We start from the raw sequence: 72,089 nt of genomic DNA on the forward strand, positions 1-72,089 counted from the left end.
GTTTTCCTCTACAAAGTAAACAAAAAGGGTGCAGAGTCCCCACGCTTATATCTAGCTTGCCCCATCTAGTTATAAGTAGTTGTAGTTGTAGTTTTAATTTATTTTGGTTCTCTGCTAGGAAGGAAATCTTTATCATGATTTTTGTCCTGAGGATGCCTAGCCAATACAGAGCTCTGACCTGTCAATCCCTGATGATAAGGATATTCACCTCCTAAGACAAATTCTTTTTCTGCTTATTACAATTCAGCCTAACCATCTGCATAATGCACACCTATTTTTTATGTTTCCCTGATGCTGTGCTCAGACAGGGTGATGGACTCTGTGCACAAATATGTCATTAAGTCCTTTCCAGATCTGCTTACATTTGTGATTGTCATTCTGGTCAGCATACTACCCTCACCCATACCAGATCAGTAGAGAGCTTTTCACTGGTCTCCAAAGAGCCTGAAATCATGTTATATTTGTCTCTTACCAGACATAGGATATTGTTCTGAAGCTTAAAAAGGAAAAGCATAAAAATGTCACAAGACCTTCATATGGCAAGTCAGTGTATGCAATTTGCATGTCATATTATTTTTTTAAGTTATGAGACAGTTTCCAAAATCTTGATGGAACCTACATGTCTACCCTGAAGCACGATCTCTGAAGTACTTCTTGTGCTTCTAGATCTGAGCTGGGTCTCCTTTGGAAATAAATAGGCAGAGTTCCAGTACAATTAGCAGGGATATGCTCATTTCTCACAGCTAAACATCTGCTCATTCTTTACATAAATACATACAAAAGACTGCATTTCCTGGCCTGGTCAGTCCATGTTACACCATAAAGTAAAGAACTAAAGGATGGATTAAAAGCATGTGGAAGTAGAGTTTTTTCTGTGTAGAGGAATCCTTTATCAGAAGAAAGTTGGCAGAAAGCCTTCAGCTTCTGCAATATTCACCCCAACTACTCTCTTGCCACACTAATTTATACCAGTAATGGATATCTCAGATAAAGGACTTCACCCTCTTCACCCGAATATAATGGATTTCCAGTAAGAAATCTGTATATGTGCACATGCGCATGTGAACAGAAAGAGAGGATGTGTGTTTATTCATGGGTGTGTCTGTTGTATGATGAGAGAGTCAGAAGAGATGATAATAGTTTGTTATAAATAATAATGTGTAACTACACTAGGGAAAAAAAGATCAGGTAATGCCTGGTTGATCAATTCATTCTTTGCATATTTATGTATTTTATTTCCAGTGTATTAAGAGACCTTAGTGAGTTTTATCTGATTGTTTTATCCTTGCTTATTCTAGTGTAACACCATCAGCTTCTCTCATCCTGGACCAATATACCTGAGCAAACCACTAAATGAATATTGGCTCTGGCTCTCGTGCTTTGTTATACAGATGTGATACAGAGCAGAAACAAACTGATACTGCAGCCAAACATGTGGTATGGCTTATGGTTACAAAGATCAGTGATGAGGACAGCACCCTGCAATTACTCCAGTGGTTTCTGCTAAATCTTTCTTTTCTTTTCTCTTCCCCATCTCCTTTTCGGTTATGTTAAAAGCAAATAACATGATTATGCAACACTCCACTCCTGTTCACATCCTGAGCACTGCACCAATAGCCAGAGACATTTCTTAATGTTGATGAAAATTTATACAGGCTATTGACTGCTTTTTTATGATACAAGTGTTTTGACTCTAGCCAGACAAAAAAGTGTCTAAGGCTCTGCTGGTGTCATGTGCTGCAAAGTCTGCCCCAATGAGTGTGCTGGCATATTTATCAGAGTTGCTGTCTGCAAAAATGAAGTTTTCATGCAGGTTATGAGATTTGGAATTTTTTTCTTTCACTATTTTTTAAAGATAACCACAAAGTTTCCTGTACAACTTGAACTCAGTATTTGAAGCATGCCCCCATGTCATTTCCGTGTTACTCAAAGTATGAAAAGCCAGTTTAGTATGTGCAGCCTTACTTTCCTCTAATGACTGGCTCACAGTGTCAGCAACCAACAGTGATAGGGGTTCTTGCTCCTGGTGTTCAAAGCTGCATGTGGTTTTCTGCTGGTACACAGCAAGATGTAGTTAGAAGTTTGACAAGCCCAGAAATGTGCTATTTAGGGTTTTGGAACTCATTGCTTCAAAATGTCATGGAGATAAAGAATTTAGCAAGATTCAAATTTGGGTTCAACATTACATGACAACAGGACTGTTCAGAAGTAATCAGAAAAATATTTGGAAAGGTTACAAAGTGCCAAGCTGTGAAGATTTAAACCAGTTTTTTTCTGAGCTGGCAGGACTTCTCCAAGGGGAACAGTTTATCCTGCCAGAAGTTTCTTGCAAATGCTCCTAAACCACTCACTGTCAGAGTCAGCCTATGGGGTCTATCTAAGCTAACCACTGGCCTGATTGATTTTTACCTATTGAACAGCAGAAAATAAAATTAGGTCAGAGATTAATCCATGATAGATAATTGTGAACATGGCTAATGTGAATTAAATGCCATGTACAATCTCATCACAGAAAACAAAACCATTGTCATGAAAAACAGAATGTGCCAAACAAGAAATGACTCATTCTTAGCAGCATTTTAATAACAATATCTGTGAAACGCTGCATGCACTTACCTACACTTGCATACAGTGTGAGTAGCTTTAGATGTCTAAACTTGTCTCACAATCTCAGGTCAAAAGCACCTCTCTCATTAAGGGAAAAAATGGTACTTTTAACATGATTTAAGCATTTGTGAAAGATGCTGTGCTGGCATGCCCTGGTAGCAAAGTGTTTTTGTATCTGGAGAACAAGCACAAAGTGGACGGACAGACTTCCCTAGACTGGCAGGATAATGTGCCTCACTCTGGTCCCAAAAGACTGTCCCCTTCTGATGGTGGGAGAAGCTTTTTCGGCTGAGGAGACAGTGCAGTGCCAGCTGCACTGTCCCTGATGTGATCATGCTGTCACCCAGACCCGGACCAAGACCACATGCTTTCTTATCAGCTATTGCACAACTGCCAGGCATCACCTCTTTCATTTGGGCTGGGCTGGTTTTGGCCTAGTGACCTAGGGAGCCATTTATATACAGTTTCTAATCCCTTGAAACAAAACCCTTTCCTTTCTCAGCTACTGCACCAAAGGAGCGCACCAAATTCCCCGCACTCCCACACTCCCTGCTCAGTAACACCTCATACTGCCTTATGCACTATTAGTATATTTAATAACAAGTAGATTTGAAAATTACTGTTGTTGGGCCCCCTCATGCAGAAGTGTGGAGGGATGCTTTATGTACAGCAGCATTCAGCATTTTCTGTCTTGTCCTGGAGATCCTCCCTCCACTGGTGGCCAGCAACAGTAGCTCTGGTGACATGCGTGGACATGGGCCACTTGCACCAGCTGAAGATCTGTCGTGATGTTTTCAGCATTGAGAAGTCACTGAGACTGCTGCTGGCCCCTCGGCGTGGTGTTGACTTGAAGGGCAGAAGGACGGAGGAGCTCAGAGCAGTGCTTGAGGAAGATCAGGGAAGAGAGCTCTGTGCTGATGGCTCTTGCCTACCTGCAGCCAGGCACATCCAGAACTGTTCTTCAAGGTCTGCTGAAAACACCCTGCACTTTTCTTATATGGAAGGTGGGACAAGATTAATGCCAAAGAACAAAAGCATGTCAGTAGCTCAAATGGAGAAAATATGTCATACTTATCATTACAGATCTGATTAACGTCAAGACAGTTTGGCTGAAATTCGGCTCCTTACTCCGGCCTTYATCTGTGCTGTTGTGCTTGTTCTCATCTGTAAAGGTGTTAAACAGATTTTCCTTTTAACTTTGTGGGTTTTGCCACTTGTATAACAGTTTTTTTTCTGCACTTAGGTTTTCCCTGGAGCTATGATCTCCAAACACAGATCAAGAAGTTAATCATGCTTAGTTTGGAGATCAATTTCTCCTTGCCTTAGCTATGCTCAATGGTGTGATTGTAGTAGCTCTATTGTAGTTAAGGAAACCACAAATGTAGCAAGCTGTTTCTTAACTGTGAAAGAACCTGTGTTTTTCTAGACTTAGAGTGGGAATTTTAATAGTCGTTGAATTCTACTCATGATGAAATCAGGGATCTTTCACTTCAATGGAAAAAAAATTCCACAAATCTTTTCACAGTTCCACTCTACCTACTCATGTCCTTATTTAGGATGATCTATATTGTCATACATAAATGGTAATGGGACAATAATTATTACTTAATACAACAAAAAGAGAACTAATTGGGATTTTTTCTGTCTTCTTGCTTTTAGTGATGTCTCTTCCTTCAGTATGCTTGTGACTTTTATTATTGCACTGTCTGCTTACCAGTTCAGTAGATAGAGTCCACAAATCTGCTGAATTAGGTAAGTGTACAGTTATTTTTAACTGAGTTAAACATTACATGTTCATATGGCATGTTGTGCAACAGACATATGCTAGTCTCATATGACATTCTGTCCAGACACTTGTCCTAAATTTAGCTCTAAAKTTATCCTGAGAGATGTAGGGCAAACAATCAAATGTCAGCCCTGCAAAACAAGCCTGTTGCATTATGGTTTGAATTTAAAGGAGGCATAAATATTCTGGTCCTCTCTCATGCATGCTCAAATCAGTTTGTGCAGGAAAACTAAGCCTTCTCGGTGGCTGTATGAAGGATAGTTAATTTGATCAGCGCTTCAAATATTGTATTTATCACATTTGAATTTGATCACACTGCCAAAGCAGCACTGGGTAAATAGAGATGATGGTGCAATATCCTTTAGTTCAATCTATTTTAGTTCTTTCGCTGGTCTCATTTGCACAGTAACTGATCACCTCCCAGGTCTGGCCATCTCATGGTAGGGGAAGCATAGCTGARACAGGCCAGTATCTCCAGCCCATAGCATAGTGGCATCAATGCGGATGACAGTATGTCCTCTTGCCTTAATTTCAGAGTCTGATGGCAGCAAACCCACTTCCAGTTGGGATAACTGGAAGCTGCTTCAGCCTTAGTCCCAAGCCAGGCTTGAACACATCTCTCTGGAATCAAAACCACCCTACTGACTTCTTCTCCCTGAAGCATGTACRCAGGAAGGTCCCGCTCTGCCTCTCACTTACAGGCCAGTCCAGTAAAGCCTGTTAGCATTAGTTTAACTCTCAGCTTGTAGAAAGTCATAACTGAATTCCTTGATAATCCTTGTACTTGAAGATATGTAAGTTTTTGCAAGGTGCTGAATTTAGGTACAGATATCACTTGTTTTCTGAGGGCTGTTTATCTGAGGGCATAGTAAAGCAAGGACAGATCTGTATTTAGAAGGCCTGTTGTCCTTTGTCATTGAGGGAACGGAAGGACAGCAATACAGCAGACCATATTGTATACAACAGACACAATGGTTGGAAACAAATGACGATCTTAAAGGAATTGCAGAGGGTACCAGAGGAGTGCATCAAAAATCATGAAGTAGAAGAAGGAGACTGTTCAGAATTTAAATCAGCCTATGGGACTGAATGGAGAGATATATTCCCATTGTAGTTTTTTACAGACTGCTTTAAAAAACTCTGTAGAAATGTTGTTTCCCATCAAAATCTATTTGACTTTTCCATCATTGCCATTTTGAAGTCACTATTTTTGCCAGTACCTTTGCTATTCACAGCAGACTGTGTCTCATGTTGGCATTCTTGTCCTCCTCCCCTGCAAGAGCCTCAGAGCAATGGGGCTGCAGCAGTATCTCTGAATTTTGTGTATTTTGTAAAGGTCAAAGAAAAGAACAAGCCTTTCATTAGAATTCTTACTAACACACATTATAACATAAAATAAATGATATTTGCACAGCAAAGTATAAATAAAAGATAATGTTTATGCTTTCCCACTTCCTCCAAGGGACACGTATTTGTTTATACAGTCTTTGGGTTATGTTCATTTTGTATTAGCATTTCATGTTCTCCTCTGACTGATTCCTCTTTCAGTTTGAGTCAGTGGATATGACCTTATGATGACATTTGCAGAGGGAAGCTATGACTACAATAACTGTAGGTTCTTCCAAAGCTCACTGGCAGGTCAGGTCTGGGCTGAGTCATCAGATATCTGAAATGGGGCTTAGGAACCTGACTGCTAGATGTTCCCATTTTTCCTCATGTCATGTCTCTAAAGGAGTGAGAACTCCATTTTGATTGTAACTAAGAGGTGAAAACTTTCTGTGAAGAGCCATCATGAAGACATGTATATTGAGCCAAAGTCCACCCTGACTTGTGGGAGTGAATCAGGAGCTATTAGAATGGGATAGATTCCTCCTGAAGGGGGAATTATGTTCTTAGTAGAGAGAACTCAAAACACCTACATCTTTGCAACACTGTAGCATTTAGACAGCAGAGTCATCAAGAAATAATGTATATTGTATTCCCTACCCCTGGGCATGTGTGACATTCTGCACCTTCTCCTGTAGAAGTGCCTCTGGCTCCTTGCCTCTCTCAGGGTACTATGGCCAAAGCAATCATTAGTTCTTTCAAAGGAAATTGAAACCATCTTCCCCTGTGGGAGTTTCCATCTTCTTGTTATTTGAACATGGGTTGTATAGCAGGAGATACAGGAGGGTTGCTTTTGGTTATGACATATGCATTTAGTCTTTGGGAGTGTCTGATGGTAGCACAGTATGGCCCACACTGAATGTAAGGCAGAGCTTGAGGCTCTGCTCATTGGAATATGATTGTAAAAGGTATAGAGACATGTGCCCTTGATCTATGTTCTCAGTGAAATATACCACCTAAAATATATTGCTGTCTTTCTATAGTGAAAAAGTTCAGACAAGGTATAAGTAGAAAGTGAACGGTTCCAAGTAACTGGTGCATAAAGTAGTATGTTGTTCTGTGGCAAAGGATTGTGATGAATTGTGATGTGTTCTGCTTTACACATGAGAAATTAATGTCAGCAGAAAACCTAATCTAACAGTGGTTGTGCAACTGCATAATGCATTAGGTCCTCTAGCTGCATCTTTTTGCATCTTGTATCTGGGTATATTCAGTAGTTGCTGTATTCACATGCTTAAAAACTATTATGTATGAATGGAACCACATTAAATGTCCTGGGACTGTTATTCTGTTGCAACTAATCAATATTTTCTTGCTTTCAGAACAGTACCCATGAGCCAAATGCTTGGGGGTGCAGTAGAGTTAGTCATTATCAGTAGTAATATGCTATCAGTGAGAATACAGTTTGTGGTAATGTCCATTCTCACGTGCATTTCATCATGAGATGGCAGAAATATTGCCACCTTTGCACAGAGAATGAGTCTGTAACAAGCTCATTGGTCTCCTGGTTGCACAWATCAACTTTGTTTTTTCACCAGCCTTAGTTGCCTGATACAGGTGCATTTTAAAACAAAACAGTGCTGAAGAACTGAAGAGCTACTTAATTCAAACTAATGGAAGTTAAGCTAGTGAACAAATCCAGAAATGGAGCAAATGCTAATTGTGCTTTCCTAAACTGACTTCTGATGGCTATTTTGAAGAAATATGAAGAATAAAGAGAATCATACTGTTTGTTTAGCCATGTCTTGTTTTCCTGTGGTAATCCTCCTTTGTCTTCTCTCAGATTCAACTCTCTTTTATTGTACCCTGTTTGTGAGACCTAACTCCCCCATCAGTATGAGTTGGCTATCTCCATCATTTTCCAATTCAAGAGAAAGAAAACAGTTACTAATATGCAGTGCCTGAGTTTGAAATTTGTCCCAGAAAATGGCATCAATTTATGTATTTATTTTTGCAGGTGACATTTTGTAATCTCTTGAAATGTCTTGGGGTTAAGCTGAAAATGCAAATCCATAACTGGCTGTGTCCCTTGGGAAATATTAACAAGTCCAATGCGATGCTAATAAATCATAATGATTATTATTATGCTTTGGATGTGTTGTAATAAAGCCACAACATTGTTTTACTGGAAAAAAAAATCAACCCCCAAATGTATGATTTCATTCCTATATAGTAATATTTCTGTACTTAATATTTTAAACTTCTATGAGGTCTCCTCTGAGGATACCAAAGTATTTCACAGATATTAATTAAATAAGATCTTATTCGTCAATCTCTATCCATATAAGTAGTCTCACTGGCTTCCCATCTGCAAGGAGTTTTGGACTCTTCTCTGAAGTTAATGCATTTGATTATTTCCACTTCACTAACGTAAAAAATGAGACACAGAGGAGTTAAATGATTTACTCAAGACAGAAGGGAGAGTTAGTGGTATTTGAAAATAGGTCTTCTGATGCAGAGTCCTGTGCTTTCATCAGAAAATGGTGCAGAAGTATTTGTAGGAGCTTGAAGCAGATTGGATCCCTGTTGCTCACAGTACTGCAGTCCTCCAGCAATGGGCACTTACGCTGCCAGGTGTGTCCAGTCTTGTGCACTGAGTGAGACACTCGTACAAAGAGCTCCTGCATGGTGATCCTCCCTGGCTAGACTTCTCTCCCCTGTGTCAGCTACAGCTGGCAGTGCTCATCCATGATCTGCCATCCCGTGGCATTTGGTTTGCTGACACATGGAGGGCGGAAGAGGCTACAGTACTGTGCCATGTTGGGCGTGTGCCAAAGAAGCCTCCACCCAAAGCAGACACCCAGCTGTGACACTTACCACTTGGTGTGATGCCGTATGTCCTGCATGTCTCTCTACACATGACCAAACATAGTGCTATCTCATGTGCTGGGCAACTTGAATGGTCTATTCTGGATAAAGCTGAAAAAAAGCAGGGCATGGCTCRCGCTTTACAATGACATGCTCCTTGCTTCTTGTGTGTCCCAGGACTGGAGTATCCTTCACAGTTTCTGTGTGGGAAGGGTGGACTGGGCACTGGAAGGAAATCCAGGAGTGTGGGAGGGAGGGAACTGCAGTGTGCATGGTGTGAATGACATGGGGAACCACCTCCAATGTTCATAACATCTGGAACCTTGAGCCCAGTATCTTCTTTCCAATCAAATAGTCCATCCTGGAAGACTTAGGCACCCTTGCCTTTGCAAGGTCTGAAGTATCACATTTTCCTTGATGTCAGTGGGACATCATACAGGTCATAAGAGTGCCAAGGGTGTGGATCCAATGAGCGACTGCCAAGGGGCAAACAGAAGGGTTAAATCAGGGAGATTTTCACTCTTGGTTTTACGCCAAGGCTGGTTATGATCTTAATGTAGTATCAGGAAAATTAGTGTTGGGTATTGTTTAAAAGTCTTCAAGAGCTAGCTGACATGTTGTCAGGGATGTAAGMATTTCACACCCTCCTGGCAGTGACAACCAGGGTTCCTTTGCCTGCCACAGTAACTGCTGAATATCCTTAACTATGGGCAAAACAATTGCTCTAACATGCAGTTATGAGGGGCAGATCATTTAGTGGGTAGCAGAGAAGGTGGATGTGTGATATAATGGCCTGAGCAAGTTGGAGCAAGGAACAGGTAAGGAGCAGTCACGGAGAGGGAATGAGGTTGATCCTGAAAGACTCTAAAAGCAAAGCAAGTGAGTTGGAAGAGATCATATATTGGTAGATGATGCGGTCCTGCTAAACGGGCTCCCTTCAAGATTGATCTTGCTAAGCCTTAGGTGAGGGGTGTTTATGCACTGACACTGCGAGTACAACTAGCCTGAGGCTCAACAAGGTATTCTGAAGTAAAAGGAGACCCATTACATTCTGCAGTGTATTCTCCTTATATGCATTGTTTTGCCACTGGAATCAGTGAAGTAAGAGCTGAAGGAAAAAGTGTAGGCATCATCTTGATTTCATATTATGCTCTTCCCCTGCATTCATTATATAAGCTGGACAATACATACTACCTTTCCAAATTGGGTATTATCCCCATGTTCCAGCTAACCCTATAGTGTCAGTTCTTCTATATGCGCCTGACTATTTTCTTCTAGCTCATCCTTGCATCAGAGCTCTCTCTTCCCTGGCCAACTTGCCCTGTACCAGATGTGGGGAAGATGGCTATCATTTCACATTTATGGCCTCAAGCAGTCTGACATAGGGTCTGTCTTTCATATTTACGTGTTATAAGAGCAGTTCTTTCCCAGTAGTAAGCTCTTATAAATACTACTTGGAACAGGTTCACAGCTGCTTTTGTCATCTTTTGGAATTCTGAAGTCCCACATTTGTAGCCTTAAAAATATACGAACCATTGTAAAGCATCRATAAATACCCATGGTCATATTTCCCCCCCCCCCTTTTTTTTTTTAACAAGCAGCAGCTACAGGAAAAGTAAATTGAGCTCCTTTCTCCCCAATAAATAAAACTCTCCAGGACAATATATTTTACTTCAAAATTATACGGTAATTTCTTTTTTTTCTTTAGGTTCCAGAAACATGTCCATATATGGTCTGCTTGTCAGGGACAATAAATAATGATGTAATAGAAAGGTCAACTTTGTGCCATTTAGCTACAGGATGCTTGATGAAGTGAAGTTCCACAGATTAATGCAACAAAAAAGAACTTTAGAATGGGTAAAAGTTTCTCCCGTGCATCTTCAAACAGGAAATCTGAGATTCAGAACAACTTATATTTTGGCTTGTATTCACTGATCATGGGGTGATCCAGAAATAAACTCCAGGCTTCAAAGTGAGACTGTTTCAAAGCTGTCCTGCAGTTGATCGAAGCATCCAGGCAAAGCAGGGAGATGAATACCAACGAGGATTTTCTGAATTAAGACTTAATCAAGGAGATAACTCATTTCAACAATATTATTAGCCTTTTATTTCAGAACAAAAAGGTAATGCAAATGTGCATGTTTTGAACTTGTTTTGCATTTTCAACCTGCCAGTTTGCTGTGGCTATGCAAATACTTATTCCTGTAGCAATTTGTAACCTAACACCCTAACACAGTATTTAGAGTTTTTGTGTTTTTGCTTTTGTTTTTTTAAAATAAGCCATAAAACACTTACTGTTTAAAGTTAATTCTGGAATAGTTAAGCAGAACTGTAGCTCCATCATTTCCTTATTTTTCTTTTACTTTCAGATGATGCTTATGTCTTTCTCCCTAGAATAGTTTGCTCAGAAATAATTGTTATCGTTGTTATGACATGCTAAGGTACAGTGAGTGTAGTGTGCAAGGTCCAGTGTGAAGAAAAAAAATGACAAAAGTGAATGATTTCCTTCATTTAAAGCTTTCCAGTTGGTACAACAGAAAGCTAATACTGCACTGAATGCCATATGAATTGATGCTTTCTGAGAAGAAATCAAAGTATGCAATATATACATTTGCAGTAAAGAATTTGTGCAGAATCATAATTTGATGGCATTATACAATATGCCAGATTGATAGGTGACCTGTTTTGACAGCTGGGGCTTGACAAGGGGATTTGTTTACTTGGAGAATTCCTTCGGGAAGACTATCTTTTGCTTCCTTCAGCACTGGGCTATAACTTGACCGGTTTGCCTAAGCTGTTAGTACAAAATATGTTTGCCTGTTGCTGCAGCTGGACAGCATAAGATGTTGTTCTTCTAATGCCCCACTTCTTATGGGCACTGAAAATCTTTCTGTTTTTAAAAGAATTATTTATTTCCAAGCATACCTGGAAAACTGAAGAGATTTATCTTGAAACTGACCTAAAATACAGCAAAAATGTCAGTATTTCAAGTGCTGTAAATTGGTCTAGTTTCCATTGCCATCAGAGGATCTGGCCTGAAAGGTGCAGCAGTAAGGACTAAAGTGGAAGCTTGGTTTACTCTAAAGAGTTTCAGTCGTGTCCTGCTGTGTTCAGAAGTAAAGGTTAACACATGGAGCAGTATCTGCAGAATCTGGGACTCAATCATTTCTTGGAAAAGAAAAGGCAAAACAAGCAAATCGCTCCTCTTCTCTTTCTTTTGCAGTCTCTTAGCTACTTGTTTTTGTTTTTAGAAATGTGGTTTATCGGACCCTGAGCCATAAATACTGAGGTTCTGTATTGAGTTACAAGCTGATCAGGGTAACTGAGTGCTAAGGCAGGCAAAGTCCCAGCTCTGCTCCTTTAATGACCTTGTCGCTCACCTGCCACCCTCCTCTGATGGGCAATAAGTAATTCTGCTAATTCTGCTGCCTGGGGTCTATTGAACAAGGACAGGCAGCCATGCTAAGCTTTTCTTTAAGGAAGTGCTATCAATGGGGACCAGTTGTTTCAGATGCTAATGGTATTGAATAGCGGTTCTGCATGTTCAAAGCCAGCTGTAATCCTTGTTGTTTATTTATGTTGCATCAGGGATCAGAGGCCCACTCTCCCAAACACTGTATGTTGACAGAGCTTGTAGTCCAAATATAATAACAACGTAATTGTGTTTGTCTATGGATTTTACCGTAGTGTGAATGGTTACTAATAGTCACCCTGGTGAGTAGTACCTTTGCTYTCGGTGAGCTGCCAGGTACAGCTGCTCATTAACGCAGGGAGGAGCACCACAGTTTGGCCCTGGCACAAGCATTTAATTTCTTCCCTTATGTTCTTGTCACTGAATGCAACTAAGCTATCTGTGCATGTCACAGGCCTGATTTCTATGTCTTAAATAAACAAACTCTCGCTGAAATCAGGATAGCAAAATTAAGAATCAAGTGGGGATATTGTTTATGTGGAGAGAGCAGGATCAGGCCCTGTGTGGAAATGGCGATAAATTTAGATTCAGGAGATCTTGTCAGACTGAGATATTAAATGGCAGCACAGACAGCAAAATGCTAAGATGTGTTTCTACCAAGAGAAATCAGTAATAAAGCAATTCAGACCTGAAGGCAAACAGTTCTGTAATGAATAATATTGACACTGTAATCAGAGCTTTTAAATTCAGGTTCTGTTCTTAAGGACAAGCAATGCTATTGTGTTATCTGTTTGCGAGAATGGGTTCTTGGACTGTCAGAGAAATGCAGGGGACAGCCAGACATTAAAACCTCCCACAAAAGCCTGAAGTTGGAGTGAACAGTTAACCCAGCATTTAATTTGTAAATCTGATTCCAATATTTTAAACCTACAATAAGCAGGCTTAAAGAAAGCAAACAAACAGATTCCTACTGAATTTAGAGAGACTGCTTTGGTTGGATCTTACTTACCTGAACTACTTCAACCATCTCTACAAACAAAGATTGATTTTTTTTCACACCTTTCTGACAGAAGGTGGAAAATATTTAGCTTATAGCACATCATTAGTCTAGTTAGCTTTTGTAAAGTCATAGTAGGTAGTTCACTACTAACCTGATGGCTCTGCCACCAGATCATATTATCTTAGCCCTACGGTGTCAGTTGAACCAGGGTCAGTCTGTGCGACTGCAGCAGTGCCATATAACGTGACTGAGCTTATCCCACAATGAAAGAAGGTTAAACTAAATCAGGTTACTCTGGATTAGCCTCAAGCTAAGGGCATGCACTTGGTCTGTTACCACTGCTCACCTGGCTTGCAGTAACTTGTTGCAGAAATAACTTGAATCTGTGCCTGAGCCCCATGGCTCTATAGCTACAAAGAAAACTATTTCCAGGTGGAACGGGACGGTGCCAGGTCTGCTCTGCGCATTGTCAGGGTGCTCTGGGCTGCAACACAGAGAGCTGGCATGCTTCTCACCCTCGTGGCCTGATTCAGACACACCATGCATCTATTATCCACATGATAGCACAGTCCACAAATGGAGCAGGTTTGAGCTTCTATTAGAGGAGTCTTGCTGATCCATCCCTCTACCTAAGAAAACCGAGTTTTCAGGAAGATGATGAATGAAGCAGAGGGGCTTGTTTTGGTGGATTAAAATATGCCAGCAAATGGAGTGGGTATGTCACTCTGAGCAAGAGGAAACAGTGGGAAACAGGAGAGAATGGATTCGTCTGAGAAATGAACTACTKAACCAGAGAATGGTTTCAAACCAAACTTGAACTGTCTCTGTTAGGGGGGTCAGGATAACCAAAGCTTTCAGCTGCTTAGGATGGGCCTGAAAGCTGCTAGAACCCCAAATATGACAGTCACACCCTCATCGGGGTTGTGACAGTTAGAGGAGGAGAACTTAAAGCTTTCTCTATTTTGGGCCCCACAACATTTCTTCCTGCAGGATGAGTCAGTGGCAGGAGCTGCTGSCAGCACTGTTGTTTCTGCACTCCATGGGACTCCTGTCAAAATATTTAGATTGGTGAGGATCACCATTGTGTAGGGAAGATTGTCCCATTCCTTTGTGAATGGAGGGGACCTAGTTAACCCGTACAAAGAAGTGGGAGGTGAAATAGAAATGATCCCCGATATCAAAATGTTCTTTTTCCCTCCTTATGCCTCAGTTAGGCATGAAACAAAAGGAGGAGGGAGAGGAAGATGTCAGAAAATGGCCTTTATGCCTAGATCCTTCAGGGAGATAGGAAGGCACCTAAATCCATTAGCCCCTCTGTTGGAGTGAGGAGCTGCATTGGTATTGATCTCCTGTGTGCTCCTCAAAGGAGAGGGAAGGGACTCCGACAGCCAGCTTAAAGACAAAGTGAGGCTGGACCCGCTGTCCACTCTGCCTCCTGCGTAGTCATGAGTTAAAGAAGAGGGGTCTGCACCTTACGCTCTACTGAGGCAGGTTCCTCTTGGAGAAGAGGTCCTTAGTCTCCACTCTCACCTCCTCCTCCAAGGATTCTTTCTGAGTTTGCGATTAAAGGCAAATGCAACAAACTCATCACCTCCTTTAGGAGCTCACAGATCCCTGCCTCTCCACTGATCACTTAGTTCAGGTCTCTGAGTCATCATCAGAGCTAGGTCTCTACATTTAGGCATTGCACTGTTGGGTGTTGAAGATAAGCCATCTGATTCCAGCCCATGGGCTCCACACATCCACAGCATGCCAGTTACTAAGTATGTAGGTTGACAGACTATAGAAGTGCTGTCTAGAGTGCCAGGAACTGAGCAGGCAAGCAGCAACAGAAGCTGTTGGGAAAAGAAAGCTGTGTCATGGTTCTTGGTTAGCCATAGGATGGAGTGCAACCAAGAAGAGGTACTGAAGGGGCTGGGGTGCAGGGAGGGGCCAGCAGCTCTGTTATCGGAGCTATCAGCTCTTTTAAATGCCTTGGCTTAGTTCCTTTGGATAGACAGGGATCATAGCATAGGCCTCAGATATGCCCACGCTCACTGAAAAATATAATCAAAAGCAGCCTTGAGAGATATGGCAAAAAACAAAAAAACAACAAAACTGGTTGTATTATTTACAGCAACAGAAGGTTTTATTTTGGCAGTTTTCAAGGCTGTAAAACACACAGTGTATTGTAAAGAGTAATAATGTTAATCTGAAATCTGCTGGGCTTCTCTTTACCCTGAACTCTTCCCACTTCCTCTGCAGTATGCTTGAAGTCTGAAGTAGATGCAAGCAGCGCTAGTAGATGTAGAAGACACCATTATTTATGAAGTGATATGTTTAAATCCAAGATTTTAAGCTTCTTGCAGCTTAATTCAAGCTCTTGCAATTTCTTTAAACTTTATATTAATTGATTTATTTTTAATTATGGTTAAACTGATGCACATAGATATGGCTCTGTTATCATTTGGGGGAGTCACAATTTCCTGCACTGTCAGATACCATTTCCTCCATGTCAGGACTGTCTCTTGGCCATATGCGCAGTAGCAATGATTATTAGGGCATGGTAGTCTACTGGAGTGAGGCTCACCGCTTGCTAGACTCCCACCCACAGGGATACGATGAGCCAACCTTGTCATGCCACTGCTGYTGATATGGGTGCGATTCCCTGTGAGAAGTCCGGCTCTCTGTGAGACACTGGGAGCTGGAGGAAAAGCCCCAGCCAGCGGGAGAGTGCAGTTAAATGGGGGAAGGAGAGCAGGGGTGTTAATTTTGTCAGCCGGCGCTCTGGTGTGGTGGGTGGCAGCTACCAGCCTTGTGCAGGAGGGGAGGTGGCTCCACAGTTCTTGCATGTAAGCTGGGGCAGGAAGGTGGGCGCTTTCCCAGGTACTTAGGGCAGGACAAATTCTGCAGGGCTCTTGGTGCCTGGGATCTCTTTGTAGACGTGCGTGTGCACAGCACTCCTYTGCAGAGCTGTTTGTATCCTTATGGTGTCACATAAAGTACCTGGCAAATGTCGTTTTCAACCAGATGCCAGGAAAAGCACGTGGAAATGATGCAACTGCTGGGACAGAAAGCTGAAGTTCGAGAACCTCGCTAGGGCACGTTGTGCTGATGGTGTGCTCTGTTCTGCCAAGCACTCAGCCCCTCACCTCCCAAGTGGCAGGCAGTGCCTTCACCCCGGTCCTGCAGGACACCCAGTAAACCAACCGCCAAGGCAGCGAGTGCTGCCGGAGGGCACAGTGGTCATGTTGGGGAGCAGCGCAGGCTGGTGGCTCCCCGGGGCCAGTGTCGGGGGGCTCCCCAGGGCAGCAGGGCCAGGCCTCACCACCAGGGCCCATTCCACAGCCCCAAGGGAGCAGGGCACCAGGGAAGCCGGGGCAGCCCCAGCCCTGGCATCAGGCACCACGGGGACGGGGACGGGGACGAGCGGAGGCCGGGCAGGGCAGGGCGGTGGCAGGGCTGGAGCCAGCACTGCTGCGGTGTCATGGGGCAGGGACTGATGGCCCCRGGCTGGGCTGAGGCGGGGGCCTGGGGCTGGGGCAGGGGTGGAGGAGGCCTGGGGTTGGCAGGGACAGGGAGGCGTCTTCCCATTTCCAGTCTAAACCCTTCCATGGGCAGTTTGGATCCATTTCTTCTCATGCCAGCCCTCTCCTTTACACAGCTTTTCTTGCTTGCTGATATGCTTTTAAAGAGAAAACCTGCTCCCTCTGGGCTACCATCTTCTTAACAAACCAAGTCTTTCCATCTCTTCTCATGAAATATGCCCTTGACTCTTGAACGCTGGAGGCCAGAATTGTCCCGGCATCCAGATGAGATCCTGCCAGAGCATTGTATGTTGCTGGTGCTAATACTTCCCTGTCATTGCTAGAATTACCACAGTATTTTGTATTGTCTTTGCCTTTTTTGAGTCCCTACTGCACTGATGATTCAGTCTGTGACTGCTGAATGTGCTCTGACGTTTCCCCTCCTCTCTCATTTCCATCTCTGAAACTCCAGTTTTCAGAAGATAGTCTTACTATGAGTCTTAAAACTGATGACCTTGAACTTTGTTCTGTGAAAATCAGAAAACCAGAAGTGAAACTGAGTAGTGTCATGTTGCTCTTCTAGATTAGTGAAACAAAGAAAGTCACTTCAAAGAGCAGCTTTGCATGTTGCTAGTGAAATCTTCAGATAGCATGAGAGAAACATCTCCACGAAGTTGCTTTACCCTGGCTAAGAACCTGCCCTTGCAGAAAACAGACAACCCTCTTCCCTTAATTTCCAACGATCAAGCAAGAGAAATAAAAAAATAAAAAAGAGATATACATTAGTGTTCTCCTAAAGAAATTAATTTCAAAGCTGTATCTCCTTAATCTGCTGGGGATTTCCTTTACCTATTTTTCTCCTGAACTGTGACAACCAGAATAAGTAGATAAAAACTTGTCTTACTTCCTTGCAGCAGCTCCCTTCCCTTTTTAACCAACAGATAAAGCAGTTACATCTATGTGACAGAAAGGAGTTAGTTCATTAAGTTTATATGCAGATTTAATGTTCTCTCCAYGGTTAAGGTTTTTCTAAGGAATTCTGGTCAGTCTAATCAAGAGATATAGCTGAACAAGATCACAAGACAGCTGAATTTCTTTCATTTTCCACATTTTGATTGTCACAATCTCCTTTTACAGGAAAGCAAAAAAAAAAAAATGGCTACAACAGCAGCAAATACTCAAAGAGAAACGATCGGCTGTGAGGAATACAGTCTGTACAGTAGCCTGAGTGAGGATGAGCTTATAAAAATGGCCATACAGCAGAGCCTAGAGGAGGATCCTGCGGGGCAGTCAGCTGCCCAGAGTCACCAGAAGTCGATCATGACGGGTCCCGGTGAGGCAGCCGCCCCCAGCCGCACCAGCAGCCACAACCCACCCTACCAGATTTACCCCTGGCAAAGGTGAGTGAGCCCGAGTTTAGCCTGTCTCGGCAAACAGGCTGCCCAGGAAGGGACGGCCAGCCTCTCCTGCCAAAACACACGCTGGCTAACTAATCGTACCAAGTGGCTTCAAATACTTCATCATTAGTTTGAAAGTCAGATTCTGGCATACATGCAATGAAGTCAGTGATTTGCACCTTCACAGTGAAATAAGAATCTGCTCAAAGTTGTCTCTGTTAAGCAACAAATAAAATAAGAAACTGGGCAGTTCTACAAGCTTTCTTGACCTAAAGAAGCCCTGTTGAAGTGAGCAGCTCCTTTCTCCTGTGGGGACACACTGCACTCCTGGCTTAGGCAGAGCCAGAGAGGGAGCACAGGATTTCTTATGGGAAAACATAGGAGAGAGGCCAAAAATGGCATATAAAACCATGTGAACTGAATACCTTCTAGATACTACAAACTCTAAAAGATGTAGTTATTTCAGATCAGAGTCCAATCTCAAGCGCGCTTGCTCTCAGCCAAGAGTAGCTCCAGATACCAAAGTGTGTAAGCATCCCCCCCTTGCCAGTGATGTTGTGCTCAGGCTGTGGGTTACAGAGACCTGCTGACAGTTTCAAAACCAAACTTTGTTCTCCTTTCATTTTTTAAAAAGCAGAATTCTCAAGGGGGAAGGGGAGTTAGAAAGTCAAAGAAGATAGAAAAGTATCCTTTCAACCTTTTTTTTTTTTTGTAATAATTGGAGAGTAACTGATGTTCTGTTCCTCCATCCTTCTCACAACTCCACTGTCCTCACTACCTCGCTACCAAAACCTCACTACCTGCAAATGTTTGATTTTCAAGGTCAGGAGACTTGGAACAATTTGATGAGCAGTAAGGATGCTTTATAGTTGCAAGATAAAAGATGCTTTGCAGAATGCAATCCTGCTCTAACTAAAGGCTTCTCGGTGTAATTACTGCACACTTGTATTGTCAGCTCTTCTGTGGGAATCTGACATGGGGGGAGAAAGGGCTACCCTGGCTGTTTGGTCTTGTCTTCCTTGGGGGTCCTTTGACACCTGCTACTTTAGCAAAAGACAGCATCTGCTCTTCTGTACATTAACCTGTCCTGCCTCTGCCTCGGCTCAGCAGCTTTTGACATCCCACTGGAAGAAAAGCCTTTGCAGAGTTTGTAGCTCCAGATATGTAGTGTTGCTGGACACTGCTGCTGCCTGTGAGAGCCGGGGCTCAAAATGGAGCTTGCACCTGGGGCCCTGGATCCTCCTCCACCCCCTCCTCTGACCTGCTTACATGACACTTCGGGAGGTGATGAATGTCACCTCGTCTCCTGCCTGCTTCCTGTGCAGTGGTGGCAGGGTTAACCTCACTGTTGTCTTATATGGTCATTTGAATCCCCTGACACTTCCTCAGAGGGCCAAAAATAATCTCCAGCCGAGAGAGCAGCTGAATCCAGTGCGGAGCAAGCCGTGGCCATCTGCTTTCATTCAAAGCCCTGACCGGCAGGCTTTCGCTCTCCCTCTCAGTGGGTGTGTGTGTCTCTGTTTCTGCCTCAACATGACCTGTTTCTCCTATTCGGAGTATTTCTCTTTATTTCATTCCTGTCATCGCCACTCCAGATTGGTGGCCCAGGCGAGAGGCCGTGCTCAGTCTTCCAGCTCGGGGGCAGCCTGGGGGGTCAGGCGAAGGTACGACGGCAGCCTGTTCAGCATGCCTCAGCCCGTGTAAGTGCCTTGTTTTCCCTCTCCCACTTTCCCCTGCGGTCAAAAGAAGCCTTGCTGCCCCCTGCCCTCCCAGTCAGCTCCTCTGGGCGGTGATGGTGTCTGGGGGGAAATGGTGGCATTTTGGGTGTCATCCAAGGGATTTCATGACCTGCTTAGAGGGGTCTTGCCGATATCTGCTCTGCATGYTCTTTGCCTTCCCTTTCTTTCCTCCAGCCTCCCACCTGCCCCGAACCATCACACTGTCTCTTGTGGGCAACCCCACCTCCAAACCTTCCTTGTCCTCTTCTCCCCTTTCATCCCTCTCCATCCCTCCAGTGCACATGTCTTGGGGACTCTGGGTCTCTTGGTAGCTCTGAGGTGACAGGGGACAGCAGGGAAGCGACGGCTGTGTTGTGGTTTATTTATATAGGCTGGCTCCCACATTGATACAGCAGATGAGGCAGATGGGTGCTGTTTGTACTGCGTTGGTATTAAGTTCATAGTTCAGTGGTGGGGGATGGTGGGGAAAACAAACATTTCATGGCAGTATATAAACAGGGTGAGAAAGTCCAGTCCTTCAAAGTAATGTTTTATAAATGCTTCCAAGATGCCGTGGCTGCTCCCTGGCACAGCAATACCTGCACTGTCCTGCCTCGTTGAAAAGGGCTGCTGGGAAGCCACACTGTATCTCACCCACCCAAGGAGAAACCACCAGGACAGAGTTTGACCCTCCTGGCTCTGTTTTGCCATTGGCAGAGACCRTAAATAAGCTTGGCTGAACACAGTCATGGTTGAGGAAAACAGATAGGAGAGGGTGTGGGCCGAGCTCTGCCCATGCATAGTGGAAGTGTCTGGACCATGATGGGTTTATTATAGCTCTCTGCCAGGCAGCGTAGATGTTGGCACCTGCCTTTAGGGATGAGAGGAAGGGTAAAAAGTGTCACAGGCAGAACTTCTCTGTACCTTGCAGAAAACTTTCCTCTGCCTTTTTTGTCTTCTGGTTCAAACACTCTTTGTTTTATCCATCTTACAAATCCCTCCCTGGATGCATTGTTATATTGACTACCACATCGTCACTCTTCTTCCTTTCATCTCTCTCGCCTGTCTCTATCTTCTCCCCCATCTCACCCTGTACCCTGCACCCTGTCTGATCTGGGCTCTGCCCACCATGATCTGCTGACATTGCCCTCACTGACATATGTGAAAACCTCTTTCTGCTGAAATGTGGGGACTCCCTCACCTCTATCACTTGTCAGCTCCCCTTGACCCCACTGAAATCACATGCTCTCATTATGTGATCTGCACTCCTTTCATATCTCTCTCCTGCYCTGATTGCAATGACTGAAAAGCAGGCTTTTTCTTCTGCGTCATATAGCTCAATAGAGTTCAGTCCACAACAAGGGCCACAATAATGCTGATAAACTACCCCTCCTCTGCTGTCAGGTGAGAGCAGAAAAGTGGCTGGGAAGTCACAGGGGAACATGATGGCACAACTGTTTTCTGGCCCTGCTCTCAGAGCAAGGCAGGAGGTGATAGCTGACTTCACTCAGGAAGATGTTACTTCATGCTGTCTGCATCCCACCAAGCTGCCAGGAAAAGAAGGTGCTTCCTGAACCCTTCTGTGCACTACTGAACCTCTTCTGCAGCACTTAAAATTGATCCCACCATGCACCTCTTTTGCAATGAGTATTTATGAGTCTGGCTACTGGCCTTTGAAATGCATAGCTTTTTTGATTAGCCTATAAAGTCAAGATTTCATCAGAGCTTCAGAATTCCTCCTTAGTCCTAATACTGAATTTTTCTATTTCTGTTAAAATCCAAACAGCAGAATGTGTTTTTATATACATATGTGTGTGTGTGTGTGTGTGTGTGTGTGTACATATAGACCAACTCTGAGACAGACAAAAAAGAAGGATTTCACATGGACACTCATTAAAACTTCTGTGCCAATCTGGAATTTGCTTGGATAAAGCATCTGCAGCCGGGTCCAGCAAACCCCTTGTATTCCTCAGGAATCATTTAAGGTCAAGGGGCCTAACGGAAGTTTACTTCATTCAACATCTGAAGGCTCAAGCAGACCACTAACTGATTCTGCACACATTTTTAACCCTRCCACAGAGATGCAGTATCCTCTGCTTTCACTGGGTTCTCAGTTAATGTGATTTACTTTGCATTTGCTGTGTGCCAACAAAATGCAAACAGACTCCTGTCGTATCCCACATGGCATGCAGTAACTCATTAAACTCCAGTAACTCTATCATGTGCCCAAGTCCAGGGTTGCGGTAAGCAGCCCTGTGTATATAACATGAAACTTTGCATAGCACAACAGATGGTTTTAGCAGGCTTGTGCCAGAGGCTTTTAAAGATAAAGATCCCCCACCTCCTTCTCCTCTCCCAGCCAAATATACCAATTGTTGCTATTAACTGACTTCAACAAAATGCTGAATTTTACGTGCCTATATAAAAATCTCTTATCTATAACTAACTACTAATGTTATAGTCCCTTAGGTACTCTAAGGAGTATGGGGATACAATGGGGTCCTTGGGACCTCAGTCCTGCAGTTATCAGGAGAAGGTCAGTTGATTCCTTCTGACTGGGTTGTGGCCAGGAAGGCAGCTGCCTGCTCTAGCTGTTATCTCCTCAGGCAAATTGCCTGACTTCATGTCCCATATCTCCCTCCATTCCAGTGTTGCTATTTTTGTGACTCTGCTGTCTTGAGATCACTGCTTCCAGCTATAGAGAAGAAAGAGCAAGTGGTACTAAGTACTTTTTCACCTGGAAAATGCTGTCTTTTCCCATTTATTGGCCTACCCATTGTATTCATGGGCTTCCACTGCAACCACTGAGTTTGTCCTTAGAGAAGCAGCGTGGTGACTTTTCTTTCAGTGCAATTATTAGTGTTGCACCAGACTGGCTTGAATACTTCTAGGCAAGCTGAAATTAATGACTACTGTGGCAGTTTCAGGCTGCTGGTCTGCTTAGCCTCCGCTGCAGGCCAGCAGTGCTCCGGGAAGCTCCCTCAGCATGAGTCATGCTACTCTCCCAGTCTCCATGCCCTTCTGCCACATGCAAGGTGTCACCATGCAAAGTGCCACCTGCAAGGTGGTGAAATTCAGTGCTGTTCCTGTAACCTGCACTAAATGCAGTGGTTGTACCAACAAGCTGCTTTTTGGGGATTCCACTGCTGAACTGCCCACGTTTTTGTGTCTCAGGTCTTGCTCTGTTGTAACATTTTAGACCTTTTGTTATAACCAGAGTTTCTAGCTGTTCTCATTCTCACTGCTGTGACTTTAGTCGTGTGTTGAATTCCTGCCCTGACAATGCAAGACGCTCACCTTTGAGACACTCACCTCCCTCCCCAATTTCTCTGCCTTCAAAACTGCAAGATTATCTCTTCAGAGTTAATTCAGCCACAAACTCTCCTATGTTTTCAACATCCTTGTGTCCTCTGTCTCTAAAAATATAGCCTATCTCCGGCAGAGGTTTCCTGGGTTCAAATGTACTATCACTGGGTAACATGAACCACTTCACTGCATGGCATCTGGTTCAGCTGTGGTTCCAGAGACCCCTCACTGATGTGGTCACTCAGGGCATTGCTAACTTGGCTAAGAGGTTTGCAGGAGTGGGCTTGTCAAAAAAAGCTAATGGGTCAGCTCCCAAGCAGGCATCTAGAAAAAGAACTGATTTTCAAGTGTCCAACACCTAGCAGGTCTTGTTGTGACACTGGACACCTTTTCAAAGGTCTATAATGTCCAAAGTGGTTATCATTTCTGAAAATTTGAGTGCTTGATACTGAAATAATAGCTGGGGATCTCTAGGGTATTGTCATTAAGGGCAGCTCAGAATTCATTTCAGTGGGTAGATTTTTCTTTTTATCTTCCCTGGCCAAAGGAAAGAGAGCCCAGACCAACACCATAAGGTTTACAAGGTCCAACTGGAGTTCTCCTTTCTTGGTAGCTGGTTCACCTARCTTCTCATAAGAGAAATAGAAAGTATCTCTAAAACATCAGAACAAGATTTATTCAGAATTTCTGCTTTAGAGCTCAGCCATCTGCAAATTAAAGCTAACATTTCTTCAGTGGTGAAAAGGGGCAATTCTTCTCTAAGTTGATCTTGTTTATGAGATCTCACATGGAACCACCTTACCACATTTGACAGCAAATGGCAAGGTGATGTGATTATCACAACTGTGGACACTTAATGGTAGTGTACAGAACAAGGCTAGCGCTAGTCTCACCCAACTCTAGATTTCTAAAATGTAAATGTTTATGTCAGTGATAGTCATGCCTACACTTTCTTTACACTTAGTGGAGAAAGATCCGCACCTCCAGAGAGTGCTGCTTCTGATCCGTCATGACTGGCTACATTAGGGCAGATAGATTTTACCTCTAGTGACGACTGCAGCTAGATGTCCTAGGGCTACAAAAAGCTGTCATGTAGGCTGTAGATGTTCATTGTTTTTTGTCTAATGATACCGTGCTGTTGCTGTAAAAAGCTCCTCAGTAATGAAGAAAGCAGTAATCAATTTTCAACCTTGTTTTAAAGAGAACTTGACCCAGTGGTGGCAGCAATCAAGGATGGAGATGAAAAAGCAGTATGTAACATGATGAAATCAGGAAAAGACCTTTCTGAACCTAATAAGGATGGCTGGATACCCCTCCATGAAGCTGCATACTATGGCCAAGTGGGTTGCCTGAGCCTGTTGCAAAAAGGTTAGTGAAATTAAAATTAATTGATTACAAAATGGTTAAGAAGAATATGAATAAACCAAAAAGCAGAATTAGCACCAGCCCAGCCTGAGTGGGTCCTCGTGTGAAGTTCTTTTTTCAGCCTCTGTGTGTACATTAATTTCACCCTCTCTCTGAAGACACATTTCCAGATTGCGTCCTCAGCTGTTGTAAACTGCTAGGCTGCCACAGCAGGCAGCAGAATTACCTCCGTTCCCACTAGCTGAAGATCCAGCCCAGCCCCTCTTTGCCAGTAACTGAAGGGGGTTAGCTATCATATTGTGCTTCAGATTGCTACTGAAGAGCATTTACTCAACAGCTTTCTGCATCACTAATGGCAATAGATGCACATTAAAATCTAAGCCCGTGACTAATCTGATTTAGAATAAGTTCACCATTTGTTCTTAACTTACTTTCCTTACTAAAAAGGAAAAGAAAAGAAGAAATAAACAACAAAGACTCACCCAGAACTCTAAGGATAGTGAAAGGTGATTGTGCTTCAAATACTTGYGTACTACACACCACAATGACTGTGGGCTAATGGTTTCTTGACAGCGTACCCCGGCACGATTGACCAGCGCACTCTCAATGAGGAGACAGCGCTGTACCTGGCCACAAGCCGGGGCAATCTGGACTGTCTCCTCACCCTGCTGCAGGCTGGAGCCGAGCCAGACATCTCCAACAAGGCCAGAGAAACACCTCTCTACAAAGGTGAGCAGCCAAGTTCCCGGAGACGCTGAGCTCTCCTGGTGCCATCAGAGGAGAGCTGCTGGTGCTCAGAGAATTAGCCCCACATAGCTCTCCTCAGATGTGGTAGGCACACTAGGTCTTGCATGCAAAGACTCAAATTCAGCAGTTAGTTAGCTCCCATTTGTACAGGTAGGCATGTATCTCCTGCGTCTGACTTGCTGTGGCACAGCCTCTCCTCTCATCTGCACCAGGGACAGGGGATTGGTGCCTGCCGCAGGGCTACAGGCTGTAATGTRGGGCTGAGGGAGGGGGTGGGATGCTCAGGGAGGTCCTCAGCACAGGTTGTCGTGTGGGTCTCTGCATAGTGTCTCAAACTTTGTGAAAGCAGAAAGCTGGGTACTAAAGAAAACTGTTACTAAGAATGTGCTAGTCTTGATACAAAATTTTCTGGTCCATCCTGTAATAAAGAAAGAGTGAAAAAGTTATAATGACAAATTAGTCATCCTTTGTTTGTAAGCAATTGAACTCTGTAGAGCTGTTGTGCATAGGTAATTACAGCAGTGTCTAATCAGATAGTTTGCTTTCAGAACATGTTAGTGACACTCGTGAATGGGAGAGGAAGCCATGAGGATGTCTCAAGGGAAGAACCAACACTGAAAGGCAGCACTTCTATGAGAAAAAGACAGTATTATTTAAAAATAATAATAATTACTATAGACTGTGCTGGCCTCTCTCACTGAGCATTGTACAGCATATGCTAATTGGGGGTYGTAAAAGTGGCTACTTATTCTAGAGGCTTTTGATTTGGGATGCCACAGTAAAAGTGTGTAGAGAGCCTCATGACTTTGGATGCAGAAAGCAATGGAACAAATTAATAGAATAAAAATTTAAAAAAACAATTACATATCAAGAAAATACCTTTAGCTTAGGGTGGTCCTGAGTTGTGAATTGTGGCAGGCTGGGAGAATGCTACAAGCTCACCCCATTCTTATATTATAAGGATCCTTTGCTGGCTACTGTTTGTTTGGTCTTTTTGTATTTTCTTGACTATAGAGCTTTATTCACAGTTCAAGGCAGTAAGATACAGGGTCAGTTTGCATAGAATTTGGACAGAGTCTTTAAGTCATGTGGTTTCTGTAACATATTCATTCTTCATGAATATCTCCTGCACTTCATCACCTCCCTGTGTCACAGTGATATCCAATTAGTACAAAGGTGCTGGGCTGCATCTCCCTCAGTATCAGGCTTGGTTCAAGTGCAGTACATGACAATTAGCCTCCTCCAGGTCTCAGCTGAAGACTGCTTTTTCTGCTACACCCTTTGCCTGCCCCGACACTGTCATTTGGCTGCAGCCTTGGCTCTCATATTGAACTAGATGGATCTTTGGTTTGACCCAGTATGGCCAAGTTGTGTTATATTGCTTTGTGCTACACGAGATGGATACTCAGAACACCTAGAGTCTTTTCAAAAGCTTGGCCGATATCTCTTTCCTTTTTCTCAAAACAGCCTGCGAACGCAAGAATGCAGAGGCTGCGAGACTCCTGGTGCAGTACAATGCTGATACCAACCATCGTTGCAATCGAGGATGGACTGCTCTCCATGAGGCTGTCTCCCGAAATGACCTGGAGATTATTGATATTCTTGTGAAAGGAGGTGCCAAGATTGAGTCCACAAATGCCTATGGAATCACTTCTTTATTTGTGGCAGCTGAGAGCGGGCAGTTGGATGCTTTGAGATACCTGGCAAAATGTGGTGAGTACAGTTGTGTGACTGACATGCCTTTACTCATTTTATCCTTAACATTTCAAAGTGCCTGTTAATTCTCCCTGCCTCATTTTTTCAATCTCTGGAGACAAGGCTTAGCCAGAAGAAGTGCTGAGCCCCTGTTGCCCCAGAAGGCCAGATTGCATAGGGTCTTTGAGAGTGCATGGACTAGACACAAAAGTTTCTTCAGCATCCATTTGTGGTCACTCACTTTGTGAAGTAGTTTGGTGCTCTTTAATTGTATTGACTGGCAGCTTTCAAAACCCATATGACTGCACACACGTAGCCTAAAATCCAGTCAGTTATAAAAGAAACTGTAGGTAGTAATAAATGGCAGAATTTGAACATTAGCCAACCCCATTTGCTCATGAACATGTGCAGTGATGGGCAAGGTTAGTTTTCCTCTGCTAATGTATCCTGATGAGAATGAAGTACTACTGTCRTTAACAGTTTTACACAAAGGAGAAGCAGACTCACTCTTTCTCGTGTGTATGTGTGTTCAAACATATAAGCAAAGTGAATTTGATTCTAGTTTATACTAAACTTACCTTATACTGCTCCAGTCATATAAAACAGCTTTAAAATAAGCACAATATACTTTACTCCCATTCTGAGGCATATTTTTGTTCTCAGTGTGGCATAATATCTTCAACATAGGTGAGAATCAGGCCCTACACATGTGAATATGCTTGTGAAATGAGACCAAAACAGCAATGAAGATAAAAACTTCTGAAGCAATTTGTATCGCCAAGAGACATATGACAATTGGGGAACAAAAAATGTTGTCTGTTGTCCAGCTAGCATTGTCAAGTCAGTTTTATATGACCAGTTAGTCCATCAAACTGCCTATGATTTTGAAAATGAAGCTGGAATGTGATTTGTGTTTCAACATAGATACATATTAGGATTTCCTTAAAGTTCAATTTTGAGAAAAATACACAAGAGAAAATCCAATAAAACTGTCCAAATATTTCAAGCCCTCAAAAGCTCCTCTGAGAATGCAGGGAATGATATCATTGCATTGTTTATGATGTGCAATGTTCATCATAAAAAAGGTTTCTTTTGTATTTCTTTTTCATTAAGAATGTAGTCCTGTGTTATGTTTTGTCACTGCAGTTCTCCTGATGTTTCTAACTACAATATCTTCAAGGGGCCAAACACAACACAGATGTTTCAGTCTGGGGTGAGAGCCCAGAGAAATGTTCTTCTTGGCAGGGAGTTTTCATGATCAAACAGGAGACTGACTGACTCTTTTATTGGAGTTAGAAGCAAAACTCCAGTGAACTGTCATTCCCATTTAGGATACACATAGAGCAGCCTTCCTGAAGACAGAATGGTATAGTACACTACAGTCAAAACCTAGGCTTTCAGGCCTTAAATTTCTAGCATAGAAAAAGCTAAAATTCAGATTCAAAAATGCTTGTGGACAAAAAATATTAGGGCTTGGTTAGCCATCACCCACTAGAGCTCAAGAAAAATTCCCCAAATAATCCAGTAGCTCATTAATTAATATTATTTGTCTTTTTTTTCAGTAAAATTTAATATTTGGAGCCTAATTTGAAGCCTGGAGAAATCAAGACATAGGGCCTCAAATGCTAAGTTCTGAAATGAAATATTCATTGACTAAGGCATGCCTGAATAAAAGCAGCTTTCAGAGCAACTTTTAGATACTGAATTCTTTGCTTTGTATTATGAGAATGTCTTGTTATAGAATTCTATTTTAGCCTCGATAGGTACTACAATTAAAATATAGTATAAATAGTATAAATATACTTATAGTATAAATATATATAGTATAAATAGCATACATAAACATACATTTTATATATACATATGTAAAATATTATTATAGAATAATTTCCTTTGGAGGGGTCCTATTGAAATCATCTAGTCCCACCTCCTGCTGAAGAATAGTGTACATACATAGGGTAAATATATAAATACTAATGAGATTATTGTGTCTAAAGAAAAGGCCGTGTTATATAAAGAACTACCCTCTAGCATATTTTAAAGTGTTTGCCTTTGAGATATAGTTGGATGGAGCCTGGATTCATAACTGTGAGCTAATGGTTGACACCCACTGTTTTTTTTATCCTGTGGGTACCTCCCCTTTCCAGGAGTGTATTGTCACTTTATCACATTGTTTTCCCCCAACAGACTGAGTAAAGAGAATAATTGCCCCAATAAACTTTCCCTCATAAAATTCACATCATAGTAAAAGTCAGTGGAGATCTAAAGTATAACTGTATCAATTTTTTATTTTGATATGATATGACCTCATTCACATCCCCTTCTGGCACATATTGTAGTTCCAGTGTCATGGCATGGAGACTTAACTGTTCATTCAAAATATGTTGCTTCTGTCTGATTTTAACCTTTTAGTGCTACAAAGATTTCATTTCTTCCTAGGTGCTGATATAAATACTCAAGCCAGTGATAAAGCCTCTGCTCTTTATGAAGCCTGTAAAAATGGACATGTACGTATTGTGGAGTTTCTCTTGTCCCAAGGAGCAGATGCTAACAAAGCCAATAAAGATGGCCTGCTACCTCTTCACATAGCAGCCAAAAAAGGCATTTGCGAGTAAGTTTGGGTTCATTTCATAGTTTCACCTTTTAGACAAGAATCCAGAGTCCTTATGAAAAAGAGTATAAGGTTCCATATCTAATACTGAGCATTGCGAGTGAGGGAGCTGCCAGCTGAGAACTCGCCTTTCCATTTTTAGAGCTTGGGTTTGAAATTCTAAACTGAGGCAGGGCAGAGCAGTAGTGTGAGGTGAAAGATCCTTTTAGCTTTGCCAAAATATCATTTATTAGGGCTAAATAACCCCATGCATCTTGGAAGTGTATTAAACTGAGCTCCACAAAATATGTTGGGATGGAATAAAAGCATCCATTTGGAGGGTTAGTGCTCAAAAGCTATCACAGCATAGCTTAGTTTGCAACCATTTTCCTACCTAAACAAGCCCATAGTGATTCTTACACATGAGCAGAACATGCTGCATTCATCTCTGGTGTGTTCAGGGTTTTTTTAGCAATAATTCAGATGTGACAGCAGGAAGCGTTTAAGTGAATCTCTAAGGCATTCGCGAGACCATTGCTAGAATATGGTGTCCAGTTCTGTATCCTTCCTTTCAGAAGGCTGTCAAGAAATTGGAAAGACTTCAGAAAAGGAATAGAAGAATAATTCAAGGTCTGGAAGATATACTTTATTAGTGAGTGATTAAATGACTCTTAAATGTAGCAGACAAATGCATAAAGAGATCCAGTGATTAGTTTCTGAAATTAGATGTGTTTGAGATAGAGTTGAGCACACACTTTAAACAGTGAGACAAGTAACTAATGAAAAAAATAACCAGGAAATGGGTAGATTTACCAGTCTTTTGAATTAGAGGTGTTTCTAGGAGGAGGAGAAACTCCACAGCCTATGAAGGTATTAGTTTAAAAGATGCCACCTAGAGATGTGATTATAGTTCTGTAATGTAAGTAGTTTTTGTCTAGCTCTTCCAAGAACTGATAGATACTGTCATTGCAGCATGCTTCTGATCCTGAACTCCWGAGTACATGCTTCTGATCCTAGGGCAAATTTTACATCCTGCCTTTAACTCCTTGCTGCTGAAAGGGCCAGTGGCTCATAGACATCTGTGCAAAACAGTCACATCTCTGATTGCAGCGAGAGACTCCTTTGATGATTGTAGTGGACTCTTCTGACTATTACATTTTCCATCAAAATCCTAACATCAATAGTAGAATGAGAGAGTACATCCAGCTGCAAAGRCTGTGTCTGGATATTAAAGCTGTCTTTGCAAAGAACTGCTGGAACAGATTCTTATGTATTTAACAATGTCTGAGGAATGAAAACTTTTGACAGCACTATACCTTCCCATAGTAACTTTTCTCCAAGTTTCAGTCTACTTGAGAATCCTAATTAAGTTTCTCAAATCACTTAGACCTGAGGATATTTATTTTCTGTAACTGGACTAGGCCTGCTTCTTTGTGGAAGCTGTATGTTCCAGAGGGCAGCCCAGTGTGAATTTATGTAATGGATTTATACACTTCTAGCATGTGTGTAAATGTCTTGCATAGGCTTATGCAAGGATGATTCAAAATTTTCTCTGGGGGTTGAATTACAAAGACATTTTCTTGAAAACAAGCACAGTTTCAATGAGAAATGGGCCAGAGACAGAACCCAGCTCCTGTCACTCACTTTCAAAGATGTTAATCCAAAAGTACAAAACATTGATCTGAATCCAATTTGTATATAAAGCCTAGACCAGCTCTCTGAATCTACTCCTCCCCTTTGCTCATTACCTCCACACCACAATATGAAATCAAATTTACATGGAAACTCTGCAGCCTGGGTCCATCCCTATGTTATGAAAGAAAGGGCTTGATTCAGATCTCACATCAATTACTGCCAATACTCAGCAGCATAGATGAGATCAGAATTAAGCCTGAAGTCTGAGTTCCTTCACATGTAAAAGACTGAGAACAATTTTTTGGTTTGTAACTGCTGAAAACTGAAGTGAAAAAAACAGGTCTTTCGTGCAGCCCCAACCAAATATTTATCTAAATGACAAACTTTTAACCCAATTGACTGATCATTCTTAATTCCTTTGGTAGTCAGTAAAATAACACCCTTCATGGTGACCTCTCTTTGTATTCCTGCAGATTTAATACGTAATTCAGCAGGAATTCCACGCTTCAACTTTTTGCCAGAGCATGAAGGCTCCCTACCATCAAAGAGCCAAGAATGTGGTCCCAAGGCTCAACTGTCAACTCTTGTTGCTTGGTGTTTGTTTATTTTAAATGACACCTTGTCAATACTGACATGAAATTCATAAGGTTCATCTCATCAACTGTAGGAAAGATAATAGTGAGCAGTCATTTAACCCGTTTCCTCTTGGAACTGATGAGCTGAGAAGGGAAGACATTATTTGTGAAGTGTGGGCAGATTTATTAAGTAAAAGCAAGTCAATAATCTCTTGACACACTCATGCTAAGGATACGCTGCCTCCTCCATGTAATTTCTAGCAAATAGAAGTCACAGAACTAAGTGTCAGGGATATGGGGAAATGTAGCAACATTTCAAATATGTATATGAGGCTCAGCCCTGTGACAGAAGTGGGTTGTGACCTGGCTTGTCCTGCCTTTGCTGCTTTCCCTTGAGCTGCCTTCCCCCTACAGACAGGTAATAGAGACTGCAGTTGTGGAGGCACCATATAACTGCATCAATCCTCTTTGGAGGATGAGGAAAAGAGGAACAAAAGGAACAAAATTTTGAGGAACAAAATCAGGTTCGTGATACAAATTTGATGCTTCCTGCTTGACCTGCCAAAACAAATCTGGGTTGCAGGTGTTGTACCAAGGTCTGGGACATTGCAGCATTTGGATGCAAAGCCTTGGTGCAACACCGCTGCAATAAGGTTCAGATCCTCCCCACAAACAGAAATGAGGCAGTGCCTCTTTAATTAGATGTGACGAGCTGGCTGGAGCATGTATGCTTCTGGAGGGAAATAAGAAAACAGATCCTTAAATCTTCAAAAACAGTAGACTGTGAGATGGCTGATCTTGGTGTGGTGTCCTCACAGTGCTCCGTGCCCTTTTTGTATTATGGGTCTTACAGAACATTTGCTAATGGTGGGAAGTAGCTAGCTCGCCAGCATCCAAGCCTCCTGCTCCCTGGTGAGTATCACGGCACTGGAAGATCAGTGAGGCTTCTTGGAGAAAAACCCCATGCTTCATTTCCCGAGATACTTACATAAGGACCAAGCCCCTTTTGTTTAAGAATGAGATGTAGAAGTAACTTGGAGACATCAACAGTCCATCATGTAAATGAGAACATAATTCTGTAATATGTTATGCATCTTCTACTCTTATTTCAGCTCCTGGGAGCTTTGGAGGCTCAGTCTTTTTCAGGACCATTCAGTGCATCACAGGCGAAGCTTACACTGACAGTAGTGCTTATATTTTGCTTAGTTCATTATGTAAATGTTTGAGGCCCCAGTGTTGGGACTGGCTGTTGCAGTCAAGCTCAAGATCTCTAGCACTATAAAAGAGACACAGTGCATGTTCAGGAAACTGAGCTCTGCACATTTGTGTATTTGAAGAGCTGTTGCCTGCTATACAGAGGAGTCTGTGTGGGAGGAGGAGGAGGTGTGCTCAGCTTGTTGGTTCCCACAAGTCCCTTTTTTAGGGGTCTCTCTCTCCACAGGCATCATATAGGTAGCATGGCAACATGCTGGGACAGTAGGAACACTCAATTTGAATGTTGCCTGATCTCTTTCTGGATCTGGCTTAAAGTGACTTGTCTGTTTTATAGAATCAACCTAGTCCCTTGACTAAAATACGCAACTTTATGAGCAGGAAATGAGGATTAAACCCATGGGTTTGGTCATCCAGCTCCAGTGACACCTATGGAGGCACCAAAATGATCATGGATTTTTGACTGCAGGGTCACTGTACTTCACATATTTGAAYGTCACTTTATACAACGAGAGCAGCTCAATTTACGTTACTGCATTTAAGGCCGTGTAACACTTTCCAATAGCATTCCCTGGTTACTGGGGTTTAGAACTTGGCTGAACATTTTTTCTCCCTGGGCTAAAGCATGGCAACTGKCCTGCAAAATATTTTTATTTCTTTTTCTCCCTTTTCTTAATTGTCTTTTTGGCTCCCCACAATCTGGAATGGACATTGATAGCCCTGTGGATTTGCCACAGCCAAAAGGCAGGCAGTGAAGGCCTCCAGGACAGGGCTCAATTCAGGGTAAAAACTGCATTGTAAAATCTGGCATGGAGGCTTGAAAACCAAATATATAGCTGATCCTAGCTAAGTCCCACAGAGGAAGGTTTGGTTTCATCCCTTTTATAGTCTCAGGCATCTTGCTAAAGTTGTGACATATGAGACCTACCGATGTCCTGACAGAGGTAGGGAGACACCTCTTTGCCAGCAGGTCCATATGCACGGGTCTGAAACAGTTTTTAACTGCCCATTTGGGTTTTGGCCTATAAGTGAGTTACCACAGGGTAGATGAGCTATCAGCATGTCACCTCTTCCATCGTAACTGCCTTGTCCCTGCCTTTACCTTACAGAAACTGGGAGATAATTTCAAACAACTTGTTCCTCCCTGCAGGAGAGGTCACATAACTAACATTTTCTGCAAGCCAAGAGCATACATAAAGCTGTTGACAGGTTCCAAGTTCATGCTCTGATTTACCTCAGAGCGAGTTGTTTCTGTACCTGAGTTGACAGGCTCTTTCTTATGATTACAACCGTACAGCTACAATTTGCAGTAGATTCCCTAAAGCTCACAGCTCCTCACTGACTCTCCACCTGGCAGGATTGTCTCCATGCTGATCCCTGTAACCAGCCGCACTCGTGTCAAGCGCAGTGGCATCAGTCCCCTGCATTTAGCAGCTGAACGCAACAACGATGACGTCTTGGAAGAGCTGATCGACGCTGGCTACGACGTGAACACTGCCCTCTCCCAGGAACGGTCCTGCCTTTATGAGGACAGACGCACCACCCCCCTTTATTTTGCTGTCTTTAACAACAACATCTATGCCACAGAGCTCTTGTTGCAGGCTGGAGCCAACCCCAACACTGACCTCATCAACCCATTACTTATCTCCATTCGCCACGGCTGCCTAAAGACCATGAAACTGCTTCTTGACCATGGAGCAAACATTGATGCCTATATTTCAAGCCATCCCACCACATTTCCAGCTACCATCATGTTTTCAATGAAGTACCTTTCTGTGCTGAAATATCTCCTGGATCTGGGCTGTGATGCAGTTTCCTGTTTTGAGTGTCAATATGGAAATGGTCCACATCCTGTGTTAAATTACAGAAGGGACAGACTTAATGATCCTCAGCAGTCCAAACAGCCAACCACAGTACAGGTAAGCACTGCCTAATTTATGTACAGTACTTCTGAGGACCTCTCTTACCAATGCATCTTGCTATCTTAATGTATTTCTTCTCCCAACTTTCCTGTGAGAAAAGATGTCCTTATTCCTACTTCAAATGCAGGAAAAAAAGGCTCAGTAAGAGTTTGTAAGTTGCCCAAGGCTATGTTCAAAAACAGTAGGAGGGTAGGCAACAGACCTTGCAGCCATAGGCTGAATTTTAGGTAAATTCTAGCCATCTCAACAGCCTTTGCTGGCAGATCTACAATACTGTTTTCCTCTGGATTTGAGCTGCTGGGAGTGAAGCATGCTTCCTTGACAGGCAGTATCATATGGGCAGTAGACTATGGGCAGTAGGAACCTGCTTGTGTTATTTGCCATGTAAGATTTGCGTTATCTTGTACAAAATTTAAACTCCTGGTTAAAGCAAAATTGTCTAGTCCTTCATGTAATGAGGGTAACCTAGTGAATGTAAATAGTTGCAGTTTCCAAGTTTACTGAATGAACAGCCCTGGAGAGAGTATAAATCATTACATTAGCTACATGACTTTCTGCATTGCATTCAAAGTTTTCAAAGGAAATTAGGAGATTTAGATCCATGAGTTCATATTTTCAAAGCCACTTATGAATTTTAGGTGTCCATGTCTTACATATGTATCTGTGCAGTCCTTTCCAAAGCTTAGCTGTGGCTTTCAATGAGATGAAATTGGAGTCTTAATCCTCTAAACTACTTTACAGAATCTCAGGTAACACATTTCKTTTGGTCTCTGTTGACTCTTTCCAAAATATCTCAAACAAAATCCAGCCCTTCCATCAAAATTTGCTATCCTGCAATATGCAGCAAAGCAAAGATAGCTCAGAATGGCAGTCCTCTTTCAGGAGGATATCAGGGAAGGACTAAATCAACTCCTATCTAGTTAAAGTGTAGCTTTGGGGGATTCAGAAGAAAGTGTCATTCAGCTGAAAGAGATGGTCACCAAAAAATACTCCTTGGTGATGAAAAGAATAAAGGAAAATATTAAAAGATCCTGGGAAATCCTGAGCTTTTTCATAATTCCTGTGTTCCAAAAGATTTTGCTCTCCAGTACCTACCTGGGAAACAAAAGGAAAAAAAACCTCTCATCCTGAACAGAGCTGCCGTCTCCTTGAGAGGATTTGTTGAAGCAAAATTTCTCACGGACACCACATTTTCATCAGAGAAAAGGCATAAAATACAATATCCCCAGTTCTTGAGCCATGATACGATACAACATAGAGTGAGMAGAGGGCTGGAATCCCAAGACAAAGAGAAAGAGTTTGTCTGTAGCCCTCTGTGATATCCCAGCCACACAAAACATTCTGTTTTTCACTTGTAGAAATACAGTATTTCCCTCTCGGTCTCAGCTAACACTATTTCTTAGTGCATATCAAAATGCGGAACCTCTTGCAGACCTCACCTCAAAGGTCAGACAACATGAGACAGAGATAGCAAAAGCTGTGTAAAATTATATCTGTGCCTACAGCAGAAGAGATATCAGTGAGGGACAAATACATACAGAATGGAAAAAGCAATTCCTTCCCTATAAGAAATGTTATTTTAAATTTACTTCCAACAACCAGGGTGGCTAATAAAAGTAAGGGATGTATGGTGTAGCTTCATGATATGGTTGTGAAGGTTTATATTCTGAAATATAGAGGATCATATGAAACYGTAACCTTCTCCTCACAAAAGATGTATATTTCTTATTTTCTCATACCAGTTTACATAGAGATAATAAGTCAGAATGATTACTCTTTATACAGTAAAGACTATGAGCTACTGGAAGTGAATTTGAAAACTGCATAACTATAAATCATTACTATTGCTACTAAACTAATGTTTCTTGGGGAAAGTGAACCCAGAGAAATGGTCACTGTCTCACTCTGTATTTCCCAAATTGCAGTTTTCAAACAATGAACATGGGGATGAAGTATCCTACTGCTGTGATAGGGCATTCAGGGGCCTACTGAGACTGCAGGCAAAATATGTCCTGGGACTAGRGTCACTTTGTCTCTGAAAATCCCTTTGCATGTAGTTGCAGGTTTGCATTGTTTTGTTTTGTTTTGCTTTGCTTCATTTTCTGCAACAAGATTTGGAACATTTTTATTCTGGAAAATGTTTTTGTAGACTGAGCTTGTGTGTAGGGAGGAGAGAAAAGGACAGGCAAGATCTCTGGCAGAGACAAGAACAGAAGAACATTAAGAYCAAGTGTTTTATTGACCTATACCTGTGTCCTCATTTAAATTCAGACAGAGTGGCTTTACTGCTTGGAGGTGGTAGTGCAGATCCCCTTCTTTGCACTTCCTGTGGTTAGCTGCATGGCAACAGCAGTGGCACTGGAGAATCAGGCCAAACTGAACTTTTGATAATCAGTCCAGGTAGGAAACTGGGTTGTCCACTGGGATCCTCCCAGTATTTAATTTTCCTAGGAAACACTACATAGGGATGCTTAGGGAAACAAAGTCAGAAGAGTAGTAAACACCTCTGTGGATGCTCTCACTTTAAATAAAATGGGCTTATAATATTCTGCAGCTTTATTCTTCCCTAGATGAGCTAATATCATTTTATTTCCGAATGAGAGTATCCACACAAGGGCTTAATGCATTTTGAGTTAGGGCTCATGCAAATACAATCAAATGTGATCTAGTTACAACAGTTTAAACTGAAGGAGGTTTAAGCTGCTGCCGTTTCTTTCACATTTGGGGTAGGCTCAGAGTGTGCCTGCTGACAGCGTCAGTGACTGAGCTGATGAATGGTACTTAAACCACCATAATTCAATTGGGTTCAGCCATGTGCCTGAATTCTTGTGCGCATAGTGTGATTTAATTCATCTTAACTTTCCTGACTGCTCCCATGCAGATAAGTCACAGATATCTTCATCATATGCAGCACCCTAATAGAGACAGATGAAGCTGTCTAGTATAATACACATATTTAGACTGAAGTGGAAAGACAAGCCACTACTTTTTTAAATGTGACAACATAAAGTCAGTTTCTTAAGTCTGTTTTTCATTATCGATATAAGCAGCCCTCCTTGCAAAGGCTCTGAGTACTCTGCAGCTCTCACTGGTGGCAACAGACGTTTTGCCTGATCCAGGACTGAGTAAGGGAGGTGTCTTTGCTCCATGTTAGGCCCAGGATAGTTCTCCTACATGTGAGTGAAACTGTCTGGGATTCATCTCCCAGACTCGTTTCTAGCAAGGTGTTTGATACCCAAAAACTGAAGATACCAGTGGGTTCACCAGAGCCAGGAGGTGCTGTGCTCTGCCAAATCTCTTGTTTCTCCAGAGCCTCCTTTGTGCACAGTTGCCCCACGGAGGCCCTCTGAAGAAGGAAAGGGACCCAGCACGCTTGGTTGCAGCACCCTGGGCTGTGTGGACCCTACAGCAGCTCCAGCACCAGCTCRGGGTGAAGCCAGTAGCGCTGCTCTGCCCTCCCATTCCCATGGGAGAAGGACTGTCAGACCCCTGTAAACAATTCAGGATCCTTTCTAAGCTCCAGAGCTAGTACTCCACCAGGGTTTCGTCTCCTCCTCCTGTGGTGGTAAAGGGGAATTCTGCCCTCAGTCTCAAAAAAGAGGCTTAAGTAGAAGTTTTCTGAGGAAAAACTTGGATTTGTCCTCATGGCTGGTAGAAAGGTGAGACAACCAAAGTAGCCAGGGCTGTTGCTGTTGTTGTAGTTTCTGCGGGGTGCATTCATCTCTCACTGACAGTGATGAATCTGTTTTTTGTTGAAGTTTTGTGACATGGTGTCTGCTCCAGAAATGAGTCGTTGGGCCGGGCCAATTATCGACGTTCTCCTGGATTATGTGGGTAACGTGCAGCTCTGTTCCCGTCTCAAGGAGCACATAGACAGCTATGAGGACTGGGCTGTCATTAAAGAAAAAGCAGGTATGGTCACCCAGGGAAGAATCCTGCACAGAGTCCCACTGTTGGATTCAAAACCTCAGTCACCATGTCCTCTTATAGTTTCYATTCTTTCTGTTGAAAAGTCCTATAGGTTTTTAACCTGATTTCTACAGAACCATACTGGATTCATCCCTGTTAAACTCTGTAGGATTTCCCCACTGAGACTGAATTACATTTGGGCCAGGTATGAGGTAGTAGAAATTGCTGGGTTGCCATTGACTCTGTGATATTAAATTTACACCAGCTGTGGATTTGACCCACTGGGAATGAGCCTTGCCAGTGTAGGAAGGCTCATTTGGGTGAACCAGGGGTGCAGCCAGAGTAGGGCAGGTGAGTAACCTGAACATCTCCACAGTGGCTCAGCAGGCACTAGTGGCCTTAAAACCACCACTAATACTCTGCATTTCTAAAACAGCATTTTCCATAGGCATCCAAAGTCTTTCATTGACATTGTCAGAGCCAGTTCCCCAGGACCCAGCTAAATTGCAAAAATATCAAACTTATTTTCAGTGGGGAGACTGAGTACAGCAAAGCAGATGCTTAAATCTTCACAGGAAAACCTGTTGCTGAGTCTGAGATGGGATGCAGCATCCCAGCCTCCAGCCCTGCTTCCTTCCTTAGGAAGGCTGCCATGGATGCCAGGGGCATCATCTATCTGTTCCAGAAAAGGAAAAGACTTGTTTTTCATTCCTCCTTCTCCTCCCATTTTCCTCTGCTTAATATTTTCCTCCCCATCTTCCTGCTTAGCTGTGTTTCCCATGGAGGCAACTCCCACGCTAGCCACACTGCCAGGCCATCGCTCCTGGCACTTTGCAAAGCAGGACTTTATGTGGCACTGGCTCTCTGTCACGAGGCTTCTGCCTCACCCCTTTACCCTCTGCCCACACAGTTACAAATCTCCCTCTTTCTTTTCTCCCGCGGCAATTCTCTCAGGCCCTCCCAGCACCGTGGGGCTGGCGTGGTGCGTGGCAGAGGGGAAGAGAAGGAGGTGGGAGGAAATCCTGACTGTGCAAAAAACAGCAGAACAATTCCGTATCTCCATTTGCTTCCCCCAAACCATCTGTAAAGGTCCTTGTACGTTCCCCTTCCTATCCTTTGTGGCCTGTATGGGTGTGCTGTGGCAGGACTCCTTTCAAATTGAGCTGCATCAGCATGCTGGCCACAGCCAGTGGTTTCAGCTGCCAATAACGTTCCCCCAGCCTTGGTGTGCTTGCCACTGACCAGGTCAAAGAGAGCTGTTGCTCTCAAGTTTAAGTTGTTCTGCTCATATCTCTGACCTGTCTCTCCTTCAGAGCCCCCAAGATCTCTTGTCCATCTTTGCCGCATCAAGGTTCGAAGCTTGGTTGGAAGAAATCGCATTAAACTTATTGACACCTTGCCTCTCCCGGACAGACTGATTCGATACTTACAGCATGMTTACACACAATGACCTTGGGCAAGCCAGACACACAGCAGCTTCCCGGCATGGCACCCAGTGTCATCACAGCAGACAACGGCATGGTGATGGCACATGCGCTGCATGGTGGGGAGGAACTGCTGCTGGCCTTGGTCAAGTGCTCTCCAATTACTCAACTAAAATAAATACACTTCTGGAGCAAGAATGAGAACAAACTGAAACAGTGTGCTAAACACAGGACTATCATTGTTTTTTCCAAGAGAAAACATGTACGATTCACCCCAGAGCTTGGTCTGCAAAGAAAGGGAAATGAAAACCAGCACTGAAAAATGAGTAGTGCTGAAGCAAGTATCAATGAGGAACCAGAAGGTATTCTGGGGTCTGGTGGAACTTTGAGTCCTTCCTGTGATGAGAATTCAGAAATCATCAAGAATCACTGTATCTGGAAAAACAATCACATTTTGTTCACTGACTGATTTTTTTTTTTAGTTTCTATTCTATTTTTTGAATTTCTGCTCAGTGTGCTGGTTACTAATTCTCTGATATTTTGACACCATCTTGCTAACACTTTTACTTTCTTTTTTCTTTTTGACCTTTCTTTTTGAAAAGAGAACTTGATTTCTGAACATTCAAAGCTCAGAACTTTTTAGTAGATTCTTTTTCCCTCAACATAGTACTGTGTAAATATTAGGGGAAATCCAAAAGTACTGATTCCTTTAAAAGTCAAGGGAAGGTTTATTTAAGAAGGATGTAAGAACTGTATTTATGCATAGAAAGTACAGCTCATATTGCAAGAAATAGGTGAAATTCTGTTTGAGAGAATTTTCTAGACTGGGGATTTGAAAGCAACTCTGAGCTCATTTTTTGGGTGTAAATTAGAAGTAGCTGCACTGAAAACAGTAGCTTTACTCTGTCTTGAAGCTGGTGTCAGAAAAGAACGAAGCCCTAGAGGAACATGAACTGACAATGACGCAGAGGAGAGAGGCAAGGTACACAGGGATATGCAACCTTGTTAAACCARCTTTAACTGTTGCTGTGCTGAATCTTACCATCCCCATGAAACCCAGCCTCTCTTACCTCCTTGGACCACTGTGGCTATGACAGTAATATTACTGGAAGAAGAGAGATTATTTCAAAATGATGAAACTCAAACTTTGAGATTTATAAAAATGAATACCCAGAATTAGACTTCCAAAGCCTTATTCAGGTGCCTGAACGATGTGAAGTTGCTTACACCAGGTGTAGTTCCACTGAAGCCCATGGGACCACATTTGGTGTCAGATATTACTGAGGTAGAATAAAAGCCTTAGTATTTAGCCCTGAGTTTCCTGTCTTTGGAAGTTTGGAGTATTTCTTAGCTCCCTTTGACACTGATGAAAGTTATTATCTCAGCTTCTTTGAAAATTAGGTCRCCTATTTACAGCTCAGATCCACAACTGATTTATGGCAGCTTAACAAGTTACCATCTATCAGCTGAACTGCTATAATTGTCCATGAAATTCTTTTATTGAGGTTTTCAACAAGTCACATTCCCTCACAGCTGGGGAGGCTGAGGAGCTCAGGAACAGTTATTGGCAGTGACTACAGCTCTGTTGACAGGTGTGACTTGCTGAACCATTGTGATCTRATGTGTGCCTCAGTCCCAATCAGACACCTAAGTAATGATGGAAGAACCAAAATTTGTCATCATATCTTTGCAGATCTCATGCTAGAAGCACACTGTTCCTTATCTTAGACAACAAAGGAGCTGTGCACTATGGTTTGGCTGGTTTCCCACCAGAGATTTGACAGATATGTTTTCCTTGTTGGGTGGCGTACCATCCATGGAATCAGGCAGAACTATAAGTAGGGAAAATGTGTTGCACTGAGTTTTCTTTGTGTGGAGTTTTACACCTTAACACAAGACTAAAACTGTGTTGTACACATGCAGACCTATTTGGGCACAGAAGTTTAGATTGCGAAATGGATTGGCATGAAATGTGTTTAGCACTTGTGGAATAGGATGTGAGCAGAAGCAGAAACAGTTACAACTRACTGTGCTCTATCCATAGCTGTCTCCTTCTCAAATACAAAAGCAATTGAAAAAACAACACAGTTTCAATTCAGGCTGAACTGTGATCTTCTGGCAAAGCTTTGGAAAGTCAACTGAGATTTCTCCACTGTTGAAATTTTGTCCAGCAACTTCCCTTATTACCAATTTGGGATCTGCCTCCTTGTCCCRAAGTGTGAACCCCAACACTCTTGCACAGTGGGGGGAAGTGCTCAGAGGGGAGCTGTGCTGTCTCTTCATCCAGACCCATGGTAGGCTCAGTCCTGTGGCACACGGGCACTAAGTCAGGCTCAGAAGATGGAGCCTCCCAGTCACACCAGTTAGGAGCTGGCTGCCAGTGTTCTCAATACTTAGAACAGCTGCCTGAATGGGCCACTAAAACTCTCTTCTGGGTTTTGGGAGTCTGTTCCTGCAGACCAACACTTTAGAAAATATATTCATACTTCAAGAAAAAAGAAAAAAGTAAAAAAAATGCACCTTTATTCCCTATGTGCTGTGCTGCCTAGAAAAGCCTGTCCCAGGCCACTGCAAGACACCTCACAGCACTGAGCAGTGCAGCTTTCCCGAGCTGTGATCATGGAGATGCCTTATAAACCACACCAGGGAACTGCTCCAGGCTAATCAAATACTGGGTGGAGGGAAAGGGAACAGGGATGGGAATTCTTTAGGCCAGTATTGCCTGGCAGAGACTATGTCCTCAAGAGTTTGTTTGGTGTGCAGTGACAGTCCTGGAGACTGCTGGCTGATAGAAGGTTTTGAAATCACCATCTGCATATATACACCACAAGGATGGGCTTCCATAAACAATCCCAAGCTGAGAATTTCCCCTGAACCAAAATCATTACATATATAAAAGTCTCACAAATTGCCTTTTTTTTTTAAATTTCCTTGGAAAGTTGAAATTGGGTTTGGGTGGAGCAAATATGCAAAGTCCATTTCTTCAGCCAAGGAATGTTCATGTCTATTGGGAAGGCCATGTTCTCRTACCTCTCAAACATTTGTCCTGACCAGGAGTATCACTGAGCTGGAGAGTGTTAATCTGATGTGGAAGTATCGCAACTGCGAGAAGAATAAGAGCACACTTTGCACAGAAACTATGGAGAAAAGAGTCTGTAAGAGGGTGAATCTAGTAATTATAATATTATTATATCCTTTCTGCTTGATCCTTGCTGAGAACCTTTACACAGTCAGTTTACATTTATTTGCACTGAAATAGAGCTGGCTACCTCTTACACACTGACCGCTGACACAAGTTATTTCATGTGTGATACTGAATCTGTACAAATTCGATGTGAAGTTAATACATCTGTCTAGAAGTTACTGTGAAATGGCAAATACCAAACAACCCAAACAAACAAGGCTCTGTAACCAGATCAGTACTTCCAGTGCAGGGTAAAGTGGTTCATTTTTACTGAGCATGATAGACTTCTTCAGAGATGATGACTTTTTCTGAAATGTCCTAGGAGTATTTCATGATCAGGTTACTGTACTTTTTTTTTTTTTTTTTTTTTACTGCAACATGTGCAATTCACTTTATGTTCCTGTGCACTTTTTTGATTTTTTATTTTATTTTGTATGAAAGCCTTTTCATTCACCTCTCCCTTCCCATTATTTATAAAAGCTATTGTGGTGTTAACAGTTTAAATTTGCACTGTTGTAGTAAATAGCAGCTCTCGAATGTTATATTTCCGTCTTTCAAAGTATGAATAAACAAGTAGATTCTGAAGGACTATCAGCTGTCCTGAATAGCCACACTGAATAACTTAGCACAAAAATAGCCAGGAAAAGTCTGAATAAGTCCAAGCCTGAACAATTAATAATTTTGAAGGTAAACTCAGGGGTGAGAGAACAGCAAGCATTGCAAGCAGGAGACAGAGTTGCAATTCTTTGCAAATCTTTTGGAAAGTCTCACACATTCAGTAATTTCAATTACCCTTAAAAACTGTCTTCTGTTCATTTGTATTTTACTTCACTGATGCTCTAGTTCTTAGCGTGCACCAGAACTCTACCAAAGGCCTAGCGTCTGCCCTGGGCTGGTGAGGGAAGTCCCATTTCCTGAAGATTTTAAGGATTTTAGAATGTAACATCTGTCTGAATCTGAGGGTAAGTATATAAATATCTGTGTGTTGGAGGTCATTTGGAGCAGTCTGATTTGACCCTCTGCCTCTTAACTTAAAAACATACTATTCTACTACATGTAAAGCATACAGCCACACACTTTCAAAATAAGGCAGAGTTTAAAAGAAGAAAAAGCAAAACAAAGCACTTAATTCCAAAAAGATTGAAGCTTGGTTTGAACTTTCTTCTTTTTCTGGATTCCTTCAGAAAAAAAATTTCTGCAGAAGCTATACACTTTTGCAACTATTTCAATTTTGATGGAAATCCATACTCTGGTGTAATATGCAGCACTTCCAAGTTTCTCTCTTGAACTCAACCAGGAACGCTTGCCCACAGCGATCACTGCAATACCTGTGGGTTGTTACATGACCTGCTCTGCTCACCCAGCTGGAAATTCGGAGATGCCAAGGATGCTACTGTGCAGTGACACCACTGAGACAGAGTTCAGCATCTGTATTACAACAGTGACACAAGGCTATGTACGTGAGAAAATGTTGCTATTTCCATATAAAGAAATCCCTTGCCTATAGCTCTGCAAAATCAGAGCCATAATTCTCCCACTGAATTAAAAGGGAGTGCTACCTTTGATTTCTGTTAGAGTAAGGGAGGGACAGAGTCTCCTCATTCTCCTCCCCCCACCCCAACATACAAAAATCATATCTGCACCTCTAGGTCAAGTGCTAACTGGGTGCCACTAACCCTTAGACCCGCTCTTCACCACCCTGCGTATTGCATGTAGTTGCAGGTAYGTGCTACCAAAGCCACTTCCTGCTATCTCTCTCCTATAAGAGTGGTCTGCACAGGCTTGATACACGCATTAAGTGCTGGTACCAGAGAGAAGGCAGTGAAAATGATTTCTGTTGTTACTTTTGGCCTGCTAGACTAGCGCATTACAGACCTTGCTTTCATATAGGTAAACACAGGTGTGATTCAGTGAGAGGTTTAGGAAAAGAATAAGCTACTTTTGGCCAGAGGGTAGTGCATATCCTAACTAAAGTTGCAACCTGGTTATCAGAAGATCTGAAGCTATACTTTAGAAGGCTTAAAATGTTAACTTTCTTATGATTGCATTGTCCTCAAAAGAAGCTGAGCCTGTTTTCCCCCTCAGTGAGATACTGATTAAGAGTCCTAGGGAGCTATGCTAGTGAGGCTGCCTTCTGCTGAATCCTGGGAGAAGTTCCCATTAACTCCAGTGGGAGCTGGTTCAGACCCTGGAAGATCAGAGTCCATTCTCTGGCCTTTTTTTCTCCCATAATATACTTCTCTTGACCTCAGCGATTTACAGCATTTACAATATAAATGAATGGATATGTAAGCCTGCAATATTAAAACTTTCAGATCTCGTGTTCTGTAACTTAGCACTACATTCTTCAGGGGCTTTRGAGATGTTTAACTTAGGAATATCCCCTATGAGCTTTTCTAAAGCAACTTCATTGAAGTAATTGAGAAAACACTTTTGTAGTCAGATCTTGTGGTTGCATCTTAAAATCAGGCAAAATAAAAGATCTCCTGTGCTAGTCAGAAGTCAAGGCAGGCTATGCTATACACTTTTCTATCATATTTTATATTTTTGTATTCAGCAAATTAYATGATTTGTCATTTGTGCCGTTGACACTCAAAAATTAATTCTGCTTTTCTTTGCAGCAGTCTAACACTAGCTAATTTCCCAGCCTCAGAAGAGTTGCTGTTGATCTATATCACTCTGAATGGGCAGAGATTTCAGCCCTCATGTTTAACCACCACTTACATATAAAATCTGCATCTACTCAGYGGGGCAAAAACAAACAGAATTCATTTGCAGAATGACCAAGATAAAATTACCTCCTTTCTTAATTTTTTTTTAATTCTCTTCATATTTACATATAAGAAGAGCTTAAATCAATTTACAAATGTGGTTTCTACATTAAATACTGTCCTTCCAGTCTCTTGCACGCTAAAGGAAGTGACCCAAGTATCTTGACTTCTCTGGAATTACTTTAAAGCACAAAAACTCTTTGAATGGGTTTAATTCATTTCATTTCACTGCTGTGGCTGCAGGGCAACCCCAGAAAGATGTTCCCACATGGTGGAGGTCTCCTAGGTGTTACAAGTGCAGATTATGAATGGCTCTTAGCCCAACTCGCCATGGCTCAAACAATGCACTTCAATAAAAGAGGCCTGATTTGCCTTGCACTTCATGCCACTGGCTTCATAAGGCTTATTCCTGATTTACACCTGCGTAGTGAGAGGAGAATCAAGCCCAGATAGATTCACAACCGTTGTTTAATTCACCCCAGCCTGTGCGAGAGGAACCCCGTGCAATCGCTGCCCGTCTCTAGACAGAAACCACCCTCCTTCCCCACGCACCGCTCCACACCGCGATTCGCTCATGACCAGCACCTGACATTACATTTCAATTCATTTTAAGGAGCTATTGTGTTCAAAGTCACACACCCCCAGCTCCTATCCCCGCAGCTAAATATAGCCAAAAACATTGAAAATAGGAGGGGGCACGGCCGGCTTGGTGGGGATGGGTTTCAAAACCATGGGCCTGTAGAGTTTCTGCCCCGTGCTGTCCGCCTCCTTGCTGAAGTGCTGGATCTCCCCCGGCAGTGCCGCACTTTTCCGCCACAGCCCCAGACCCGGGAAGGSCGACGGCGGCAGCGCCCCCGGGGTTTGGTACAGCGGCTGCCCGGGGCACTGGAAGGGGCAGCAGGTCCAGGCGGCCACCCGGCCAGACATGGGTGGCCCCGGAGCCTTGGCAGGGTCCTCGCTGCCATGCTGCACGGGCTCAGGGGGGCTCTCCGGGCCAGCAGCCTCCGGGCTCCTTCTGCTTTTCTTCCCCTCATAAGGAACAGGGTCTCTGGAGTTTGGGAGCCCATCCAGGCCTGCGGGAAAGCTCCTGGCCAGCAGACTCTGTGCCGGCCGGGGCTCTTCCCAGAAGGAGGCAGGCAGCTGTCTCTTCCTCATTGGCACCTGATCCGGCCTGGCAGGCTCGGGGTTTTGCTCCTGCAAAACCTGCTCCCCAGAGAAGTTCTCCTCCACCTCGGCTGTCCTCAGCACCTTCTCAGCAGCAGCTCTGCAGTGGTGGCTGGAGTCCACCACCTCGGACTGGGAGCCGCGACTCCTGTCCTCCGTGCCCCGCTTCACACTGCACTCTGCGGATTTGCTGGGGTGGCACCGCGGGATCCTGGAGTATTTCTGGGAAAACCTTTTGAGCTGCTTCTGCAAATATTTTCTGTGGTCAACTGACCGGCGGCAAGGAGCGGATTTATCCAGAGCCGCTTTGATGTCACTCGAGGCCAGATTGACGAAATTCAGGAGGGTTTTTACCTCGCTGTCTGATGCCATTTCACAGAATGCAGCTTGCGGAGATTTCCATTAAAAGTTTATAATCCTTCTCTTCAAACTTTGGTAAACCTGTGAAACATGATGGGCAGATTTAGAGCGCAAAGCATCAAAAAGCATCAAGCAAACTGGGGCAGGATGGGAGGAAGAAACATGTCAAACTTCTCAACTAAACAAACAAGTTGTCAGCTCGCTGCCGTGCGGGTAAACTTTGCAAGAGTTGCCCCACACTCGCAGCCCAGCGTCCTCGGCATCACTGCCCAGGCACACACAGACGCGGGGATTGGCTTGCTCGTGCTGGAGAGCCCAATGGTTAATCTTGTTAGATAACATTTAAATCGCACGCAGAAGCCTCGGAAGCAATTCCCATGTCCCCGTAGCTAAGCACACACACTCACCCGGGCGCGCAGGAGGTTGTCTCACCCGCGCCGGCTGCTACTGTAGCGCTGCTGAGACGAGCCCCCTTCCCCAGCTAATCTTGTTATGCAGGTTATACACTACCAACCTTTACAGAAGCAGCCGGAGCCCGCGAGTGTTTAGAAGCAGTTTAGCAAGCACTTGAGTAAGCTGAATGAATATCGACTCCGTCTAGTTCGGGGGCTTTCTCAGGCCAATCAGAAGCCACTTTGCCAAATACAAAGCATCCCAATCAGGCATTAGCCTCCCCGTTCTCACATTCTTTGCCATCACAAATTGTTGCCATGGGGACAGCCACAGAAAGACAGCTAATAAATACAATCATTTCCCTGAGATTTCTACCATTCTCGCCTATCCTCTTCACCCCTACTAAGGCCTTTTTTTTTTTTTTTAAAGACACAATCCAAAGAGAAAATGCTTATGATGAGCTAAGAAAGTTTAGACAACCTATTCTCTGTGCTCCCCAAAGCTGTCTGGGGGCTGATACTAACCATGCTTCATTGGCACAGGACAATGTAATACGGGGGACCAGGCTAGCCTACTTTTAACCGTTCCCCATCAGAGCTTTTTTTTTTTTTTTTTTTTTTAAGGGGAGGATGATGTCAGAAAAAGGTAGGAAAGGAACAAATCTCTAAAGAGATGTGCAGATATCCATGGAAAGGGAGCTTGAGCGCTCAAGAATCTTGTCTTTATGTTTGCCCCCTCAATTGAGTTACACAAAAGCTGAATTACCCATTCAAACTACCCGGACAAAAGGATGGAGTTGGATAGTACTCTTGCATCTGTAGTCAAACAGTTAGAGACTTAAATCGAGTCGTCATGATGGAGAAAGAGTTAGACAAAGCCCATAGAATTGCCATCAGCAAACATTTTCCTGTGTCATATTAGTGGGTCTCCATGACTCCCCCTGGCCTGGGGACAATAGCACAAGTTTGCACACTCGACTACTGTCACCCTGCCAACGCTGGCAAGGAGCAGAAACAGGACAATCCTTTAAGGGGAAAGCATGCCCGCTGCAGGGAAGGTAAGAAGAGAGGGAAGAAAAGGCATGTGAAATGCTAATTGAGCTGCTTCCTTTACTGATCCAGAGTTATGCGAGTCCTCCGCCTTCTTGCAGGGTTGTCCTAAGGGGTGGCAATAACTTAATAGCACAGTAAAACCGGGAGTCCCACGATACATACCCTCTCATCCAGGAGAAGAGGAGAGCAAGGAGGCCTGTCCTTGGTGCACACAGGGCATGCCAGCGATGCAGAGCTCGTGCCGGCCTGCATGTCAGCCCCGAGACCCACTACCTCACCACGGGCCAGAGCATGCGGGGGCTCCATCGTCGGTCTTGCTTTCCAGCCTCCAAACTTTTCAGCCTGCAATGCCTCAGAGATGCAAAGAGCTGTAAGGGTCCCAAGTCTTGCGCATCTTCAGAAAGACACGTGCGGACTCTGGGGCCAAACACACACATATATCACTGTGGGGAAAGCAGTGTCAGAAATCCAGTCCACTTCCACTCTGCAAGTAAAAGCTACATTGCTGATGTGTGGCCTCAAAAGCCTGAGCACAAAAGCCTGACAACAACCACATTTTATGCCTGTTTTACTGTATTTCTCTTACTTTGGCTTTCCTCAGAGCAGGACAATGATCCAGACTGGCCATTACATGACACTGCGGCTCAGCAGAGCTCAGCAGGTTGTGCAAGACCTTAGAGACAACTCATCAGTGGTCCGTACTGGTGGGCCCAGTGCTACTGTCCTTATTCACGTTGTTTTTCCCAGTCTGGTCTGAGCCACATGTGATGACTCCAGTGCTCAGGGTGTTTCCAGTCTAGGTGGACTCTCTGGGGCCAGGACATCATGTGACAGGAGGTGTTGCAAAGCCTTTAACATTGCTGCTCATGTAACATTGCTGCTGATTAGCCACACCAGGTCTGTCTCTCTCATAGTTTGGATGTGCAAGCACTGAGAATAGTTTTGCAGCCTTCTGGTGGCGATGCGCTCCACAGGGAGGGTAGAAAATCCTGAGATCACCTTGCTCCTGGCTGAAGCAGCAGGTGAACCTGACAGAGCAAGAAGGCCAGCCAGAAAGCTTTCCCCAGCTGATGARGACACTAGGGCTTCTTTTCTCATAATTTCTGTTCCACAAGCAATTCCTTCTCTGGGAGACCTAGTGTAGCTAACCCTGTGCCTGCTGCACACTCCATCAAGTGCGTTACACCATCATGCAAATCTCTTTGTAATCTTCTCCCTTCAGTTCATTTTTCCCGGGCAGTTTCCAGTCAATTGCTTGAGCAGTTTCCTGATACACTAAGCAGAGCCTGGCCTGTCCATACCCCCCCAATGCCTGATGCAGATTATTCTTCTGCACCTGAAGCTACAATGAGAAGTTTTTGTCTAGCTAATTTAAAGAAATGCACATGAAGGGATCACATCACTGTTTGAAGAAACAAACTGCCTCCTGTGCTTGAAGAGCACTTGAACCCAGTCTGGACACCACGTTGCACAATGCAGTCTCCTGATAGACAAGCTTGTTGGTTACTCAAGGGTGCAGAAGGGAGGCAGAGATGTGAGATGGTTGTCTAGGAGGAAAGGAGTGTCTCAGGATGTCAATGAACTGTGTCTTCAGAGGGCTGGGAAACTCATGTCACATCCTATGAGATATTATATCTGTCTCTGGCCCCTGGGCTGGGCTCTGAGCCTGAGGGCTGGGAGCTCAGTAAGACTGAAGAGGGTGGATATGGCTCACCTGTCCACGAGAGGTGGTGCAAGCTCAAGAGAAGGGAAACCCTGGCTCCCCTCTCCAACACCCTCTGCTACAAGCCCTTTCCCACCCCCAGGCCTGGCCATGCCCATCCCCTCTGGGGGCCGCTTCCCTGGGTCATTGCTCCATGGGCATAACGCTCCTGCAGGCCTGCCATTTGCCCTGGCTGCAATTCCTCCCTCTTTGTTTCAGGGGTGGCTACAGAGGCTGAATCCCAGCTCAGCCCTCTATTTCCTGGACGGACGGACGGTGCTTAGTCCCTCACCAAATGTCCGGCGTTATGGCTCCAGGGCTTTGGCCATTCCTGTTTCTTCCCCTGCCCTGACGCTGCTGCAGAGGAGAGCCCTTGATGGGAAGGCTACGCTCACTGCTCTGGTGTCCTGTTCCCCTGCAGCTGGATAACAACGGGGAGCCAAGGAGGAATGAACCAGCGAGCAGGATTTAAAAAACAGAGCAACCCACCCTTTCAAGGTCAGACTCAGGTTGAGCTGCACAGGGTTTTCTCTAAGAGGCCACCGGAGCCCTTTTGTTCCTCTCTGCTCTCACCATGTTCATCCCAATGTACATGTGAAAGGAACAATTAACAATAGGGCACTCCTCTCCGAGGATCCAATGCACTTTGAAGTGTCCACCAACCAAAGGCTCAAGAATGATACATCATTTTCCACTGTGAACATGTCAAACGAGTACAGCAATTGAAAAAATGTCTCCACATGCCTTCCCAGCATGCAGACAGGGACCAGCTGGAGAGCCACTTCATATCTGACATGTCACCCCCTGACAGCTGTCTTCTTGGGAATTTTTGGTATGTGAAGTTTTGTATTTTCCTTTTTTTGTTAAGTAGTGCTAAACATTAAATTCGTTTGCTTTAAGGCTGCGGCCAGGCCTCTCCTGAACATGCAGCATTTCCTTAAAGACTGAATAAAGGAGAGAGAAAAGAAGATTTTCTTACACAAAAATACCTGGGAAGTTTTTTTTAAGTGTCACTCATTGTAAATGATGTCAACCTTTAGCCATTTCTATACTAAAACCTCCCACTGCTTATTTTCACACTGAGGGCCCCTTTCAGCAAAGTTATTCCAGCATCAGTCTGACTTGAAGTGCATGAACAGACCCAGTAAAYTCAAGGCATGCCATTAAATTGGGTAGTGATCGCTAAGCAGTGAGTGTACTGAGCATGTACTGAATATGCAAATCACTGGTGTAATTTTTAATGGCCTGTAAAGCAAAGAGCAGCTTAGTGAACAGCTAGGCGGTATAGACACTGTACAGAAGTCACTGTTTTGACATTAGTTTAACCAAGATTTCTCTTCCTCCTGTAAAAGAGCACTTATTTTCAACCCTGGCCTCAGCAATAGGTGGTGTCATTTGGCTTACCCCACTGATAAAAAAACAGACTAGTGTGCATCACAGCATTGTTAAACTCTGCAGGCAGAGCTGGGTGGGGGTCCAGGCTGCTGGTGGGGGTCTGGYTGGTACCAGTGCGGTGCTGCCCTGGTATCAATATATTGCACATCATTACCTGCCCCTGCCTGTTCCACATGCCAGGGGATAAGACCTCCATGGGACACGCAGGGAAGGGCATCAGGCAGGGAGGCAAAAACTGGGCTCTCTTCTGGCAAGCGGCTGGAACATGAGCACTGAAATCAGCTCTCTGCGGCTTCTCACCACTCCCTGATGTGGCGTGAGTAAGTATCTACATGTCTAAGGTACATGTCTGTTTGGTAAGTACTGTGATCCTCATCTCTTTTTCAGGAGTGTTAACTAGGGAATCTCTGTCAATAAAAAAAAAGGGGGGCTTTCACATTTTTACCTAAAAAGTAAGATTTCTTAACAATGGACAAAATATTTTCTTTAGAAATTCCCCTGAGGTTTCACTTRTTTTGGTTTTCAAGGAGAGGGAAGGTGAGTCAAAGTGAAGCAAAGATAAGAGAGAAAACCCACACTTTTGGGTTACGTACACCAGCAATGACTAATAGTATTTTCTGTTACTTTCATAAATATTTCTGAGGGTGAAATTCATTTGTCAAAATGTTGACATGGGCAAAACTAGCAGCCTGGCTCCCAGTCTGAGGACCTGAAGGACCTCTGGGACAGGTGACAGTGACTGCAGGTCCGCAGTCCCTGCCACCAGACCCTGAGAGATGGCTGAAGATGTGCATATGGTGGTTGCTGACAGACCCCTGCGTGCCTCCCTGCCATGTGCCAATATGCAGACTCTCGATGAGAGAGCAGCAGGTTTCTCTCCCTGGCACTAAGGGCTGGATCCTGCACATCCTGTTCCTGCTCTGAACCTGTGCTCAAGGGTGGAAAAGGAGGGACAATATGGGATTTCTCCCCAGACCTGCACTGCCTGGCAGTCCCCTTTGCTCTCACTCCGTGTCTCCTTGCTGGAGTCAATACCTCTCCTCCCAGGAGAAGAACAACCTGGTATTCCCATAAGATGAAGCTTTGACTCTTCTCCTCTTTTTATTTTTTTTTCTCTTGACAATCTGCTTTGACCTGGGTGACATCCCCTCTTTTCTTTCAATCCCCAATTTTCTGCACTTGGGGACAGACTGAGCAGGCACTAAGTGAGGAGGCCGTGCAGAGGGAGGGGGAAGAGGGAGCGACAGTGAGGAGGGGGGCCGTTGCTACCCAGCAGCCTGCCATTCAGGCAGATGGTGGAAGGGTTTGATATGAATAGGTCCTGTCAGTCTCATAGAGCGAACTTTACAATTGTGCTACGTGTTGGACTGCACGTGACTAATGCCATTCTTCTGCAGGCTGCAGGCAGGGCACAGCTGGTTCTTTAAGGGAAATTTTGTTTTTCTGGGCAGAAAAAAAAAAAAACTATTACAAGGTCATGGCAGGAAAAGAGTCTGTATCCAATATTACACTCTGTAATTAGACGTGATCAAAGCCAATACTGCCTTTCACTGTCTCTCTTCCTGGTAAATCAGATAATGTTTAAAAATGAGCCTGGAGCTGGTTTGGTCCTTCTGGAGGTTTAAATCCTCTGTTTCTCCACATAGCAGGTATGCACTGAGCAGAAGCAGCAGGGCCAAATATAGATTTCTTTACATAATTCTGGAGTAATTAAGTATTTCAAGATCAGTGATGAGCTGAACACCAAATACTACAGGTAGCTTCTGTTAAAGAGAAATAATGCTGCACAAAGGATTTAAAAACAGTACAGACATGAATATGCGCATTTGAATAGCTGAAGACCCTCTTTTAAAAGCTGCAAAAAAGGAAATGCACAGAGAGCTCTGGATGGGAAATGAACCTTGGTCTCAAGTCTACAGTGTGGAGAAGCTGTGCCAGAGCAAAAATGCAGTGCCCATCCTGGACATCCTTCAGCTGTTCTGTTTGTTCAGCCAGGGCTTCTCCCAGCATCACTCCACCTGGACACTTCTGCAATAAAATCACTGCCAGGCACTTAAGGTTGGGATCCCAGCCAGAAATACATGCAGTATGACTGCTGCACCTGCCTTTCCGTGGTGGGGGTGAGCATGCCCCTACCCTGCAGTCTGGCTGGGGCTGAGCCGCAGCACAGGGGCAACAGCTAAGGCCACACGAGGTGGTGGGACGAGGCGTGGGCAGCCTGGGTGGATGTTGACCTGCTCTGCCTTGAGCCAGCTCTGTGCAGAGGTACGGGCTTATGCCTGGAAATGGGGAGGCTTTCCTTGGGAGGCTCTGGTGCAGTTAAATCACCTCCACTTCTCTGTGCCTGTTCCATCTTTGCACAATGCAGACACATCTTCTCAATGCCTCAACTGCGGTTTTGTTCCCCAGGGCTGATTTGTCACTTGATCTGAGCAGAACCTTGCTGATTTACACCAGTAGAAAACACAGTGTTTTGGGATGCGTGGGGCTTTAGTAGCATAGGCACAGATGCATTTTTAATAGCTTTCTGATGTGGTTTCTTTTAAGCGACAATTAAAAAAAACCCTGCAAAAGAGTAATGCCAAACTCAGCAAACGCTTCAGCTAAGGTGATGCCTGAGAGTCCGTGCGTCCTCCCAGGTGGCAAGCTCCCGGCAGTGGCAGGCTGGGCAGGCTGGCCATAGAGTCGCTGGAGCATCTGTAGGCGCCTCCAGCCCCACAAGCGTCATGTGAGGAGCTGGAGAGCTGCCAGCTGGGGAGCAACCCTCCCCAACACTGACACAGTTGTGCAGCGCTGTGACTGCCAAGGGCTGGTGGGAAGGGAGGTGCAAGACACAGACACGGGCACTACCACAAGCACCAGCTGGGAACAAGGGCACAGTGATTTGCAATCCCACAGCTACCAGGGAGCTCTTTTAGCCACGGTCACCTCTTTCTGAGGAATTCTAGGGAGAAAGCTTGGTCTCCAACCTTAGAGTCTCTAGTGAGACCTCTAGCAAGAAATCTTCTCCATAGTGTCTGCTGTGTTGACTCATAATTTTAATGCTATATATAGCTTGGGGAATTCAGTGTCCTTCACTTTAGGCAGTGGTTGCTTGAGGAAGGACAACTAACCCATATCAAGCACTCTGTTTCAGTGTCATCTCTCCATGCTGGTTTTGAAGATCTTCTTTTCAGTACTTGTCCTTTGCTTCAGAAGAGTGTGGAAAGGTGATGGCAGTTAGAGCTACTGGCCACCCCATCCCTGTCAGTGCATCTTGGGATGTGAGTGCATGGAAATGTGAACAGCACCCTGAGCCCACTGAGCAAAGGGGAGACAGGGGGTCCTTGTGGGGCTGCTTCGTGGTAGGATGCATAGAGAAGCTCTCCAGGAGAGGGAACAATTACCATGCTAACCAGCAAAATGTGTGATTCTTCTCAATGCTTGCTGCTGCTATCTGCACAGCATTGAAGGTGCCCTCCTTGGCCCAGGCTGCACTGGACACCTTGATCTGAGCCCTGCTGATGCCTGGGTCAGTCTCTTACTGCAATATGCTTGATTCACAGGTTGATTCTTATTTGTGCCTGCAGCTCTGACTGTATTGCACAGCGCATATGTGCTTTGACTCTTGCAGTCTCACATTTTTATCTATGATCCAATGCAGCATTGCTCCCAACTGGCTGCCCTTTGGCCATTGATGCTGCTGGGGTAGATGTGGCCGAAGGGCAGCATGTTCCCACTTTGCAGCTGCCTTAATTCCCAGGCTGCAACACTAGCTCCAAGTTTCCACGCTCTAGAAGATGAGCTCCTCCTCTGCAGACAGGCTGAACGAGACTTTAAGAGAAGGAGACACGTGCTTTTGACGTGGAAGGAAAATCTGCCATCCCTTCACAGGCCAGCTGAGGGCAGGCCACGGGGGACTGTGCTGCTGACTCCTCACCCCGGGGGGACCTGGTGCTGGGGAAAGAGCAGGGAGAGCCAAAAGCCGGGCAGCTGCTGCAGCTATCCCTGCTAGGCCCCAAGAGTTCCCCTCCTGCACCCGGCACTGCAGGAAAAGTAAACCACCGGCAAGGTTTGATGTTGTTGCTGCTTCATAAATGGCTAAAAGTATAGTTTTGTGAGAGAAAAAAGAGTGCCGTGACTGTAAAAGCGCCTGTCCCTCCAACAGCTTGAATGTCCATGCTGTTGTGCCCGGTGGCATGAGTGGCCGCTGCCACCCAGAGACTGGCACGCAGTCAGCGCCCCTGGCTCTGCCTGTTTATATAAACTGCAGTTATTCCCTCGTGGCGTCAGGGGATGACAGTCCTGGGCACTTAGTATGTCAGCTCTTCAGGGCCTGGCACTGTTTGAAGGGGCAGGGAAGCCTCCTCTGTCAGGGTTATTTGTCTCCGCAATTTTTTAAGACACCTGCTAACTGCTGGATGGGAAGGACCGCATTCATGCAAGGCAAGCCACCACACTGGCAGGGCCAGGAGTCACACTGGAGAGCATAATACCCAGAAAGCAACGCTCCATCTCTCCTGGACCAATCAGTTTTCCAAGTTAGGAACTTTTTTTTTCTTCTTCTCTATCAACTGTTAGGAAGCATCAAGCATTTTTTTATCACCTAGCTACAAAGTTTATTCAGGTTTGATTCAATCCCTGGCAAGGTGGACAAACTTAATCAAGAAATGTTCTACTCCTGTTGCATCCACCAGCTCATTAAAGGTTTGTTATTTGAGAAAATACTCCCCTTCCACGTAAAATACAGCATTATGGATGCTCCCGCATGAGAACGATAAATGATGCTCTGCCTTTCCTTCACTCTAGGAAAGGTCAGTGTAGCATTTAAAACTGTTCTTACCCTTATCACAGTTTTAAGAACTGTTTGAATTATACTCATATCAATGTGAAAACAACCATCTTACAGTCTCAGGGCCTTTTTGGCACATCCTCAGACTTAGCAAACTGAATATTGCAATAGGGAGCATTCATTATTCTAGAATAATTTCAGGGTGATGCTGTCACTCATAAAAGAAACTCAGGCAGAAATGTAACCCCTTTTTTAGCAGCGAAATGCCCAATAATTTATTCTTTTGTRGGCTGTATCAGAAGCAGTGTCCAACACCAACCATCAGGCTACAGGAAAAGAAATAACACTATGTCACAAACTCTAGACAGAAATCCTACTATAGAAATCATATTCCAGTGTGTTTTTCAGGGCAGAGAGAAGGGCATGACTTTTATAAGGTAATCCTGGCTATCATTTGCTCTTGGAAGTTGCCCAATTACCCATTGTCCTTTGGAAAAACCTGATTTCACAGCAACTGTCATTCCAGTGACATCAGTGTGTGTATCTCTGCTATGTTAACTGCCCTGTTCTTGCAAAAAAAACAGGTACTTGGGTCCTGATTTCTCCGTTATGCAGAAAGTCTGCAGTTCCCCTGGACCCCCCCCCCCCCCGGGAGCTGAGGGCCACCAGGGAGGCCGGCAGGGTTTGGATCACACCCGAGCCACCATCGGCCTGCGACTAGCTGTTGAGCTTGACATTAAGGCACCACTAGAGCGCACTGTGGGAACCAAGTTGAGACTATTTATGCTACAGACTTGCTAAAGTTTGTGCTGTTTGTTTTCATCTTTGCTATAATCCCCCAGCACTGCTCGCTGTCTGGGCAGAAGCAGTCAAAGAAACAGTATTACTCTGCCCAGAAAAGCCAACATCAATATTTTAATCATTATATATATATAACAAATCCAGTGGGATTTGGGGGAAAAAGATCCTTTACCGTCTCCGCACCCCTTCAGTGTAATGTCAGAGTGCATGCAGGAGGTATTCCCCGATGCAGTACTACTTTTAAAAGGATATATGATATGAGAAGCCATAGCAGGCAAACAAATCTCTATTATTTGAGAATCTCTCATGGATGCAGAAGGTTCCAATGTGAGCGAGCAAAACTCTAAGCACCCTCAAAGGTCCTGAATTCAATGGGGCCTGCGTGTGCTCAACCCCTTCCAGGAGATGCTTAAGTCCAGTTCTTTGGACCCAAACCTGCATTTCTAAAGCATCAGGAAGAGTTTCAAATGAAAATGGGATTTTCTGTACATATTGCCCTGCAGAAATTGAATAAATCATAAAGCCAACATTAAGCAAGGCATTGGTTATTAGTACCTGTTTCTCTGCTGAAGTTCAGGTGTGTGCTATTGCAATTCTGAGCTCCCTACTCCCACTGAAGCCAAACTTTAGTTGGGCATTGATTTCTACAGGTGCTAAATTAGGTCCTCCATTAATTTTCTGTTAAAAACACAAGAACCGAGTACATGGAGGGGATTAGCACTGTGCTTATTTGGGATACCATAGTGCACTCAACACAGTGTTGATGTCCTCTGGGAGTCTCTACGTGGGTGTTGATGGGAGGCAGCAGAGTCTGGTATGTGCTTCTGCAGAGTGTAAAGGTCTTAGAACAGGAGAGCAATATGTTGAAATAAACAATATATTCATGAATGTTTATTGGTCCTAACAGTGTCTGTTCAACCATCCTTTGCAGAGTGAATGCTAACAACAAAACGAGTATTTTATTTGTCTATCACAAATAGCAATATGAATAGCTTGTCCAAGTTGGGTGATCAAGCCAATTTTTGCAAGTCTGATGCTAAGTGTATCATTTTTCTTCCTTTCTTTCTGCCTCCAGTGAATCTCATACACAGGAGAGGCTGTCACTTTTGCACAAGTAAGATCCTTGCATCATGCTACTGGACATCTGCAGAGCTCCACGATACACTGTGCGGGAATCGGTGGGTGCTGGGGAACCTGGTCAGATCCATCACAGAGACTATAGAAATCTGTCCAGATTTATAATGTGTCAGCAATCTGTAGAGTGCGAGTTCACTCACAAAATCCTGTAATCAGCGGCTAATACTCAATAAGAAGTGTTTGTAGCTGTTTCTGACAGTAGCTTGAATGTCCATTATTTGCAGTGTGATTTTCACCTCAGCAAGGAAATATGATAAAATGTGAGGCTTTTATACCTAAAATAGGTAGTCAGAATTTGTATTCTTTTTTTCATAAAGTATACTGCAGAGGTGGGCTGTAAGGGCAGGCAGTGAGTACACTGTAGTGAGGATCTCTCCTCTAAGACAATGACACAAGCAATGCTTTGGCTCAACTTTGGTGTTCCTCAGCTTGGCAGTAGGCTAACAACTATTCATAAAGGCTACTTCTATTTTAGATGCCTGAGCCTGGCACTATTAAATGAACTGGTCTGTTGGGTAAAAACTCAGACACATAAGTACTTTCCTGAACTGAAGGAGTAGGTATAACCTGACATCTCTTTAGCTCATGTGTGCCATGTAGAGAAGCAAGTTACCAAGCTCAGCTGGCAAACAGGAACATCTCAGACTACAGAATTCATTCTTGTGTCTGAGCTGCCCACACAAAGTTAAGGGTTGACAAGTCTGAAGATTAGAGCCTGACTTTGCCACAGAATTTGTGTATGGCCTAATTGCCTTATGCCTCATTTTCTCCTTTGTGAAGATTTTAATAAATCTTCTGTCTTTTTCTCCTATTTACATTACACTATCTTTGGTGTAGGGGTTTTCTCTTACCATTCTATGTTTGCACAGTGACTAATACAGTAAAGTCTTTGAAGRTTGTTGCAATAGTGGCCTTTGGACTGAACATGTGTTACCTTGTTCTTGGGATGGGGTCAGCACGGCAAGACTCATAAACTAACCTTGATGTTCTACCAGACACTTCATCCCAGTAATCACAGACATATAAAATATTTCCATCCACAAGCATTGCTGTGAAATGCACTTACATATGGGGCTTATAACTATTTTTCCACGTCTATTTATCAACCCAATTTAACAGACAAAGGCTATGAAATGAAATGGGCTTCCATTAGCTTCCAAATTACATCACCTGGCAGGGGGACAAACAAAAATCCATTGTGCCAGTCAGGTCCCCCTTCTGTCCCTGCTTTTTTTTGGACAATTGCTCCATAGTGTCACGTGCTAAACACAATGCTAAATCCAACGCTCCAGGTTTGCAATGCTATATATTTAAAACAGTCTTCCAGTTATAACTGATAGAACTTAAATCTGGGATACTGAAAGAGACCCCAAACACGAGCTGATGGTCAAATTACCCTAGGTCAAACAGCTTAACGCAGATGCATAGGGCCTTTCCTTTGGGAGTTAGTTTTGCTAGAGGATGCAAAAGGTCGAAATTTTCTGACAAGRGAGTCCTTACACCTGCATTATTCACAGAGTTGGAATCTTGATCACTGGATGGCTAATGCCTCCAAAACAGGCAAGGCCTCACATCACTCTCTAGAAACTTCTTTGGTCTATCAAAGAGAAGCACTGACAACCTCTGAAAGGCAGGCAGGCCCTTCTGGGTACATGGGCCAGTATCAAACCACGAGGACCAAGTGGCATCCATCCATATGTGCTGAAAGAACTCAAACATGAAATCTCTGAGCTACCAGCAGTCTGTTGTAACCTAGAGCTGATGCCAGTCTCCATCCCAAGGAACAGAAGCTGATTAATGTACTCAGGAATAGCTACTTGCATGAATAGCAGGAAGTGGAGTTCCCCAAGGACTTATGCTGAGGCTGGGGCTGTTCGCCATCTTTATATGTGATACATAAAAGAGGGTGAATAGTGGCAAAGTTTGCAGATGATACAAAGTTATTCGTAATAATCAAAGCTAAAGCTGACTGTTGCAGAAGGAGCTTATAATACCAACTGACAGTGAAGTGCCAGATGAAATTCAGTATTGACAAGTGCAAAGTAAGGCACTTAGGGAAAAAATAACTCTACTTATACATCTGAAGGGATGGGCTCTAGATAGCAACACTCAAGAAGGAGATCTTGGGTAACTGAAACTGAGGTATRATGCTTCTGAAAACATCACTCTTTGCCTTGCAACAGTCAAAAGACAAACTGGGTGGTAGGAATTACTGGGAGAGGAGTAGAAAGCAGAACAGAAAACAGTATTACAACACTGTATATAATATTTGCACACCTTTGAATGTTAGTTATAGTTTTGTTCTCCTTATCTCCAAAATAAGCTAGGTAGCAAGGATGATCAGAGGGTTGGAACAGTTGCTGTATGAGGAAAGACTAAATTAGATCTCTTCAGCATGGAGAAAAAACAGCCTGAGGGGATATGRTATAAGTGTGTAAAATCACCAGTGACATGGGGAAGGTAAAAAGGGCAAGGTTATTTTCTGTTTCTCCAAGAGTCAGGGATAACCAATCAAATTATCATGTAGTAGACTTAAACCATAAAGATGTATTACATTATTTCTTTCTTGCTGGTTTTTGGACCCCATCAAGGATTCAGGTGCTCCAGGACAGTATTGCAGTGCCTGCATTCAGGGCCAACTATGGGGTCTGAGGCATGAACAAAGCAGGCCGCTGTCGAGGGCAGCACGCGGCTGGGGGCAGTGCAGTGACTGTGGTCATGGAGGCAGGAGCAGCCTAGCTCTGTGTTCATGAGGCAGCASAAATTCAATTTTGCTCAGCTTGGTGCAGAGTCTTGAGCTGCACTGCCTGGTTTGCAAACATGGGGACGCATGTTCCCATGGGAGCCGAAAAACAATGAGATAGGGCTGTTTCTGCTGTCCCATTTTATTCACACAGATTTCACAACCACATTCGAGGTCACATAGACAAAAGCCAAAGAAGATTTTTGAGATTTCCCAAGAGCCATACTAAATTCTTGGTCCTGTTTCCTTTCCTCTTCCCCAGCCCCACGAGCCTTCACATACTGCAGTGAAGTGTTTGATAGGAAAACTTTGGTTGCTCTCTGCTCCAAACGGCTCTGCTTTGATAAACGCAGCAGGATTGATCTGTGCTGTGCGTCCCTTAACTGAGTTATGATGTATAATCCTCCCTGGAACAGAACATTTACATTCCACTGACCTAGTTGAAAAAATGCATTAATTTTAATTTATGTAAAATTCTCCCAATAAAAGAGTGAAAGGAGAGAGGCAATGTCTTCTTTGCAGTCCCTGCCTGCTTGGAGCTAGAAGTGAAGTCCAACTTTTTAATCAGGATTTTTGAAAATAGTGAAGCATTTCTATGGGTAGGTTCTTCATATAAATTCAGATACAGCTTTATTACCTCCCTTTTTAGCTCACTGGAGTCATGAATAAAAAACATGGCATCAAGCTGTCTGCTCCCTAGGTCCGGTGCCCACCACACCCCTTCCCCTCTCAGGGTGCTGGGGCAGTGGCACCTGGGCAGTCAGGTACATGCAGGAAAGCAACGGCTCCACTCAGCCTCCTCACTTCAACTCCCCTTTCCACACCTCTGTGCGGACTGATCCCGTAAGTCAGGGAGGGGCAATTTTGTTGCTGAAGGAAGTAGGCTAATGGGGCATCTTCCTAAAACTGCTGCCCTGCAGACCCCAGAGAGCACAGCTAGCTCGCGGCCCTGCTCTGGACTTAGCTGGGCACCAACGCTGCAGGGCAGTCCCTACACTAGACTACGGCTGCTCAGAGCATTACAGTATCGTAAAATGCAGACAGCAATTTGTGACAAAAGAAAAAGCTTTTTTCCACCCAAAAAGCAGTCATTTTGTACTCCTTCTAATAAATAAATTAATGGCTCCTTCACAACATAAAAAAGCTGCTACAGAAAGAAACTTTTCCCTGTTTTCTGATAAATGGATACCAGCAACATAAGAGGTACAATATCAGTCAGGTATAAATAATGTAAGGAAGGAAGGGTAGGAGGATTATTGTCCATAGAAGGAAGTACCCCATCAGCTCCCAGAATGTTTCCAAAGATTTATTTGGTAGTGAAACTGGCAATATTCATTTCAAATATTAGAACCCAATCATCAGCTTTTCAGGCCTTGATAACTCATAAGCTGTCAGATCTCCTTCCAAACGCACATGCATCCTCACAAACTTGTTTTTTTCTGCAGCTGGACTGTGGCAGAATCTTGAAACAAATGCTTCAAGAGAGAGAAACGGGTATGCAGTGATACAGCTTTCTCTAAAGAAAAARAAAAGAGAAATAAATGATTTACACCAATGAACCAACGTGCATCTCTCTGTACCATWTAAGATTTGGAGGACACTGGCAGAACAGAGGGAAACTCTCCGCCAATCATTCTTCCAGATATGGAAACTCATGGAGTTGGTCACTAGCATGAGTAGCCAGGACTCAGTAAAGTCCATACATAAGCACAATTTTCTTTAAGAAGAATCTTTATTTTCCATGGAAATTCTCATGATCTTCAGAAGTTTGATTTACATATAGTTAGTATAGATTTATTGTTATTAATCCTTTTTTTTTCAGAATTAAMACCATGTTAAAGACTGTCATTCTGCAACGTCACGCTAAGGGCAGAGTTGACATGAAATGATTTCTGAAAGAGAAGATTCTCTCTTCTAGTATTTTGAATGCACCTGATGTTTCATGCAAGCTAGTGCCATCACAGAATCACAGAATGGTTGAGGTTGGAAGGGACCTCTGGAGATCATCTAGTCCAACCCCCCTGCTCAAGCAGAGTCACCTAGAGCACATTGCACAGGATCGCGTCCAGGCGGGTTTTGAGGGGTTTTGAACCCCATTTGCTTGACTTCCTACTCATAGGGATGCACCAATCTTGAGCCTGGAGGAAGTGATACTTGAATATTAACCAGCTCTCTTGAACACCCCTTCCTTCTAGGGCCCTAACCCATGGGATTCCTCCAAGTAGGTCCCTGAAGAGGCCAAAGTTTGCTCTCCTGAAGTCCASGGCTGCGATCCTACTTATTGCCCTGCTTCCTCACTGCAGGATCCTGAACTCCGCCATCTCATGGTCACTGCAGCCAAGGCTGCCCCCAGCCTTCATATTTCTAACCAGTCCTTCTTTGTTTGTTAGTGCAAGGTCCAGCAGCACACCTCTCYTTGTTGGCTCCTCCACCACCTGKGTCAAGAAGTTGTCACCAATGCTCTGCAGGAACCTCCAGGACTGTTTGTGCCTAGCTGTGTTGTCTTTCCAGCAGATATCAGGGTGGTTGAAGTCCCCCATGAGAACCAGGGCCTGGGATCGTGAGGCTACTTCCAGCTGTCTGTAGAAGGCCTCATCGACTTCCTCATCCTGATCAGGTGGCCTGTAGTAAACACCCACAACAGTGTCACCCATGCTAGCCTGCCCTTTGATCCTTACCCATAAGCTCTCGACTCGCTCTTCATCCACCCCTAGGCACAGCTCAACACATTCCAGTTGCTCTCTCACATAAAGAGCAACTCCACCACCTCGCTTTCCTGGCCTGTCTTTCCTAAAAAGCATGTAGCCATCCATGACAGCACTCCAGTCATGCGAGCTATCCCACCATGTCTCTGTAATGGCAATGAGATCATGGCCCTGGGACCACACAGCTCTCTAATTCTTCCTGTTTATTCCCCCATGCTGTGTGCATTGGTGTACAGGCATTTCAGAGAGGTGATCGAGCATGCAGGYTTCCCAGGAGGGGTAAAAGAGGGTCCTCCATAGTTATGTCCTGTGTGCACTTCCCTGGCTGCATGCACCCACTGGAGGCATCCTGACTTAAGCCATGTTTTGCTGACTACCCTGTCTCTATAACTCTTCCCTTCCCCCATCTTTCCTAGTTTAAAGCCCTCCTTACCAGGCTGGCCGACCTGTTGGCAAAGACACACGTGCCCCGCTTAGTGAGGTGGATCCCATCTCTCCCCATCAGTTGTTGATCTTCAGACAGGGTCCCATGGTCACAGAAACCAAAACCCTGTTGCCAACACCAGCGGTGCAGCCAGTTGTTAACTTGGAAAATCCGTCTACTCCTCCCATTCTTCCCCCTCACTGGCAGGATTGAGGAGAAAATATTGCATCCAGATGCAAGCTAGGAAAAGCAACACAGGTATCTGTGTCCCACCTCTGTCATGAGGTAGAATTGCTTCAAACAGGGATGGCCACGGTGCCATGGGGACCAGACCCTGTTCCTAGTGCAGTGTCTCTACCAGTGCTAACAATTCGGCAGACCAAACTGGGGATGATGCTACATGTGTATTGACAAGTGATTGATAGACTTATCATGAGCCTGGCAAGACTTATTGTAACAGCTGAATTGGTTTATAAGCATGGTGTGATCCCAGCACATCTAGGAATGAAAGTGGTTCCCATACAACTTTTGTTGTTCAGCTTTTGTGAGCCACCTTTAGGACAGACTCCAGTTGAATACCACCAAGGATTTCTGACATGGTACCCTAGCTGGCTTGATGAGGATGCATTAGTCTCTCCCTTCTATTCTTTTTATTCTTTTAGTTCACATTTATGAAAGCACACTAGTCCGAAATTCCTTGAGACTGAAATAAAGCTCCTTCTCTTTCTGAGAATTACTCATTCCCATTAATTATCCAGTTATGATTTCCTGGATGTTTGATGTGACCCATATTCCAGCCATTGGGTTAATTCATTTTGTGTCAGTTCAGCTGGGTCACATTGTGTCATTTGCGCTTCTTGATTGGATGAATGAAACCTTTAGAATGGGATGTAGCAAGTAATGAATACCCCATTCATGCATTAGAGTAATTCTTGGTTTTGTGTGTGACTGGCTATGCAAACAAGATTACATCCACACCASTGCAGCCAGCCACCACAAGGTGAATGCAGCATGCCAGCTGCACAGGGAATAAGTGGGGTTTGAAAATGTCATTGCAGACCTGGTCAAAATGCTCTAAATAAACATTCCCCATTTAAAAAGATTTTCTAGGAAAAAAAAAAGAAGTGGCCCTGCAAAATGGTCAGCACTATTGTCTGGTTTTTATTTAACAGTGACTTTTTAAAACCTTTTAATYACGTATTATCACCATTTCAATTAATCTAATTCTGTTATCTGAACTCCTTTCCCAGAAATAGCTGTTAGCAAAAAAAAAAAGTAAAAATAAAGAAAAGCACAGGCATATGCTGATCCAATAAAATTAAACAAATTCAGAAGTTTTTTTTTTTTTGTAAAATTGCTTTCGTGTTTTAGTGCTTCAGCATGCTCATCAACCACTCAGCATTATTTTTGCAACTGTAGTACACAGAAGCCTTAACATACCAGGACCTCATTGTCTTTTGCTTTAGCCTTCTGTATGGGGTGAGTTTCAGTCATGAAAATCTATTTCTCCAACAGTTATAAAAGGAGGAAAGCTTTCTACAAATATGTGAAGTAGTAAGTAGTGTAGGGATCAGGAACAGGGATGAATCCAGCAGCATTTGGGGGTTTACACAAATATTTACAAATTCTGCTTGCAGTGTGCAAGCAGACCTAATCACCAGTACAAAAGGCATATCAGCCTGGTGTTTAGAAACTGGAGTGAGCATTACAACCCTGAGTGCTTGTTGGCTCTGGAGTGACTGCTTCATAGCAGGAATATTGATTTGTAGGCAGAAGGTTTAGACAATGCTTTTCCAAGGAGGTTTGTAAGAAAAATAATTTCTGATTGCTGTCTATTTTACATGAAAGAACACTGTGCTTCATTTACTTGCATCTTGCATCAGAAACTGAATAGCTTTGCCTGAAAAGCAGCATTTGCCACTCATCACACTGTTATGCTTGAGGCAAATGGAAGCAAGACAGAAGTCTACAGGAAAAAAAAAGGCTATTTATTTTATTGGTGCAACTGATACAGTTTAAAAAGYAGATAAGCTTTTGGACACACAGATCATTCTTCAGGTCTGAAACAGACATCAAACTTCACACTAAGTTTAATTTAGTTATAATAATTAATTAAACAACTCTGCTGACTGATTATGGGAGAAGGATGGCTGGTGTTGGTGGGGCAGTTGGATGGAGCAAGAGGACAGATGATAAAGTCCCGCAACATGAAGTGTAACCACTACCACCTCAGTAGCTCTGTCAGGGAGAGGAAATTATAATATATGGCAAAGCTGATGTCTTTGGTGAGTTAACAATATTTATTATCCAGTACAGCTGTCAATTTGTGAGGTAGATGAACTAACCTGTTGCATGCACTTTATCTACTACTAAAGAGAAAAATGGGCCAGATTCTTAGCAGTATTATATCAAGCAGATTATATTAAGTTCATCTGGTCAATGAAATACATCCAAGCTGTCTGACATGTCTCATATTCTGGGATGTTTATTCAAAACAAAGTTGTGGGCCAAAATTAAACTTGAGTGGGATTATATGTGATTTAGTTAGGAGCTTCCTATAAGAATAAATACAATAAGCCTCCAGTGAGTACAGCTGTTTGTCCGTGTGTCTCAGGCCCTTCAGCACTGATATCCATTAGCAAATCTCCTTCAGCTCAGGGTGAGCTACCACAAAAACTTGAACTCTTCTGTGCCAGGGCTCTAGGGTCCCTCTTTCTGATCCCCCTCCACTATCTTGTACCAGTGCTACTTTCTTTATGGGTCCTTCTTGTTTTTTTATTTGCCTCTGTCATAGATTAATATTATTTTCATCATTATCTTGCTAACAGCTTTTATTTGGAGGTAGAGAAAAGTAAGCTCTTTCACCCATATGTTTATCTTGATAATGGGAATTATCTGAATAGAAAATGAGCACAAGCAACACTCATTTACCCTGAAAAAAGCAAGCTGGAAAGTGTCAGAGAGACGCAATGAATGAACTTCTCTTGCTAATGGCTGACTGGCCTTGTTATTAATATAGATATAATGATGTTAAGCTTCTCTATTAAGTCAGCAGACCCAGGCTATTGGTTACACTTCATTTCTAAGAAACAGGCTCATTTTTCAATTATATTGTAATTCCCAGTGTCTTTAAGTGCCTGGAAAAGGCAAGAAGTTCAAGAACATCTTACTGAGGATGCTGAAAACTTTCACTCAAACAAAAAATTCAGTCTGGAAGGACCAGAGATGCTGGCTTGTAATTCACTTCTTCCCTGGTCCCAGGTGAAAGGAACAAAGTCGTTACATGCATGCAGTTTGGGAATCAAAGTTGACAATAGATAAAACTGAAGGTAAGTGAAGATCATGCTAAGGCTACAACTAAAGATCTCTTCATAAAGTCTCTTCCAGAGCCCTCCAAACACTGGGTTACTTGAGCATGGTTAGCAGTCACATTTTGGTGTGCAGCCACAATCTGTGAGGGCCTGGTGGGGGGAGGAGGAAGGATGCTAAAGCATCTTTTTCCTTTCCTCATGCCTCCATGMCCCAGTGTGAGCACCATGCCCAGTTTCAGTTCCTGCCTGTTCCTGGGGGCGCATGTTGCCTGGCTCTGGCCACCCAAAAGGAGCAGGGCAGAAGCAGCAGTCACATGTCCCAAGTGCTGGGAAATATAGTTACCCCAAGGGTGGCGTTGGACAGTGATGAAAGCAAAATACAGCCCATACTGTTAATATCTGGATTGCTATGTATGTATACACTGCACGCATCTAAGCACTCAGCCTTGCCCATGTCTCAGCAGTGCATATCACCTTCCCCTGCTGTGCGTGCAGCTCCAGGGGAGGTGGCTTTCAAATGCAGCCAACCGGCCTCGTGAGGACCTTTCAAGAGGAAAGCAGAGTCTTCTTCCTTCTGCATACTTGTCTTCATCTATTCAATTTAATATGTCCTGATGCCTAGGAGCTGGGAGTCCCAGAGGCTCGAGTATGCTGTATTCTCATGTCTGGAAATCTTGTGTGAAGGAAACAGTTAAGGGTTGCCCTGGTGGGTGAAGCATGAAAGCGGAGGGAACAGCTGGCTCCAACTTAACGTAGCAAAGACAAATGTAACGGTGATTGGCAGGCAGAGAGCGTTTCCCTTGCCAGCACCCTCCCTTAGCCATAGCTTGGRGGCACCAGGCCACACAGGAAGCCTTGCTGGGATTCCTCAGCCCTCTTGGACACGTGTATTATGGGAGCATTAATGGATGCTTTCCTCTCACTCTTGCTGGCTTAGGAGCTCAGGCCCAGATCCGCAAAGTCATTGCCTTGCTCTCATTTAATTTCAGTAGCTGTAGCTCCCCAAATACTTTAACTTTTTTCTCTCAGCTAAAACCTAGGTCACCTTAGACTGCCACAAGCCCCTTAGGTACCTCTGGGGTCCCAGTGTCTAGAGTTATCACCAGAAAAGACTTCTGCCTCTCCTGACCCCTGTGATACCAGTTCTCCTCTTTCTCATGCAGCAAAAGCGATGTCCTGTTCCACTGCCCTTTGGCTACTCTGGAGCTTTTCATCTGGTAGAGCTGAAACACCTGTAAAGGTGCCCTCATCATGGGTTGTACATATTCTTGAGCAAGAGATCTCTGTTGTTATCTGGTTATCTGATTCAAGCCAGGCTAAAGTAAAACACAAGTAATTTATTCATGGTTGCAAAATAAACAACAAAATTACGATGCTTGCAAAAGATGTAGGTGAAGAGAAAGAAAAACTTTACCTAATCTATTTAAAATTAAATCAAGGTCTCTTTCTCTAGTATCAGTCTAGACATATCAGCCAATCTCTAGTATCTTTTGCCCCACTAGAGGACCTTAAGGGTTTGTATCCTTATAACTATTTTCCACCTGAGTCTGAGCCCTTTGGCAGCCATTTGCCACACGCTGTAACTATGTTCAGCTGTGATACCAGTGTAAATGGACACAGCAGAGAGCAGCCAGCTCTGAACACATGGCAAGGGCAGCAGCTCCACAACCCCCACTTAGCCCTGTTTGATTCCAGACTTAAATCAAGATCCAGGGCCTGAAAGTTTAAGGATCTCACCCATCTGTGACACCCTCAGGAGCAGTTTGTCCTCCCCAGTCCATGTGGATGCCCCTACTCCATGGGCTGATGCTGGGGAGACTTAGGTCAGCAGTATTTTCAGACCTGAAGGAAAAATGAAATGAGACACCTGTTTGTGAGTGAAATGGGGCTCACTCCCAGTCCCACTCCTCTTACACCCCCCACAGCCCAGACCCAGCTCTTCCCCTTTAGGGAGTACAAAATCTGCAGGGAACACAGAGGAAAATTTTCAGGGCGACTTACAGACTTGTGCAGCTCAGCACCTGCATTTATCACCTGGGGCTCTTGAAAATACTATAGTTAAAGCATGGCAGCTTGATGGTGAGAGAAAATGGAAATAAGCTGGAAAGACTATTAAAAATATAATCTATGGACAAAGTAAGAGCATTCTGCACTGCCTATTACAGGGCAGGGACGAACACAGGCCTCTTTGCCAGGATTTGCACCAGTGTTGCAGTTTGGCTTCAGTTTCATAGACAGAAATGTGTGGCTGCCACCTGTCCCCGAATCAGAGCTTAGCATCCCAAGGAGGTTGCCCAGCCTGTGAGCATGGGTTGTTTCTGGTCGGGAAAGTAACAGTCTCCAGGCCCTCTGTTGCATACACCTCAGTCCAGGATCCCTGTTGTTTGAGAGAAAGGACCCAGGTGTGCTGGGACGACAGAAACTGCTCGCCCTCCGTACATGGGGAGAACTGTGAGAGAGCAGTTAGTCCATGTGAAATTCAGATCCTTGTAATGCTGCCAAGGTCAGAGAGATTTGCCTGGCTCTGTTGGGCTAAGCAAGTGATGGTCAGTCCAATGAAAGTTTCGTCAGGGCACTGCTAAGGACTGCACCCACTCTTTGCAGGATATAAAATAATACTAATAACATGCAAGGAGACAGTTTCATGTTGACACGCAGTTTCTTTTGTTGAGGCAGATCCACTGATTTTTCTGCTCATGAGGACTCCTGTAAATGCCTGCATATCACTCGCTCCTCCAAGACACACACTAGTCCCTAAGAGGGGGGAGGCTGATTTTGCCTCCTAGCCAGGAAACGATGAAGCGCTATTTCCCAGTTCTCACTGGGATAAATCCTCTTCCTACTGCTCTGCTGGAGGTGCTGAGCTCTGCTGCTGAGCATTAGGGAGTAACCCCACGGTAACAGCAAATGACCTTGTGGTAACAGGGAAAAAGTGTGGGAAAGAGGACAGGGCTGCTCTCCCCAGCCCTCAGAGTCTCTGAGAGTCAAAGGAGCAGAAGAAAAGACTTTACATCTCCAGAGTTTGACCCCAGGTCCACAAGTAGGCTGTATACTCACACTTTACCCCTGTCTGTCCAGGATAGCCATGAGCTTTCCAAAGATAAAACTGTGCTTACTCCCATTCAATCCAGGAGGAAGAGGCTGAACTTTGAGAAACTGTTGGACAAGCCACAGGTTTAAACTTGAAAATGATCCAGTTGCACAGTGTGTCCATCAAGTACTTGTTCTTTGCAAACATTTACTGAAAGTAGAAAATCAAATATTGGCTCTAAAATATTAGGGAGACCCAAGTGGAGGGTCCTGGTCACCCGTGACTGCTGATCAGACAGAGGCAGTTCAGATTCGCTCTCCAGTTCTCCCTCACGCTGCATCACTCCAGGGAGACAGCTCGGCTCCTGCCAGCACGGCAGTAGTGACTCACTGCTCGCATTGCAGTCAGGGATGGAGCCTGTGACACAGGYTATATTTCCGTGTTTCTTGGCTGTTCATCCCTACCGACTTGCACCACACCGTGAACGTGAGCAATCCTTTGCCTGGGGTCCAGCTCCATGGGGCTTCTGATATGAAACCTGGTCGATGGCAGCGGAGTCTGTTGATCAGCTGCTGAATCTCCCCATTGCTCTGTGTGTGTGTGTGTGTGTGTGTGTGTGTGTGTATGTGCACATGTGTGTTCATGCACGAGAGAGAGAGAGAACGCTGAACATCTCTGGCACTCCCAAAGCAAAGTGCTGCAGAGAACAGCCAGTGACATTTTCCCTCCCTGATTAGAAAGAAGCAGCCTTTTGAATTTGAGAGTGGCTGATATCCATGACCTTTTCCTCTTAGAACTGGAGGACAGACTTCAAAATGCTCTCCACTTGCATCTGGGGATGCTCAGAGAGCTGAGCCTCTCTTGGAAACTGGACTTGAAAGGACTTCACTTCCAGTGAACTTGGTTCAGGATCAAGAACTTACCCTGCCAAGGAATCGGAAGTTGGAAATTTGCTTATTCAATGTCAAAAAGGATAGGTGAAGAACCACGGGGTGGTGAGAGTGGAAGGGCCAGACACAGGCTGGGGGCTCCTGGGGTTCCCTAAAGTGCAGCTCAGTGACGGCAGGAGGGATGGCCAGGTGGAGGAGACCAGCAAGGAGGAGCATTGCTCAGGCACCTCACAAGGAGGTGCTTCATGCCGGCAT

The 72,089-nt window shown here is 43.9% G+C and overlaps 2 protein-coding genes across 2 annotated transcripts; one reads left to right on the forward strand and one right to left on the reverse strand.

Moving 5' to 3' along the window:
- The first annotated feature begins 17,660 nt into the window (after nucleotides 1–17,660).
- ASB2 (ankyrin repeat and SOCS box containing 2) lies at nucleotides 17,661–40,026 on the forward strand. Its single transcript, XM_026079659.1, has 9 exons — nucleotides 17,661–17,905; nucleotides 19,498–19,602; nucleotides 24,128–24,294; nucleotides 24,865–25,020; nucleotides 26,506–26,751; nucleotides 29,173–29,344; nucleotides 34,103–34,664; nucleotides 38,426–38,579; nucleotides 39,890–40,026. Exons 1-9 carry the CDS (start codon nucleotides 17,661–17,663, stop codon nucleotides 40,024–40,026), a joined length of 1,944 nt encoding a protein of 647 aa, XP_025935444.1.
- A 6,589-nt stretch (nucleotides 40,027–46,615) lies between these two features.
- On the reverse strand, nucleotides 46,616–47,491 carry FAM181A (family with sequence similarity 181 member A). Its single transcript, XM_026079715.1, has one exon. It carries the CDS (start codon nucleotides 47,489–47,491, stop codon nucleotides 46,616–46,618), a length of 876 nt encoding a protein of 291 aa, XP_025935500.1.
- Between the last annotated feature and the right edge of the window lie 24,598 nt (nucleotides 47,492–72,089).

Source organism: Apteryx rowi, unplaced genomic scaffold (assembly GCF_003343035.1).
Source record: "Apteryx rowi isolate R43461 unplaced genomic scaffold, aptRow1 scaffold_5, whole genome shotgun sequence".
Classification (NCBI taxonomy): domain Eukaryota; kingdom Metazoa; phylum Chordata; class Aves; order Apterygiformes; family Apterygidae; genus Apteryx; species Apteryx rowi.